At 44.2% G+C, this 72,089-nt stretch overlaps 2 long non-coding RNA genes across 2 annotated transcripts; both read right to left on the reverse strand.

Annotated features, from left to right (window-relative positions):
* Positions 1-27,297: 27,297 nt before the first annotated feature.
* LOC110136966 (uncharacterized) lies at positions 27,298-33,752 on the reverse strand. Its single transcript, XR_002313786.2, has 3 exons — positions 33,458-33,752; positions 30,777-30,891; positions 27,298-30,379 (listed from the first exon to the last, which is right to left on the reverse strand). It is a non-coding gene; the product is annotated as an uncharacterized lncRNA (long non-coding RNA).
* Positions 33,753-40,212: 6,460 nt separating this feature from the next.
* Positions 40,213-43,303, reverse strand: LOC110136968 (uncharacterized). Its single transcript, XR_002313787.2, has 2 exons — positions 43,150-43,303; positions 40,213-40,300 (listed from the first exon to the last, which is right to left on the reverse strand). It is a non-coding gene; the product is annotated as an uncharacterized lncRNA (long non-coding RNA).
* Positions 43,304-72,089: the final 28,786 nt, after the last annotated feature.

Raw genomic sequence — 72,089 nt, forward strand, 5'->3', positions numbered from 1 at the left:
TGCTGGCCTCTTCTGCTGTCTTTCCATCCAAAGGAACATGGCATTGGGGCATTTATTCCCTGACATACAGAAGGGCCTGAGAAGCCAGAGGCAAAAACATGTCCCCATGAGTTACAAGGAACATCTGAGCTCTGGCCTCCACTCCCACCCCCTGCAACACACACACACACACACTTTGGACCAAGATCTAGCACTTAGGTTAGCTTGAAGCTAATGACCCTTCCCCAGATGATTCTCAAAGCTGGCTAGAGAATGGAAGGGAAACTGAGGCAGGGTGGACCTTTAGCTGGGAGCCAATGGATTTGCTACAGGGAAAGCAGAACTATGAGTGGGAGCGGGGGTGGGTGGGCAGGACAGTCTTGACTTTAGATTTCCTCCCTCAATATGATGCAGGGCATCACTTTGAATCTTTCAAATACCTTGATGTGAATGTCATTCATAATATTTTACAGGTGGTAAAAACTGAGGGTAAAGAGGGAAGGTCTGTTCAGAACTAGAAGAGAAGAGGTAGAAAATGAGTATTAAGTACTATAACTTAAAAATGTTCACAACCTAAAATTGAGAGTTATGTTTTATTCAGTGGGAATCTTTAGGACATCAAGCCCCGGAGACAGAGTCTCAAGTGCCCCTGAGAGAACTGCTCCCAAGGAGGCGAGAGGAGGAGCCAGGTTATATGGAGATGTTGCAACAAAGGGCAGGTAGTCTGAACATCAAAAGATGATTGTTAACTACAAAAAGCCAGATACCTCAAGTTAAGGAATTTAGCACTTAACTAATTATGGGGACAGGCAAGAGTCTGGGCTCGCTGAAATCACACCTCAGCTATCTGGGGCCAGGATGCGGTGCTTTCACATCCTGCGTTCCCTCAGGGCTCACCAGCTCACCATCTGGTGGCTGTGATTGCTGCCGACTGTGACATCCTTCTTTACTGATACGGCCGGAAATATTCCATTTCTCAGTACCTACCCCATGTCATGTTACTTGTACTATTTAATGTCATTTGGTTATCACAGGAAACTTGTGGGGTAGGTAAAAACATATTCTTTATGCAGATTTGGAGGGATATTGAGATGCAAGGAGAGTATTGCACTTGCTTAATCTTACACAGAACCATGATTCTAACCACACTGGGTAGAGCCCAAAGCCATAATTTTTGTTCCCAAACGGTACACAGATTTCCACTTCTGGCTGATCTTCAGTGGCTCTCTGGTGTCTTCGGATGAGGTGAATACAGAGAGGATATGTGGGTCTGATTAGTGTCTCATCTGGGTTTGATTAGTGATGTCTGCCATGGCCTTGGAGGGAAGCATGAGCATGCGTGCCATCCCTACACCGCAGTCTCTCCAGGAAACTGACCCCACACCATGGATCAGGAGGAAGTAGGTCCAGAACGTGGACCCCATGTCTTCTGAAAGCAAACTCCACACCTCTATCACCATCTCACATCCCACATTGTTTCCTTGAATGCTTACTGCGAGCTTCTTCCCGGGTGTTTCTGTAGCTGCAGTGCCTATATCAACAAAGATGCATTCTCTGAATTCATTTGCTACACTGACATCTGAATTGACACATTTACCTGAACTGACTGCATAGTGAAGATGACAGGAATTTTGCCCGTTTACACAGATGGAGGACCAAGGCAGAATGTCACAGAGCTAGTCAGCAGTGAAACTAGGATTCAGATCTAGAACTGTGATCTCCACATGGTGTTCTCAGCACTAAAGCCTGTTGAAGGAGGAGGGGTGAGAGGGAGGAAGGAGTGACAGTTGTTCTGGGGGGGAGGCCGCGGAGGAAAGAAATTGCCGCAGGTCTGTTTGTTCACACCTCCCTCTAAGTAAGGGCTGTGTGTCTCAGCATATAAACAATGAAATAAACTGCCTCTGGCAGGCCCAGGGTGGAGTATCAATGTGAGGAGGCCAGCTTGCTGAGATGCTTGGTGTTCTGCATCAGGGGCAGGGTAGGAGGAACAGGCAAAGAGCCTCTGAATTGGAAAGACAGGCCAGCTTGAGACACGGACTCAGGGGCTAACCTAGTCTTTTCAAAGAAGCTGATTCCTTTTCAGCCTATTCTCCAAACTCCTCTCTCCTCTCTCCTGCTTTCTGATCTTTGACCCTAAATAATCATTTAACTCCACAAGGAGAGATGCCAGCATCCCTGAGAGGCTGGGAATTATGGGCCAACTTCATACTAAAGTGTAAATGACTGATAGAAACAACTCGCATCTGAACTCTTCATTTACTATTTGGAGAACAATCTGTTTAGAGCACTGTGCTTGTACCTGCTATGAATAAATTCTACACCTTAGAAGATTTGCAAACATAGGGAGCAAGCAATGGATACATTCTCTTCTCTGTACCCTCACATCCCTTTGTACTGGGTTGTAAGAATCTCCTATTTCATTCTTTGAGCACTTACTATGTGCCCTTTGCAGTGGAGATGCATAAGGCAAAACTCTTCTCTACCTGGAGCTCACAATCTTCCCTAGGACATGGCAAAGGAAAAAGAGCATCATAGTCCAGTATGAGAGATCAACTAAGTAAAGGACACAGTAAGAGGCTGGGAGGGGAAGGCACACCTTCCTGGAGAAGGCGTGGAGAGCTTAAGAGGGGCAGAGACTCCTAATAGAAATTGAAAGGACAAAGGCAAGCCTGGATATAGACAAAGAAGAGAGAACATCAAAACTTGAGAGTGGCTCATGTGAAGATAATAAACTGTCTTTAAAAAAATAAAATAAAGAAATGATGTTTGTGTGTGTGTGTGTGTGTGTATGTGTGGCCACAGAGTATAAAATCAAAGAAGAAAACCTAACAAAAGGCAAGATTAGTGAAGTAGATAAGCTCATGATGGGAACCATGAGTCTAGCTAAGAAGTTTGAACTTAGAGGTCAGGAGGAGCCACTATGGGCTTTTAAGCAGAGAAATGAAAAGACAAATGTGAGTTTCACTTTGCCTGATGAGAGGAGAGCAGCTGGGAGTGTGGCAGACCAGATTATGGCTCCCAGCTCTTCCCTTTCTCCCTGTATTTATGATTATATATCAACACCCTTTGCTATGCTATTTTGCAGTGAGGTTTCTTAACCTCAATAATATTGGCCATTTGTATTGGGTCATTCTTTGCAGAGGGGTGGCCAGGGTATTGTAGGATGTTGAGCAGCATACTACCTACTTTCTATTGCTGTTTAGTAGCTCAGCTGTGTCTGACTCTTTTGAGACCCCATGGACTGTAGCCCACCAGGCTCCTCTGTCCATAGGATTTCCCAGGCAATACTGGAGTGGGTTACCATTTCCTTCTCCAACTGTAAGGCTTTTAGCAGTATCCTACCCTCTACTTTCCAGTAAAATCACCGTCGCGTCCCCCTGCCTCCATCCCACCTGCGAGAACCAAGAATATCTCAGAGTAACCCTGGAGGGAAAAATAACTCACCCTGCTTCCCTAGTGGAGTACCGCCACTCTAGAAAAAGGTAGAATATACAGCTCTGGCCAGCTGATCATTTGCTTGGGCTAGAGGAATGCAAGCAGTTGGGATATATGCTGCAGCCAACCAGCAGCTTTAAATGAGCTTTCATGTCTCAATGAACTCTTCTGGCATGATAAGATCATGTCCCAGGTAGTCTCTTTCAGCCTGGATTCTCGAATGAAGACATTTACAGCTGGCCTGGACCAACCTGAAGCCTGGAGTCAGTCAAGCCTAACTGAGCCTAGCTGAGATCAACTGAAACAACGCCAACCTGAAACTCATGAGCCTGAAATAAAAGGCTGCTTTATAGGACTTCCCTGGCAGTTCAGTGGTTAAGATTCCATGCTTCCAATGCAGGAGGCATGGGATAGATCCCTGGTCAGGGAACTAAGATTCCACATGCCTTGTGTTGTGGGGGAAAAAAAAAAAAAAAAAAATATATATATATATATATATATATAATATAATATATATATATAAAATAAATTATTAAAAAATACTGACTCTAGTAGAACTAATGAGGTTGTTTGTTATGCATCTTTACTATAGCAGAATGCCTGGCTATTACAAGGAGTAAAAGCTAGATTCAGGGAAATCAGTGCAGATTTGTTTAGAGACAGTTCACTGTAAATTGCTCTTCCTGAGTAGACGGAAATGGGATGGGAGAAAGGGTAGGACCTGGGCTGGCTGGGGAGAGGTGAAACTTTCATCATTCTCATAGCTTCGGACTGAACAAACTAGCTCCCCACCACTAGCTCATCCAGCCACATGACCTTGGGCAATCACCCCATCTCTTTAAGGCTCTCTTTTTTCCATCAGGAGAAGGAAGCATCTGGTCTCACTGATGCCTACAGTGGCCTCAAGCTCTGGTCTCAAGTACAGCAGGTGAAGTTAACTAGAGGTACCTGCCCTACCTGACCAGACACTGCCATAGAACAGTCACTACCCGGCTATGGGCCGGTGATTGAGAAGCTCTCCCTGCAGCTCAGTTAGGAACTGCATGTTTTGAGCTCTTGACATGAAAGAATCCAGGAGTTTTCTTGAGAACTCCCTGAGATGGTACCTATCGCTAACTCAACTGGACTTGTGTAATCCAACTCTCCCTGGACTGACTGCGAAGAGGGAGGAGATCTAACTTTTAGCCCAGGCTCTGTTCTCTCCTAGTTGCATGATCCTATGCCATGACTGGAAGACCTCTTCAGGAGCTTCCAGCCCTACTTTTCAGTGAATCTAAGAAAGCTCTCATTTGTTTCTCCAGTGGACTCCAGGTATTTGCCATCCCTGCACCCTACTATTTTCAATCGTTGCTGGCACTGGCCCTTCTAGCCACTCATTCCTTATTTTGTTATGATAAGGAAAACCACCACTTTACTTCCACCATGATTTAGTCCTAGCAATCATTCCTCTCCTGGGACAATAGCAATATTGTAAAAATTACCCAACTCCCACGATTGAAACCCCTAGTTCACCCACCATGCAAAAGACCAAGTAATGTTTTGAACATGTGAACCAGAATGAGTTACTTCCTTAATTAAAATCCCATTGCATTTGTAAGAAAACGGAGACTCAGGGCCTCATCCCACAGAGCACCCCGTGATCTGCCACACCTCCCTGTGCTCCTCAGTACCATCCTCCTGTCACTCCAACCACAATGGACTTCCTCTTGCTCAGACACAGAAAACTCTTGCCAGTCTTTGCCTGGACACATTGCTTATAATGATACATCCTCTGAGAAACAATTCCTGACCCCTAGTTTGGAGAGGCTACCCTTTAGTTCTCCCTTAAAGCACCATTTTTGTTTCTTCCTTGTACAAAACAAATGTCACAATGACACCTGTATTTCTGGGTTATTTGAGTAAAGTCTTTCTCCCTCACTGTATTATAAGCTACTTGGAGGTCATATTCCTGCAGTTCTTGTTCATTGTTGTATTCTTGATGCTTAGGGCCAACCCTAGCATCTAGTAGATACTGAGTGTTAAATGAGTGATTAGATGAATGAAGGAATAGGAGTTGGCCACCTGTAAGATGAGGGAAACTGTATTCCTGACAGAGGGGAAAAGATGGGCAGAGGCATGGAGGCATCAGATTATAGTTCTTCTTTCTCTAGGATCAGTCGAACTCCAGTGTTCCTTAAGTGCCTTGGGATCTTAGATGACACAAGTGGATGTGGCTTTAGAGATTGTCTGCTTTAAATTCTCCAGATTCTTAGTGGGGCAATTGGACTTCCAAGAGGGTGAATCCCCAGGCCAGCCCCAAGCCTGGCTTCCTCATCCTTGGCATGGGCTTTCCCATTGGCCTCACCACCGGGAGGAAGCAGGAAAGAAAACTCGCTAGCTGGAGGTGACCTCTCTGGAAACTCACCCAGCAACAGAGAAGAAATAGTTCCAGAAACCAATTTTTTGTCTGAAAGAGGAAAACAATAAAGACATTAAGAGGGAAATAAACTTGAGTGTCGAGTGGCTGGCTAAGAGAAAGTTAAGAGAAAACTACTGACTGATAGCAAGAAAAAAGAAGAAGGACCACGTAGGCACTTGGAAGAGTAGGTGAGGAAAGTGTAATAAGAGAGAGGAAGACAAGAAGCTATATATTCAAGAATTCCAGGGATCAACATGTACACACTGCTATATTTAAAATAGATAACCAGCAAGGACCTACTGTATAGCACGGGGAACTCTGCTCAGTACTCTATAATAACATAAATGGTAAAAAGAATTTGAAAAAGAATAGATAGACGTGTGTGTGTGTGTGTGTATATATATATACACACATAAAACTGGGCTTTCCAGGTAGCAGTAGAGGCAAAGAGCCCGCCTGCCAAAGCAGGAGATGTGAGAGATGTGTGTTCGATCCCTGGGCTAGGAAGATCCTCTGGAGGAAGACACGGCAACCCACTCCAGCATTCTTCCCTAGAGAACCCCACGGGCAGAGAAACCTGGTGGGCTATGTAGGCCATGCTGTTGCAGAGTCGGACACGACTGAAGCGACTTAGCACAAATATAAAACTGAAGCACTTCGTTGCACACCTGAAACTCATGTGACATTGTTAATCGACTGTGTCCAATGTAAAATAAAAATTAAAAACACGAATTCCTGTAGCTGTGGTCAAGTCAGTCTCCTCATATATCACCCATGACTCCCCATTGCTTGCAGAACAAAATGAGAGAATCATGGTATATGAGTTAAAAGTCTGTCTGGTGGGTGCCTATCTCAACCATCATTAACTTTAAAATAATGTTTTTAAACTACCTAATGTATAGATATAGACATAGATAGTTGTTATAGAGAATAAAAAATATATAGTTGTTACAGAGAAATACCAATACTACTGAAGTAAATTTAAAAATTGTTCAACCCATTCCCTTCCCCAGAAGTAACTGCTACTAACAGTCCAGTGAGATTCTTTACAGGAATGTCAATGAATTTACAAATATTATGTTTTTAAAATGATATCCAGCAGTTGTACTATTCATAGTGTTCTCTGATTTACTTTTTTACATAACAATAAATATTTAGTGATTCTTCCAACTCAGTAAAGAGGGATCTAGATTATTCTTTGCAAATGGTTGAATACAGTTTTATAAGGGGAGGTACACAGGTCAGGAAGCAACAGTCAGAACTGGACATGGAACAAAAGACTGGTTCCAAATAGGAAAAGGAGTACATCAAGGCTGTATATTGTCACCCTGCTTATTTAACTTATATGCAGAGTACATCATGAGAAACACTGGGCTGGATGAAGCACAAGCTGGAATCAAGATTGCTGGGAGAAATATCAATAACCTCAGATATGCAGATGACACCACCCTTATGGCAGAAAGTGAAGAAGAACTAAAGAGCCTCTTGATGAAAGTGAAAGAGGAGAGTGAAAAAGTTGGCTTAAAGCTCAACATTCAGAAAACTAAGATCATGGCATCTGGTCCCATCACTTCATGGCATATAGATGGGGAAACAGTGGCTGACTTTATTTTTTTGGGCTCCAAAATCACTGCAGATGGTGATTGCAGCAATGAAATTAAAAGATGCTTGCTCCTTGGAAGGAAAGTTATGACCAATGTAGACAGCATATAAAAAGCAGAGACTACTTTGCCAACAAAGGTCCATCTAGTCAAGGCTATTTTTTTTCCAGTGGTCATGTATGGATGTGAGAGTTGGACTATAAAGAAAGCTGAGCGCCGAATAATTGATGCTTTTGAACTGTGATGTTGGAGAAGACTCTTGAGAGTCCCTTGGACTGCAAGGAGACCCAACCAGTCCATCCTAAAGGAGATCAGTCCTGGGTGTTGGAAGGACTGATGTTGAAGCTAAAACTCCAATACTTTGGCCACCTGATGTGAAGAGCTGACTCATTGGAAAAGACCCTGATGCTGGGAAAGATTGAGGGCAGGAGGAGAAGGAGACGACAGAGAATGAGATGTTTGGATGGCATCATCGACTCAATGGATATGGGTTTGGGTGGACTCCGGGAGTTGGTGATGGATAGGGAGGCTTGGCGTGCTGTGATTCATGAGTTAGACAAAGAGTTAGACATGACTGTGCGACTGAACTGAACTGAACTGAACACACAGTAATTTATGTGATCCTTCTCCTTTTAATTAACAGCTAGGATGTCTTCAAAACTTCACCATTAGACAGCTGAAATGAATATTCTTATAAAAAGAAAAGTATGTCCTTGGGTGTTATGTCTATAGGACAGATACCTATAAATGGAATTGTTTATGCACTTCTAATTTTAGCAATTTCATTGACAGTGAAAAAATAAAAACAAATCATCACTGAGTACTCACTATGTGCCAGGCATAGCTCTCAGCATTTTCCATGGATCGTTATATTTAATTTCACATAACTCTAACATATAAATGATATAGATGAGGAAAGTAGGGTGCAGAGATTAAGTAACTTGTCTGAAGTCACACAAAACTGGATGGAGTGCTGGGTAGTCTGACTTCAGAGCCCATGTTCCTAACCAGTTTTAATTTTTTGTCAGTTAATGAAAATATCCATTTTTCAGCAATTTAAATAACATTGGATTTAATTAACTATATAGATACATTCACTAACAGTATAAATTTTACCTTTTTAATTTCAATATGCGTTTCCTTGATATTTTATGGGGTTGAAAATGTTTCGTATATGTTTTAGCCTTTATATGTCTTGTATTTATTGTCCTTTTATATTCTGTTCCTATATTTCTATGAAAATTTTTAATGATTGGTTATAAAGATGTCTTTGTATATTCTGATTATTAGTCATTTGTTACATATATTGTAATATTTTTCTTATTCTGCACTTTTTAATTTGCTATGTGTGTCTCATAGAAAAAGAAATGAGAAATGTATTATGATCAAGTGTGTCAGTCTTTGCGTCCATGGCTTCGCAGAGTCAGACACAAATTAGCAACTGAACAACAACAAAAACAGCAACAAATATCCGTCTTTTCTTCATGGTGTCAAAAGTTTTGAATCTTTAATTGGTCAATTTTCCCAACCTAAGGTAATAAAACTATTCCTTTATATTTATTATAATGTTTCCAAAATTTTGTTTTTAAAACATATCTTTAATACATCTTGGTATTATTTCTGTATACAGTGTGAGTCAGAGAGAGAATTTTTTCAATGGTTATTCAACTGTCTAAACTCCGTGTCCTGAATTGTTACTCCTTTTCTATCAGATATGAAATGAAACATCATAAATTTTGAAATACCACAGTTTGCATTCTTACCTCTCTTTTCTGTTCTTTTAATTGATTTGTCTCGTCTTTGGACAATGCCAGGCTTTGAGAAAAAAAATTAATGTTCCTATCCCTAGAATATAATTTTATTTCTGATACAAGGAGTTGATCTTATTATATTTCACATTCAAAATACACATAGGTATTCTTACTAATGTTCTCTGAAGGGGAATTTTAGAATCAGCTTGTTGAGTTCTATTTTTAAAAATGAGATTTCTATTCTGACCCTTTATTTTACAAAGGGGGACTAAGATCAGAGAAAAGAAGGCATTTATTCAAGGTCACAGGTGTGCAAACAACATGCAAATAATCCATTTGTAGGGTAGCCGATGCCCTGACCCTGGATCAAAGTCTTACCACTTTCTGCCCACCTGAGAGGTGCAGAGCCAAGCTTCCACACTGGGGTCTTTATCCGTCACATGTGCTGGGTTTTAAATCCACAGAGGCTGGCCAGCAGTCAATATTTTCATCTTTGATGATTTTGTAAAGACAAACTCTCTCTCTTCTCCTTAGTGTCTTTGTCCTTTAACTTGGTATCGACAAGCCTGACCACGGTGCACACAAACCACATACACCCCACTTTCCCACTGCCAAGGAATAAGACCCCCCTTGCCACACAGAAATACTTAACAGACCAATTTGGGTAGTTTTGTTCCTCGAGAAACGGCACACTGCAGCCCAGCAATGACTCCCCTCGAGAGTGACGGGAGCGCCCTCTGACCAGCAGTTCGGTGGGAGAACCCTTGTTTTCCTGAAGCATCTCATCGGCATGACTTGGGAGTGCAGGAGTTAGTCGGACCAGGGGATCAAGTCCTATTTCCTTTACATTTTAAAAATTAAATCTTGAACTAATTTTCCAGAGGAAGCCAACAGAGACCTATCCCTTTGTGTTAACTACCCATTGAAACAGTCCCCAGTGGTATTAATATTTCCCAACCTCATCCACACTATTTACAGCATTTTAACCTAGAATGAATCAAAAATTGTTCCTGTGGGAGGGAGGCAGGCTCTATGGTGGGAAAGAGAAAAAACTGGAGTGAAGAAGTCCTGAGGTCCAACCTTAGCTGCTGACTGAGTGGGGTTTGGAAGGACAGTTGAAAAGAGAAAGGCATTTCAAGAAGAGATAGTGTAAGCGTGCTCCATACATGCTCAGTTGTGTCTGACTCTGCGACCCAATGGACTGTAGCTGATCGATCCATCAGGTTCCTCTGTCTGTAGAATTTTCCAGGCAAGAATACTGGAGTGGGTTGCCATTTCCTACTGCAGAAGCTCTTCCTAACCCAGGGATCAAACCCACAGCACTTGTGTCTCCTGAATTGGCAGGCAGATTCTTTAACACTGAGCCACTTGGGAAGCCCATAAAACTGTGTGGAGCAATGGAATGCAAAAGCATCTGAAGAGATGGATGAACTGCAGGAAGGGCGGGATGTCTGGAGAACAGGGCATGGCGGGGATCTGGTGGCAGGAGGCGAGGCTGTGCTTGATGCTAAAGAGATTTTATCTGGTAGCTGGTGTTGTGCCATAAATAGACCACAGCTGTGCCGTCACATCCCCCTATACTGGAGGTTCCACCCTGCTCCTTACTCACTGTGATACTGAGATAACAAGACTTCTTTTGTAGAGTTGTTTTGGGGATTAGAGATGTGTGTAAAGGCTGTGGCACCATGCCCAGCTCAGAGATGTGCTGCTATAGAGAGTTGCTTTTTTTAGGAAGTGAATGGTCATGGAAGTATTTATTGTGGTGTTTAAAGATCATCTTGCTGATGTTTGGAACATTGATTGAGGAGAAATTTGTCAGAAGGGCATCCCAATAGGAGGTCATTGTGCTTTACTGGACAAGAAAGAGCGGGGTGGGGGGGGGCAGTGAGGGACCACTCAAGAGTAATTTGGAAAGCCAAAGCTACAGGGCCTGGGGTGCATGGTATGTGGTGGGCAGAGGACTAGGTGGGTTTAAGAAGTAGGAAGGGTTTAAGATGATGGGCAGATTTTTGCTTGAATAAAGGTTGAGACTGATACCCCACTGAAGATACAGAATAATAGGCAGAGGGACAGATTTTGCATGGAAAAGATTGACTCTTAATTTAGGTTTAAGCAAAGCCAACACCAGGAAGTAAAAATGCAAATTCCCAGGTTATTTGTCTTCTCTTGGTCAAAATCCAAATATACAGAGGCAGTGAATACTCATGAAAGAGCAGTGGATCTTGATTTAGAAGATCAAACATGTCATCTCTATCTAATCTTGCTGTGTAATTTTGAGAAAAAAAAAAAAAAGCTGAGCTTCTATGAGCTTAAGTTTCCTTATCTATAAAGCAGAGAAAATGAGCATCAACTCTGCCACCTCCATCACAGCATGAAGAGACTCTGCAGAGCCACTGTCTCAAGACCTTGGTCCCATGGAAGCAACCTAGATGCCCATGGACAGATGAGTGGATAAAGAAAATGTGACACATATATGCAATGAAATATTACTAAGCCATGAAAAGGAATGAATTCAGTCAGTTCCAGTGAGATGGATGACAAACTTAGAGTCTGTTATACACAGTGAAGTAAGTCAGAAAGAAAAAAATAAATATTGTATATTAATGCATATAAATGGAACCATATATATGGTTCGTGACATTATACAGGAGGCAGGGATCAAGACCATCCCCCAAAAAAGAAATGCAAAAAGGCAAAATGGTTGTATGAGGAGCCCTTACAAATAGCTGTGAAAAGAAGAGAAGTGAAAGACAAAGGAGAAAAGGAAAGATATATCTATTTGAATGCAGAGTTCCAAAGAAGAGCAAGGAGAGATAAGAAGCCTTCCTTGGTGATCAATGCAAAAAAAAAAAATAGAGGAAGACAACAGAATGGGAAAGTCTAGGGATTTCTTCAAGAAAATTAGAGATACAGGGAACATTTCATGCAAAGACGGACACAATAAAGGACAGAAATGGTATGAACCTAACAGAAGCAGAAGATATTAAGAAGAGGTGGCAAGAATACACAGAAGAACTGTACAAAAAAATATCTTAATGACCCAGATAATCATGATGGTGTGATCACTCACCTAGAGCCAGACATCCTGGAATGCAAAGTCAAGTGGGCTTTAGGAAGCATCACTACAAACAAACCTGGTGGAGACGATGGAATTCCAGTTGAGCTACTTCAAATCCTAAAAGATAATGCTGTGAGCCAGCAGATTTGGAAAGTTCAGCAGTGGCCACAGAACTGGAAAAGGTCAGTTTTCATTCCAATCCCAAAGAAAGGCAATGCCAAAGAATGTTCAAACTATCGCACAATTGCACTCATCTCACACACTTGCAAAGTAATGCTCAAAATCCTCCAAACCAGGCTTCAACAGTACATGAACCGTGAACTTCCAGATGTTCAAGTTGGATTTAGAAAAGGCAGAGGAACCATAGATCAAATTGCCAACATCCAATGGATCATTGAAAAAGCAAGAGAGTTCCAGAGAAACATCTACTTCTGATTCATTGACTCCACCAAAGCCTTTGACTGTGTGGATCACAACAAACTGTGGAAAATTCTTCAAGAGACTGGAATACCAGACCACCTTACCTGCCTCCTGAGAAATCTGTATGCAGGTGAAGAAGCAACAATTAGACCTAGACTTGGAACAATGGACTGGTTCCAAATCAGGAAAGGAGTACAGCACCCTGCTTATTTAACTTATATGCAGAGTATATCATGTGAAATCCCGGGGCTGGATGAGGCACAAGCTGGAATCAAGACTGCTGGGAGAAATATCAATAACCTCAGATATGCAGAAGACACCACCCTTATGGCAGAAATTGAAGAATTAAAGATCCTCTTTATGAAAGTGAAAGAGGAGAGTGAAAAAGTTGGCTTAAAACTTAACATTCAGAAAACCAAGATCATGGCATCTGGTCCCATCACTTCATGGCAAATTGATGGAAAAACAATGGAAACAGTGAGAGACTACTCTTTTGAACTCCAAAATCACTGCAGATGGTGACTGCAGCCATGAAATTAAAAGACGCTTGCTCCATGGAAGAAAAGCTATAACCAACCTAGACAGCATTTTAAAAAGCAGAGACATTACTTTGCCAACAAAGGTCCGTCTAGTCAAAGCTGTGGTTTTTCCACTAGTCATGTATGGATGTGAGAGTTGAACTATAAGGAAAGCTGAGCGTCGAAGAATTAATGCTTTTGAACTGTGGTGTTGGAGAAGACTCTTGAGAGTCCCTTGGACAGCAAGGAGATCCAAACAGTCCATCCTAAAGGAAATCAGTCATAAATATTCTTTGGAAGGAATGATGCTGAAGCTGAAACTCCAATACTTTGACCACCTGATGCGAAGAACTGACTCATTGGAAAAGACCCTGATGCTCGGAAAGATCAAAGGCGGGAGGAGAAGGGGACAACAGAGGATGAGAAGTTTGGATGGCATCACCGACTCGATGGACATGAGTTTGAGTAGGCTGCAGAAGTTGGTGATGAACAAGGAACGCTGAAGTCCGTGGGGATGCAAAGAGTTAGACATGACTGAGCAACTGAAATGAACTGAAGGAATCTAGAAAAATGGCACTGATGAACCTATTTGCAGGGCGGGAATAGAGATGCAGATGGAGAGATTGGATCTGTGGACACAGCAGGAGAAAGAGAGAGTAGAACAAATGGAGAGAGTAGCATTGAAACACACATGTTACTATACGCAAAACAGATGGCCAATGGGGAACTGTTGTACAACAGGGAGCTCAACCCGGTGCTCTGTGATAACCTAGAGGGGTGGGATGGGGTGGGAGGTGGGAGGGAGTTTTAAGAGGGAGGGGACGTATGTATACTTACGACTGATTCACACTGTCAAATGGCAGAAGCCAAGACAACAGTGTAAAGCAATTATCCCCCAGTTAAAAATAATAATAATACTAAAAAAAGACCTTGGTCCCTAGCGCATCAGACCCACTCAAGGATGGGTCAAACTTGTGATCTTGTGGGTCATGAATGTGCCTATGTTTTCAAAGGGCAGGTGTAGATTTCCAAGTTGTCCTGCTTGCCTTCCTAGTAGGACTCACTGAGACACTCTAGATCGGGGACAGTGTGCTCCTCGTGGGAACACGCGGCAGTCCCCGCCATCTGCCCGAGGCAGAGGGAAATGGAGACAGTGTTCTGCCCTCGGCAGGGACTGGCAGTGCCGGAAGAGGCAGGACAGGGAGATCTGTTCCCCTCAGTCCCAAGAGAACGGCTGCTGAGAGTTTTCACTGGGCTTTCCTGAAGCCAAGATGAGAAGGAATAGGAGAATTTTAATAGGAAAGATGGAAGGAAATAAATACAGAAGCCTAGAAAGAAGCAAGAGACGGAGAGTGGAAGGAGAGACTTCAGTCCATAAGCTGACTTCCTCCTCCTAGTGTTTTCAGCAGTCAGGACCCAGTACTAGTAAATGCGACTTCCAAGGCCAGTTCTAGTGCCTACCCCTTAATCCAGTGCTCCTGTTCATTCTTCATGATTCCGCCCAGGTGGCATCCCTCCAAGGGGCCTTTCTTAGCCGTCTTGGCCAGGTGAGATGGCCCCCAGATGCTCCCACAGTACTCCCTTTCCACATACTCCCTTTTCGCAGAGGAGTGATCTTTTTACGTGCCCCGCTTCCTCACATGGGCTTCCCCGGTGGCTCAGTGGTGAAGAATCTGCCTGCAATGCAGGAGCCGCAGGAGACGCGGATTCCGTTCCTGGCTTTGGAAGATCCCCCTGAGGAGGTCAGGGCAGCCCACTCCAGAATTCTTGCCTGGAGGATCCATGGACAGAGGAGCCTGGCAGACTGTAGTCCATAGAGTCACAGAGACACGATTGAAGTGACTGAGCACGCATGCACACCCTTCTTCACAACACTATGAAATGCGTGTGTATTTATCACCACCATCCTTCATAAACAGACAAGTTGGTTGGAGCTCAGAGAAATTAAGTAACTTCCCTAAGGTCACAGAGCTAGGATGTGCAGATCCAAGATTTAAACCTGCCTTACCCTGGTCTCATTCCAAATCTCTTCATTTTCCCCATTTCAAACTGTTTTCTACAACAAATAGATTGCTAAAGTGCCCCCATAGGAAACATGTTTTCTCTAAAATGAACCTCAAGCTGGACACTCAAGAGTGGTCCCAGGGGTCCTGGGGCAATGGAATATTCTGCCTTTCAAAGAGAATGATCTTATAATTCACAAGTTTGCCTTTCAATTAACTGAGGACTGTGACTCTTTATTTAATGTTATTTCTACATAATCTAATTTCAGCTGCAGGTTAATGGACCCGTGGGGAGTTATTGCTACTTTGGTTTCAAAAGCATTCAGCAGCATTCCCAGATTATTGGTCATTAATGGAATCACCCAGCTGTTTTGACTTTCTCCCAATCCTTTTTGAGGTGACCTTAGAGGAAAGGACAAAAGCAGAGACCAAGTGACTCACTCTTAGGATACGGGAACTTGCTGAACTCTGTCTACTTCTGCCAGCCCTGTGACCACACTGGATTCCAGGTCCTAGAAAATCATAGGTTTGTCACCAGACCCTACTTGTCCTATACTATTATTCATGCAAATACATTTGCTAAGCAGCTAGTATGCCCAATATACCATGCTAGTATGGTTGGACACATAGAGATGAGTCAAGTATGGTGCAAAGTAAGAATCCCACTCAGTTGGGATGATCACTAAAGCTGTAGCTTCCTATTAATACATGCAGGGCTCACGTGCAGTTTCATCACAGTGCTTATTGTTGCTTATTTATTCATCCAAGTGAGATGGATGGAAAATCCAACATGAATGAGGTCCCTTCCTAATGGTAACTTCTGATGAGGCCAACTTTGTAAGAGCTGATCGTCTCCTAAGGGATACAGATAAATTAATAGGTAGTGACAGTTCAAGGAGATGAGTCAGAGAAGTTGAAAGCATAGAAGATTATGAGAGCACAGAGTCGTCGTTCCTGTTCAGGATTGAGAAGCCAGGCAATCTTCCTAGAGAATCTCATAGTTTCATCAAAGTTTAGACCTGAGGGTGAACGGGTTGTTGTTCAGTTGCTCAGTCGTGTCCAACTCTTTGCAACCCCATGGACTGCAGTGTGCCAGGCTTCCCTGTCCTTTATCATCTTCCAGAGTTTTCTCAAACTCATGTCCATTGAGTCAGTGACATGACTATCCAACCATCTTATACACTGTCGCCCCCCCTCCTCCTGCCGTCAATATTTCCAAGCATCAGAGTCTTTTACAGTGAGTCGGCTCTTTGTGCCAAGTGAACAGGAGTCAGCCCCAAGAATCAGCAAAGAGATAGAGGTGGAGAATGTTTAGTTGGAGGACCACTATGAGAAGAAATATAGGATGAGAAAGAAAAGGTCACAGTGGGGAATTTACAGTGGTTAATGTGCCGTAAGTAGAGTTCAGAGCAAAGACAATAGTAAAGAGGAATGAGGCTGGGAAAAAAGAGACCTGTGCAGAACACAGAGGTTCTCAAAAGTCTGCAGGAGAGATTGAACTTCATCCTGTAGATAATGAAGAGTGTATGGAGGTTCTCACAGGTGAGTGGCGTGAGTAGATTCAGACTTTTGACAAATCATCCAGCTGCCCTGTGCAGACTTGATTTGGGCATTGAAAAGGGGAATTTGGAGGAACTGGATCAAGACAGTGACCAGAGCTACTGAGGAAGCACTACAGATGAAGAGAAGGGGGACCAATGTGAAGAAAAATTGGGATTAGTATCAACAGAAGATAAGAGAAGTGAGATGAGTCTGTAACTGCAGATAGTCGACTTTCAGAGAAATACAAGCTGGAAACCTTAGCCCACTTCACGCCCAGATTTCCACCTTTCGTGAATGACTGACACTCAAGTTAATCAGGTTTTTCCATATTACAGAATATAAGATCAAAGCCATTCTACTCAAGATTGTATATATTTAATAATATTTGAAGAATAAAGAGTTTGGGGAACTAATAGTACAGATGGCTTTGATTGTAGTCTACGCAGGTGATTCAGGATCCAGTAGGTCATAGGAAATTGTCCCCAAATGGTGACAAGGTAAACAAACATCTTTCATTTTAATGAATGTCCAAGCTTTGTTTTCATAGATTTTTAAAATTATGCTTCATTGGTGGAATATTTAATTTGCTTTCAAAATGAAAAAAATCCTGGTGCCTCAAAGGCATGGGGGTATAAATATTGGTGGCCTTTTTCATCCTATTCTGCCTATAAATGGCTTCAGAACTGCACAGAAGCTACTGGAAGCAGAATGTCTTAACAAATTTTTAGAAGTATGACAAGTCTTCACTCTGGAGAAGATGATGTTTCACGTTTCCTGAAAATCACACCCCAGCTTTTGTACCACTAAGGTGTGAGCAGAAATGGAAGGACACGTTGTCTGGAGGCCAGCCGATGAGCTTTGAACACCTGTTTGCACCTAAGCCAGCTGCACGAGGTCGGGGATAGCACTCAGTCTGGGTGGTATGCTGCCTCATCTGTGAAGTGAAGGTGGTGAGGAGCGCCCACCTCACAGGGCAGCTGCGAGCTGTGAGTCAGAGCCCTCTGTCTTCCCTGGTCCAGCGCTGCATCATCCTCTGTAAGGTGATGAGGCTACATCCTACCAAGCCTACTTCCCAGGCTGCCATGAGCTCGAGGGACCCACCTGATCCTGGCTCCTTTTCAGATGCTGACTGCCTATAGGGTGGGATCTTTCAGCACTCCTGTCACCTGGCTCCTACTGGCACTCCATGGAGTTGCCAGAATTCAATCAATCAAAAGGAATTTGACTTCTGTATTGTTCACTTGTAAAACATAAAATGTGCTATCTTTGGAAAAGGAGAAGAAAGCACTGTCAGGGTGATCTGTGGTTTGGAAAGAGGCTCTTTCTAGGTCACTTCCTGACATTGGTGTTGGGCTTCCCTGATGATTCAGATGGTAAAGAATCTGTGCAAAATGCGGGAGATCCAGCTTTGATTTCTGGGTGGGGAAGATCCCCTGGAGAAGGAAATGGCTACACACTCCAGTATTCTTGTCTGGGGAATCCCATGGACAGAGGACCCCGGCGAGCTATAGTCCATGGGGTCACAAAGAGTCGAAGACAAGCGACTAACACTCATTTTCACACTTTACTGACATTGGTATTACCCAAGCAGTAGCCTAACGAGTTCTGCCATCACACTGTCTCCCAGAAACCCTTGCACCCAACCCTCACCCCTAGCTACTGCTCACTCCCAACCCCACCACCTCACTCTTCTGCTACCCTGATCTGGGCCATCAGGAGTGAGTTGATAAGATGAAAACAGAAGAAAGAAATCAGAGATTGACAACTTGACTTTATCAACTTGAAATATTCTCAGAGACAGGGTAGGGGGTATTTAATAGCTGATTGAAAGAAGAGGTGCCTCAGCAGTGTCTCTGAAGACTACAGCTGTGCCCACCTCCTCCTCTGCCCTGGTTCAACTCTTCATATCTTCTCACAAGAACCCTTTCAACAGCATCCTAAACTTTCTCTCTTCGCCCACAATCCTAGGGTTTCCCTCCTGCACAGGTGTGAACCTTCCACACTCATCCCAAGCACTCCTCTTGTGAAAAGTATAGGCTTTGCAGACCCAGTGGCAAATCCCAACTCTGCCACGTGGCTCCTGCGGTCCTCCCTGACAGATCTGTTGCAAAGAGCAGTAACGATGCATCTCAGACACAGAGTGGCCATGCAAGAAATGATAGCTCATATTATTTAAAGACGAAAGCTCCTGACTCCTCAGATTGGCTCTGATGGCTTTCCATGCTCAGCCTCTTGACTACCTCTCAATTATCTCACTCTCCCAACTCTGAACTACTGTCCAACTAGGTCAGCTGGGGAGCCCAACATGTATAAAAGGATGAACCTGAGGTTCTGAGGGACCAGAGTGGCTGGCTGCAGTGTGGTTTACCACCCATTTCATGAGCATTTCATGCGAGCAGTTCTGACTAATGGACTGTGAGAGGTGTCTGGTGTCAGGGAGATGCATGATCTTCTAGTTTTCTTTCTCCATCACAACACCCTTGCTGAAATGCAACCACGAGATCCAAGAGCCCAGCTTGCTAAGTCACTGAGTGAAGAAAAACTGGCCTGGAGAGCCTCTGGGACTCTGCATGGCGAAGCACCCAATCTGTGCTGTGCTCTGCTGCTTGGATTTAGGGGCTGTTTGTTACTATTGCATAACCTAACCTATCCTAACTAGTACATAGGTGAAATATTTTTAAATAGTTATTATTCCTGACTTAACACAAGGCCATTATAATAAGTGATAACAATGATACCCATGAGCCGTTTCATTTAGTGAACCAATGATGAAGTACTGCAATCGACAGACGATTACAGCACAGTGTGATATGTGTGTGCGTGCTCCGTTGTGTCTGACTGTTTGCAACCCCATGGACTGTAGCCTGCCAGGCTCCTCTGTCCATGGGATGTTCCAGGCAAGAATACTGGTGTGGGTTGCCATTTCTTCCTCCAGGGGATCTTCTCAACCCAGGGATCAAACCTGAGTCTCCTATATTGGTAGGTACATTCTTTACCACTGAGGCACCTGAGAAGTCCAGTGTGATACGTACTCAAATACAATTTGCTCTAGGAGAAAAGAACAAGAAAATTTAATACAGTCTGGGGTCAGGAAAACTTTCTTAAAGGAAGTAGCATCTAGTCAGAACCTAAGGAATGAATGACAGGGGATATCCTGGGTTGTTTTGAGGATTAGGTATTATGAATGTCATGGTCAATAAATAATTCCATCTCTGACCTTTACCTTTCAAGTGCTTTAACCTGGATCTAGTCACTTCTTTCCAGAAAAATGTATAAGTCTTTCCCTTTAATTATTAGCATGCAAAATCCTCTTTCTACGCTGAATTCCCTTTACTTGGAATTCTAGAATATCCAGACTTGCTTTAGTACAGTCATCCTATATTTTTTGGGCTTCAGAGATTGTACAGATGAAGCATGAGTCATTCCATCTTGTGACTTAGGGAATGTGTCTTAGAGACTGAGTCATAAAATATTTTATAAAGTCGTGGAACATTTGGGTGGAAGACCAAAGGGAGAAAAAAAATAAAAGTTCTTCTTGGCATATGAATTATCTTGAAACAGATTTGTAATAGGATGCTGAAACTGAAGCCTCTAATAAGCACCATGAGATAACAGATGAGAAATTCAAAGCCAGATCTCTGGGTAAGGAATTTGCAAAGAAAATGTCAGAGGACCTGTCCCAAAGATTGAGGACCCTCTTCCTCATTGAGGGTTTAGAGAGAGTTAAGGGAAATAGAAGGAAAATTGTCAAGGAGCTTTCTTTAGAGATGCTGTTATATTGATGTGTCCCAACTAAAGTGTGACAAGAACTTTCAGTGGAATCATTCTAAGAGATTTGAAGTATGTTCCCTATATCTGAGGTCTGATTCCCAGACAGGGAATGCAGAGGGTAGAAGGGGACTGGTAAGCAGGAATGTTTCAATTCACTGGGCTCCCCAGGGTGGACGGGATTCTATCATCAAGAGCCTGAGTTCTGACTTCCCTGGTAGTACAATGAATGGGAATCTGCCTGCCAGTGCAGGGAACACGGGTTCAGTCCTTGGTGGGGGAAGATTCCACATGCTGCGCGGCAACTCAGCCCATGCCCCACAACTACCGATCTCACGTGCTGTGGATGCTAAAGCTCGTGCCCCTTGAGCCTGTGCTCTGCAAGAAGGAGCCACCACGATGAGAAGCCCGTGCACAGCAAAAAAAAAAAAAAAAGTAGCCGCACTCGCTGCAACTAGAGGATGCCCAGCAGGGCAACAAATAACCAGCACAACCAAAATGTAAAATAAATTTTAAAAAAAGAGAAGAGCCTGGATTCCTAGATTCTGAGTTGCTTCTAGCTGGATGAGGGGAGCCTAGGGGCGGGGTTCTCAGTGGTAGGATTTCTGAGATCCTCAAATGCTGATACGCCTGCCAGGGCTTGGGATGCTGGGGCAGCCGATCATGGTGCCATCACAAGAGGCATTCTCTTACCTCTCCTCCCCTCCCATCCTGAGGGGTCAGAAGCTGCCAAGAAGCTGTGGTTTTGGAAACTGTTAAAGCACAAATCAAAAGAAAGAGGAGTTGGTCCCGAAGTCCCCAGCTTTCCCTTCATGGGCTTCCACCCTAAAAACATATGAGCTGGGAAAAGCAGGAAGTTGTTGTTCAGTCACCAAGTCGTGTCCAACTCTTTACGACCCCATGGACTGCAGCACGCCAGGGCTCCCTGTCCCTCACCATCTCCTGGAGTCTGCCCAAGTTCATGTACATTGAATCAGTGATGCCATCCAACCATCTCATCCTCTGTTACCCTCTTCTCCTTCTGCCTTCAATCTTTGCCAGCATCAAGGTCTTTTCCAATGAATCAGCTGTTTGCATCAGGTGGCTAAAGTATTGGAGCTTCAGCTTCAGCATCAGTCCTTCCAATGAGTATTCAGGGTTGATTTCCTTTAGGACTGACTGATTTTATCTCCTTGCTGTCCCAGCAAACTCTCAGGAAGTAGGAAGACTCACTATCAAATCTTGTTTAGATTTTTGGCTCACACCTTTGACTGGACACTTAATTTTTGAGACTTAAAATGGCTATGGAAATGCCAATTACCTGAGAGTCAACAGAAAAGTCTTGGACTTAACCTTATTTTCTTCCAAGGGCAGAAGTTGCCCCATTGGATACATTTTAAAGAAGTGGTGAGAGAACCAAGCACAAGTGCATTTTAATTGCTTCACAAGTTGTGCTTATTCAACCTGCATCTCATAAAGGATTTTCAAGCATCTCTTTGAAACTGCAGGGAAGAAGTAATTTTTTAAGATCCTTAAATATTACTTAAGAATAAAAATGGCAAATGGATGACAACTGTATAGAGCTCCTTCCCTGGTGGCTCAGTGATAAAGAATCCACCTGCCACTGCAGGAAACATGGATTTGATCCCTGATCTGGGAAGACCCCTGGAGAAGGAAATGGCAACCCACTCCAGTACTCTTGTCTGGAGATCCCCATGAACAGAGAAGCCTGGCAGGCTACAGTCCATGGGATCACAAAGAGTTGGACACAACTTAGCAACTGAACAACAACAACAATCATTCACTTAGGACGTACAAAATGTCCCTTGTGTTTGCTTGATTTAGCATCAACCGTCATTCCTTCCTTTTAGGAACTCCAGTTTGTCAGTCTGAAATTCTTATCCAAGAAGATTTTTAGGATCCTCCAGATTGGGCACTGCAAGGTAAGGAAATCATGTGAATGACTCTTGCGCTGCCCACTTTTATCCTGAGCCACTTTTAGGGTTTCTGAGCCCTGTCTCTTGCTATAACCTGGATTCAGCTATAACCCTTACATTGCCCAGTCTACACGTAAGTCATTTCTCATCACATATGCATCAAAAAAACAAGCTAACACATGCACATACGTACACTCCAAACTACCTCCTCCTCTGTCATCAAAACTCAACTCTTAAAACTTAAGAGAGAAAGAAGTTGGTTTGTTTTTGAGTATTATTTCTGAAGACTGTTTAAGATTACAGAGAAATACATCACATATACCAATGCTCAGACCTAAATTTCTTCTTTAAGCTTCTTTTAATTTTCTCAGATTTCCTTTCCTAAAGCAGCTGTCATCTCTCTCCATTGGCCAGAACCCTGCTCCCATTTCATACCCCATCTGCTTACATACACTGTTCCTGGTTTGGCTGAACGAAGGCTCAGCTTTTAGCCAAGTCCCGACCAGCTGCCCAGGGCTACTGAGATCCTCAGGCAATCCCAGGGACACTGAGGGATGGATGTGGTTGGGGCAGGAGGTGGGGTCCTGGGCATCAATACTGCTTGGGTGCTTAGGGTGACTTTCTTTTTTTTTAGGACATGACTGCATCACGCCTCTCAATTTTCCTTTCCTGAGTGTTTTTCCCCCACAACCCTGTTCTAGCTGACTGAAACTACAGAAAGACTAGGTGCAGCTCCCATGAAATGGGTCCTCACATTAGTGGAGCCTCCAGAAGGGGAAAAGATTTCCTCTAACTTTGACCTCATAGGCAAATTAGTTCCTGTCACAGTGTACTGCCAAGAAATAGGAACTCTGTCTCCCTCCTTTTTTGAAAGCAAAATATTGCCAATAATTTTGCCAATTCAATTAAGTGAAAATATTCTTTGTTCCTCATAATCTGGCCCTGCTAACCAGCCCCCATTCTCTCTTTTATCCATCTTCCTTACTGAATACACATGGTGGTTTATAATTGAAAATGCGTGAACATGCAGAAACCCAGGGAAGCTGGCAACTTCTTTTAATGTGTAAATTGTGTTCAAGAAGTAAGTACACCTTGGCATTCTCAAAAGTCATGCTCCCTTGCCGTCAGCTGCAGGAACAGAACTAAATTATAAATTAAAGCCAGCTGCCAAGTATATATATGTGTGTGTATGTATATATGTATATACATATATACATACACACACACACACACAAAGGCATTCATTCCACAAGTGCATCCTAATTTGGGACCTTATTATGGGGGCCAGTGACAAATAGTTCTGCAAACTTTCAAGAAAGCAAGAGAGCAAGAAAAGTAGAATACATTTGGAGAGGTAAAATTAAATAGTATTTCATTACAAATGGCCATCTGAAGAAATTCAGATCGGGGACATCAGCCCTCAAGGAGTTCAAAATTGGCAATAAAAATTAAATAAATAAAAATCAATATCCACTTGAAAGCACCAAATATTTTTTTTAAAAATACAGCTAAAAAATCATCTCCTTTCTCAGCACTGACAGACTCATTTCTTGGCCAGCTCTGTGAAGCTGCATTTTGTATGAGGGAAACATTTTCAAAAAACTGTATCACCTAGTTTTTATTATGTAATTTTATATCACTTTGTCAACAAAGGTCATATGGTCAAAGCTATGGTTTTCCAAGTAGTCATGTACAGATGTGAGAGTCGTACCATAAAGAAGGTTGAGTTCCAAAGAATTGATGGTTTCAAACTGTGGTGCTGGAGAAGACTCTTGAGAGTCCCTTGGACTGCAAGCAACTCAAAACAGTCAATACTAAAGGAAATCAACCCTGAATATTCATTGGAAGGATTGATACTAAAGGTGAAACTGCAATACTTTAGCCACCTGATGCGAAGAGCTGACTCATTGGGAAAGACCCTGATTCTGAGAAAGACTGAAGGCAAAAGAAGGGGGCAGCTGAGGATGAGATGGTTAAGTAGCATCAGTGGACAGGAATTTGAGCAAACTCCAGGAGACAGTGGAAGACAGAGGAGCCTGGTGTGATGAAGTCCATGGGGGTAGCAAAAAGTTGAACATGACTTAGTGACTGAACAACAACAATTTTACTTAGTGACACCCCATTCCACCGCCCCTGCCCATGTAGCCGGTACTGAATATAGAAAGAGGCAATGAGGCATACTCTGCTCAAATTAGAGTCAGAACTAATCTTCATTAGAGAAACCTGCAGGAATATATGATGGCAGAGGTGGTGATGGAGAAGGGGGGCAGATGGGGTGGGTGGGCCCAGGGCAGCATCTCACTCCAAAGAGCTGCACGCCCAATCTGGAAAGCAGGGCATATTGGGGACAGTTCTATGAAGGGTCTCTCTAGTATCTCGTCAACCCCTGTCCTCTTTGCCATCCACACTGCTCCTTGAGACAAATTTTACATTATCCAGACTCTTTGGATAGCCCCAAAAGGTAGAGGCAGGAACAGTAAAGAAACTCCAAGGAAGAACTTTAGTGCTCAATGGAAGAAATACCATGATTGATTCTCGGCTTTGAAAGAGTTTCCACCAATCAGAATTTGGTTTTTAAGGCATAACTAATTGTTTCCTCTTCCTAGATTAATCATCCTTGGGTATAAATCAGCAGATGATAAATGCAAAGCAGGAGACAGCAATAAAACACTATCAAATGGAGCTTCTGCAGCAGACACTGCTGGCTGCCTAACCAATGACCAGCTCCCTCATCCTTCTGTGTCAAAGAAGAGCCCACCTCTCCTGACGGCCAGAAAGCGCTGGATCCTTGCTTTTGAGCTTTCCTAGCAGCGAGGGGTGTTCGTGGAAATCAATCTGGGCTAATGACATGTAAAGGAAAGTTTGCTGTGTTTGGAGGAGACTTCCAGAAAATATGCCTCCTTGCTCCATGATAAAAATGCTGTTGTTTAGTCGTTAAGTCATGTCCAACTCTTTTGTGACCCCATGGACTGTAGCCCGCCAGGCTCCTCTGTCCATGGGATTTCCCAGGCAAGAACACTGGAGTGGGTTTCCATTTCCTCCTCCAGGGGATCTTTTTGACCCAGGGATCAAGTCCATGTATCCTGCATTGGCAGACAGATTCTTCACCACTGAGCACCAGGGACGCCCCATGATAAAAATAGACTTTATTTTAAAAAGCAGCATGCCTCCCTTTTCCTTTTTAATTGCTGCCTTAGGGCTGTGCATGGTGACGCAGTTTATGCACAAAGCTCATCAGCTCTGAGAGAAGGGAACATGTGGGTTCTTGACAGCACTGACCAGGTGCTGAGTCAGTACTGAAACCACCAGCTGCTGGACACCTTATTATTGAAAACAAGACCTCACCTTTAGCCCATGCTTAGTGATATCATCTGCTGTTTTTAGCTGAAAGCACCCTAACTGGTATGATAATTTAATAGGTTACCTGCTGCTTTGGTCACCCACGAGACTACTGGTTAAGTACAACTTCTACAGAGCATTGGTAATGTTGAGGATTGCTGGTAAGTCTGCACTGTTACCTCTGGGAATCCCACAAGGAAAACCAATGTTCTTGTTTTCCAGAGAGAAGGAGCTAAGAGGACTGAATCCTATCTCAGCTTCTTTCCAGCTCTGCAAACTTGGGCAAGTCCTTACCACCCTGGAAATCAGTGTGCTCATCTGTAATACGAAGCCAATCACCAGGACTTACTCCAGCTCCTGGGGAACTGAGTCAACTACTGCCGATAAGGCGCCCAGCCCAGGGCCTGGCGTGCGGGGAGAACGCAGTCCCCGCTGTGCTATCGTCTCTGTTCCCCCTCTGCGGGGCTGTGAGAGTGTCCAGTGGTTCTGAGTTGCTGGTAGACCGACTAGCTCTTGTTTTCCCTTACATGTTAAAGTAAGGACCACCCACCCGGACCTCTTGAGAAGGAAGAAGCAGTGTGACTCCTTCGAGAGGCTAGAGTGCTCTGAGAGAGAAGTTCAACTTCCAAACCACCACTTAAGAAGCCTGTTCTACTCTGAGTCCTGTCGCTTTTCTCGTCTTATTTCTGGGAGTTGCTAAAAAAGGACTCAACACTAGAGCCATTCCTGGGTCTTCTCTGAGTCCCTGTCTTCTGTGATTCTTCATGCGTTTGTCCAGACCGCTCCCAGGCCCGGGGCATCATTCACCATCACCTGGCGACTTCTGTGTCTTCCCCTCCTAGGAGCCTCATTTCTCACTCTGTAGACTCTGCCGGCCCCCATCACAGAGCCCTCCACGGGTTTGATTTCTTCCCCTCCTAAACTGTCTCTTCAGTCCCAACACATATTTTGCCTGTATCAAGTAGTAAATAAATCTTGGTTGAATGACAACATGTCCATAAGATTAAACTCAGTGGTAAGTAAACACTATTCTGTGTGGTTGTATATTTGATCTAGCAAAGTTATTTCTATTTTTTGTGTGTGTGAGATAAACCTGATTGTTTATTAGCTCCACCAGAATTTTTTTTTCTGAGAAACTTCTGCTTTATTGCTGTAAGGATAATAGACTACCACTACTTTGCCAGAGTGAAATTGTGCAAAGAAACACAACATATGTTTAGCAACTGAAAAGTAACAATTAATAATTCATGAATTAGAGCAGAATTCATAATGGAAATTCAGAAGTGAGTGGTGATAAAGGCATTACAAGTTAAATTATGAGTAATGTAATCTAAAGGATACTTAGACGGAAACATATTGTCTTAATGTTAGGTATTAGAAAAAAATGAAACCTTAAGAAGCTACTTATTTAATACAAAAACTAAAAGTAAAGAACCATAGATCACTTCTCGGCCTTTTGGCTAAGATCAAGTGTAAGAACCCTAGAATAAACTGAAAGAAACTTTAAAAGATAAAATCAAGATAAAACCAAGAGTGATTAAATAGAAAATAAGGACACAGTAAGGATATTTGTTTTCAAAAGGGTAGTTCATTGAAAAGATCCATAAAATAGCTCTCTGACAAGATAGCTCAAGAAAGAAAAACACAAGTAAACAATATTTACAATGATAAAGGAAACACACCGCAGTTTTAGAGACATTTTAGCAATCATTAAACCATGGTGTGAAGAGTCTTATGACAATCATTTTGAAAACTAAGATGGGATTAAAATTTTCAGAAAAAAATGAAAATTACTAAAATTGACTCAAGAAGAAATAGAAAACTTGAATTGACCATTCAGGAATTAAATTTGTGGTAAAAGAATCTGCCTACCCCTCATAAAAAAGCAAGATAATTTCAAGTTTTACCAAACCTAGGAATGCACAATTCTTACTTAATGCAAGCTTCTTTAGAGACTAGAAAGATGGAAACCAGCTGAGAGAAGGGGATTCCCAGGTGGCTCAGAGGCAAAGAATCCACCTGCCAAGCAGGAGAAGTGGGTTCAGTCCCTGGGTGGGGAAGATCCCTTTCCCTGGGTGGGAAAGGGCAACCCACTCCAATATTCTCGCCTGGGAAATTCCATGCACAGAGGAGCCTGGAGGGTTGCAGTCCATGGGGTCACAAAAGAGTTGGATAGGACCTAAGGACTAAACCACAGCAAAGTTAAGAGAAAGGGTTAATAAAAGCTTTTCTTCCTAGATGGATACCTTTGGCCATGTTGTAACCCCGAACTCCTGATAAAGGTGAAAGAGAGCTCTGTTCCAGGCAATGTAACTTACAGTTAGGGAAACAAACAAAAAGCCCCGTGATTGATAAACTGCATCATTTCTGGGAGGACCGTGGATAGACTATAAGTGCCTGGAATGATGCTATAATCCGGGCTTCCTGTGCAGAGCAATCTGTACCTGGGCTTGTCTCATGGAGATATAGAAGCTATGGCTACAGAACTGTTACAGCTAGCTATGTGAGTTCTTATTTCAGGTAAAAGTTCCTAAATCCACTCAGGTGGTCTCTCTCCCTTCACCTGACTTGTCACTGGGGTGATCTGAGAAGAGTCAGTGACTACTGTGTCGGCGAATGCCAAGACTCGCACCTGACAGATGTCCTGCTGAAAGGCGTGTTTGACCTGCAGGCTTCAAGTGTACCCTGTGGACTCAGCTCTAGAATCTAAAGATCCAGTTGAAAACTAAGACCACTGTCCGTGGATGTTGCAAGACCCAAATCATGAGGCCAGTCTAAACTTGATACCAAATAGAGGAGGATCAGAGTGGAAAGTATATTATTGGCAGTGCCACATTGGAACGAGGAGGCAAGCATCCTACTACCATTGTGAGCACACAACAGAGGTCTCACTTTTGTACTTGCATTTGGGCAGTTCTTTAATGTGGTCCATGGATACGGCACTGGATTCATGGAAAGACAATACTGTATTCTAACCCCTTATCTTCTCATCACTAAATAGAGGACTTTGATCAAGTCACAGTTTAGCTTCTTGAACCTCAGAAAACGGGATGATAATACCATTCTGGGAGGTTACTGTAGCAGTTCAATAAGATAAAGTGCGTGCAAGCTTGTTGCATCTTATAAATATGCTATAAATCATTCAACTAGGTTTGGCTGGTGGTTAATTCAGGCTGATGAATGGAGATAAAGTCGAAAGATGGAAATGCAAAAGGTCTGGGGAGAACAGAGTAAAGGGATAGATTTTGAGTAATTCTGTAAAAAGAAAGATGGTCATCTTAGAGAAAAACCCAAAGAATTTCCAGACCAAGAAAAGGGCATTTACTTAAGTTGACTTGCTGGGAGCCAAGGGCTTTACACAGTTGTAATGGTCTGTTGTCCATTTCTGAGCATAGCTGTAAGCAGCTTGTCCCTGGGAGGGGACAGGAGCCAGTGAATGGCCGTGAAATCTACACTGGATTCTATACCTCCTGAAGCCAGAGTGAAAACGTGGGGGGCTGTACACAGGCGATAGTCTGTATTGTAATGAGATCCAGTTTTGGCGTATAGCAGGGGAGCTTTCTGAACCTCAGTGATTTCTTCAGAAAATGGAAATTATCTGTCTCTTTCAGACCCTGGGAGAAGGGATTCATTTAAGAAACCAAACACAGTGTCTGACCCTGGTGGGAGTATGATAATTGGCACCTGTTTGGAATATTACTGCTAATGCCACAGTACATTTGGACAGCAGGATAACAGCACAGTTTCCATGTTTCCGAGTCCCCGCTACTTCAAAATTTTTCAACCCCAAATGTAGCCTGTTCCTATGCTTGGACCCTTTGGAGCCGAAGTAGATCACCAGCGTTAATGTGCCTCAGAATTCTTACAGAGCTTTTTAACAAGCACAGCAGATAGAGCCCACCCAGACCTACTTAAACCAGAGTCTCTGGAGTGGAACTTTTTCTAACCTTGTAACAAAGGTAATTGCAGTCACAGCTAGGGCAGAGAACTCAAGCTAGGAGCCAGTGAATTGAAGCATTGCATTTCCAGGCTTCCCTGTTAGAAGGCAAATGTCACCCAGGACAGGTAAAAATGAAGGCATAGCCAGACTTTCACACTGAAATACAGTCATTGGTGGGATTATTTGTTACCAGTCACAGAGACCAGGAGGAGATTCCTAGGATGTGTTAAAGGGAACATGGAGGCTGTGCGTGAAATCACTCAGTTGTGCCCTACTGTTTGCGACTCCATAGACTGTAGCCTTCTAGGCTCCTCAGTCCACGGGATTTTCCAGGCAAGAATACTGGAGTGGGTTGCCATTTCCTTCTCCAGGGGATCTTCCCAACCCAGGGATCAAACCTGGGTCTCCCATGTTGCGGGCAGACGCTTTAACATCTGAGCCACCAGCAAAGCTCCAATACAGCCTCATCTATCAAACGAGGTCACATTTCACAGAGGTGTTGATGGATTGAGTGACATGAGGGGTCAGCACTCCATACATCACGTCTGCTTTCAGAGGATGGGTGAGGCAGGCGCGCTAGGAAGGGGTGACGGCAGGACACCCAGGCTGGATGGGGAGTGAGCTTGGCCTGTCTTCTGCAGGAGGGAGCTTTGTTCAGCAGGTTCATGGCACAGGAGGGTCATGGAGAGAGGAGCCTGCAGTCTGCGGAGCCTGTGTGGTGGGGACAAAGGCAGAAACAGGCATAGAAATATGAGGCTCGCTGTTGTTCAGTCACCAAGTCATGTCCAACACTTTCGCAATTATAACCCATGAACTATAGGCCCCGGGCTCCTCCCTCCATGGGCTTCTCCAGGCAAGGATACTGGAGTGGGTTGCCATTCCCTTCTCCCGGCGATCTTCCCAATCCGAGATCAAACCCATGTCTCCTGCACTGCAGGCGGACTCTTTACTGCTGACCACCAGGGAGACAGGATCTGCCCTGCAACTGTTCCCCACAGATTTCCAAAAAACAGCGAGCCTCAGGGCTCAGTGATTACAGGAGTTTCCTAGGCCCGGCATAACAAAGTTCGCGAAAGGGTGGCTTAAACAACAAAAGGTATTCTCTCACAGTTCTGAAGGTCAGAAGTTCAAACTCAAGGGTCATGCTCCTCCTGAACACCCTAGGGAAGGGTCCACTCCATGCTGTTTTTGTGACTTCTGGTGGCCATGCATCCTCGGCCTTCCTTTGAAAAAAAAAAAAAAAAAAAAACTCATTTTACTGTTAAGATTGTCAATCATTTCTTGTGTCACCAAATTTTAAAAGTCAGCAGTTATTTGTAATTTCCTAAAAGTAGACTCAAGGTTCCTGGGTGAAGGTCATATTAATCTTTTTAAGTTTTATATCTATGCAGTTCAAAATTTTTCTAATTGGTGTATAGTTGCTTTTCATACTGTTCATGGGCAGTATGAAAAGCAACTATACCCCAATTTTTTAAAAAATTCAAGCTGTATAGGTATAAAACTTTTTTTTAAAAAGCTACACTGTCTTTTTTCCAGTAGTCATGTGTGGATGTGAAAGTTGGACACATTCTTTGGCTGAGCGCCAAAGAATCGATGCTTTTAATTGTGGCACTAGAGAAGGACTGATGCTGAAGCTGAAGCTCCAATACCTTGGGCACTTGATGGGAAGAGCCGACTTAATGGAAAAGACCTTGATGCTGGGAAAGATTAAGGGCAAGAGGAGAAGGAGGTGACAGAGGATGAGATGTTTGGATGGCATCACTGACTCAATGGACATGAGTCTGAGTAACCTCTGGGAGATAGAGAAGAACAGAGGAGCCTGCTGCAGTCCATGGGGCCACAAAGAGTCAGACATGACTGAGGAACACACCACAGTTCTTTCAATGCTGTGTTGGCTTCTCCTGTGTATAGTACTGGGAGTTCAGCTCTGCGCTCCGTGATGACCAAGATGGCGGGGGGAGGCGGTCCAAGAGAGAGGGGATGTATACATGCTTACAGCTGCTCCTCGGCCAGCCTCGGTTTGCAGATGCACACTTCCAGCCTCTGTGCCTGTCTTCACGTTCTCTCTGCATCTGTGTCCTCACACCGCCTGCTCAGGAGGACGCCATTCATTGGATTTAGGGCCAGTCCTAACCCAATGGGCTTCCTAAGTGGCTCAGTGATAAAGAATCCATCCGCCAATGCAGAAGATGGAAAGACACAAGTTCAATCCCCAGGTCGGGAGGATCCCCTGAAGGAGGAAAGGGCAACCTAGTCCAGTATCCTTGCCTGGCAAAGTTCACAGGCAGAGAAGCCTGGCTGTCTACAGTCTGTGGGGCCACAAAGAGCCAGACACAACTGACCTTCTGAGCACTAACCCAGTGTGACCTCATCTCAACTAATTACGTCTGCCAAGATGCTATTCTCAGATAAGCTCCCATGCTGAGGTTCTGTGTGGATGTGACTTTTTGTGCAACCCTATTCAACCCAGTCCAGGGATGATGATCACTGAAGACCCTTGTGACTTTTCTCCTCTGTCCTGTATCTGCACTGAACTATAATCTCTTGCTGGTTGTTCACAATATATAATAGCCAACTGTTTACAAGTCTATGTCCTACCAAATGGTGAGGTGTTGAGAGCAGAGCCCAAAATTTTGCTTTGTTTTTGTATTTTATTATTTGCTTGTTTGTTTTTTCTGGCCATGTGGCATGCAGGATTTTAGTTCCCTTACCAGAGATTGAACCTGTGCCCCCTGAAATGAAAGCTCAGAGCCCTAACCACTGGACCAAGAGGAAATTCTCCTGTTTGGGGTTTTTTACACCTTTCAGTATCCAGGGTGTAGCACGGGACCATGTTTATGACTGGCCTTCAGTAAACATGTATGAAATGTCATCAGGTTACAGTCATTTTTTGCAAGACTGACCCTTAGGATCTCTGCCCTTGAGGTTGTTAGAATCCAGGAGAATGTCTGAAGGCTTCTGGAGGCAAACAAACCAGGCCAGAGCTGAAAAACCACCTACCACGCTGCTACTTTGCCTTCAGGATTGGAAATGTCTAGCTGGTTTCTTGTCTGTTACTTGCACATTGTGGGACACATTTCCCCCATTCTGACCTCAGTTTCCCACAGTAAATGAGGGATTCGGACCATAGTCCCCAAATCCTTTCATCTCTAAGCTCCTTTATCTTTACGATCACATGGGTCACAATCAGCCAGAACTGAGGTTATTAAGAGAGAAGCATCCGAAGAACCAGTGAGGGAAGCTTCCTGAATGCATCAGCTTCCAGTTCACTGTGACCAGCCTTTTCCTATTCAGCTGCGGTGTCTGCGGCTCAGGTGAGAAATCGCTCCCATTGCCTGGCAGGCCGTGAGCTGAAATTCCTCCAGTGAAGATTGCCAAGGTGCCCGAGAGCAATGATAAACACAATCTTTTCACTCCAACCCTCCATTTAGATCCGCTTCCCTTTTGAATCTCAATTGGTTTCAGCAGGCTTTGGATTCCTTGCTGAGGAGGTGTTTGGCAAATCATGAAAGGGCGATGGCTCCCCAGAGAGGAGATTTTCCCCTTATATCAGAACCTTTCAAAATAGCAGGAGGAGCGAAGAATTGCAAATGGGCGGCCAACCAGCTCCTCACCCGGTGAGAAGAGGTGGGACTGAATTTTCACCTTCAGGCAGCGGAAGATTTTCTTTCTTGAGAGCGACAACTTTTTTCTGAAGGAACCAACACGTTCTCCAGGAAGCCCTCCCTGGTCACGCCCTCCCGAGACTGGGGTACCGCGCTCTGTGTATCCGCTATTTCTGTCCTTAACTTTCAGGCTGAGCTCAACACACTGGGTCGCAACGTCTGTTTCTCCCCTTCCGCGCTCTGACACACAGAGCTCGTTTGCCCTTCCAAACCACTGATCCGTGCATCTTGCCTTGGATTTTCCTGCAAAGAGATCTTGGAACAAGGTCCCGGAGGAAGGTAGCTCATCCAGAGGGTTACTGCAGGAAGCATTTGTGAGGAATGAGAAAAGTGAGAGTAAAAGGAGAAACGTCAACAGGAGGGCGTGTTTATAGCTGGAGCCCTGTGCCGCTGCGGACCCCTGAAGAACCTCGTGGAATGAGTTTGAGAATTGACCCACTGAGGGCTGATGGTAAAGCTGCAGCACTTTCTGTGGCTTCTCCTTCCCACTGGTGGCGAGTTTCCCAAGGGAGGCAGTAAATGCGCTGCGGTTTTGGCTGCCTCGATGTCCAGCCAGAAGGGGGCGCTCTTGTGAAATCAGGAAAGCAAAGGTGGGGCGCACACAGGACCGCAGAAGGTGCTAGTGAGGGCGGTCAGGGTAGCCCCAAGGTCGGGGGGTGGTGGGCAGGCGGTTGGTGGAGGGGGGCGCTCTCCAACCGCAACCCTGGTGCTGTTTGTTCACAGAATCTGGTCTGCCCCCGACCCCTGCCTCTTCATCCTTGTATCAAGGGCGCTGCTGAGGACTTCGTCGGTATCGTTGTGTTGAACTGAAGGGAGAGTTTTCACTGGACACAGGACTCTCACCGAAGAAAGGGTCCATGGTGCGGTTCTGGGACATTTTCAAAGAGGCTCCAGAGTCAATCCAAAAGGGTCTCTTAAAACAACCACAGCTGACACTCCAGTAGCTGGCTCTCTGGCTGGCTGATGGGGGATTTCTGCCCCTCACAGGTTCTGTTAAAACTTAAATTATGTGCTGTAAGTCAGTGTTTCCAAAGTGTGTTCCAAGTAACAGATTAGATAAGAAAGGAGAGGGGCCATCCAGATAGCTCAGAAAACACTAATAAGGCCCCACTGAACAGTGGGAAATCCCAGATCTTAAGAGTTCATAGAAATGGTACTGATGAACCTGTCTGCAGGGCAGAAATGGAGACACAGACGTGGAAAATGGACTTGTGGGCCCAGTGGAGGAAGCAGCGGGTGGGAGGAACTGAGAGCAGCGTTGGCATCTATCCCTTACCCTGTGCAAGTAGACAGCTAGTGGGGAGCTGCTTGCAGCACAAGGAGCTCGGCTCTGGGCTCTGTGATGACCGAGAGGGTGGGAGGGGGTCTTGGGAAGGAGGCTCAAGAGGGAATGGGTGTGTGTGTACTGAGCAGCTGATTCACATTGTTCTACAGCAGAAACTAGCACAAAATTGTAAAGCAACTATACTTCAATTAAATTTCTTTTAATTAAAAAGAGTTTATAGAGAGGCCATAATGGGATTCAGCCTCATACACCATCCAGATCATCTCAAGCACACATGTTCTTCCACAGCTGCATTCTTGGAACAGCTCCCACTGTGGGAACGGGCCAGAGTGTACATTCCAAGGAATCGGGGGTGTGGTGGTGAGGAGCCTACAGTTGCCTTGGTCCAGCTTGCGGATCACATGGCAGCCGTCTCCTCTCCATGACCTCCCCGTCGTCAGATGTGATTTCCCTGCTCATCTTCTTAGTCTCAAGGATGGACACAACACAGCATCTGACAAGATCCAGAAAGCAGTATCTGCAGCTAAGATGCAGGGTTTGTTTGCCACTCAGCAGAGCTGTCTAATACACAGTGAGTCTTTCATCTCTTAACAGGAAAAAGAAGTGATTATGATGTTGAACCAAATAGCAAAAGGTGTTTCCTTGGAGTTCCTCTTGGAATTAGCTAGTCTTTTGGGAAAACTATTGCCTGAATTGGGATCCTAAATAATCAAAATTTTGCTCCAGTGACAGGAATAACATTTAGTGAGCACTTACTCTGTGGAAGCTTTGTGTACTTTGTCTTATGTTACCTTCTCAACAAAAAGTATTTCTAGTCTCGTTTACAGAAGAAGAAACTGAAGTCAGAGAGTTTAACTGACTTTTTCAAGGTCAAACAAAGGATAACCAGGATTTGAAACAGGCCTGGAATTCAAACAAAATCTGTATTCTTTCCCTCATATCATCCTAGAGTAGCAATCATCAGCTACTGGAGATGCTAACAAAGGCTTCCTTTGAGGGGCCTGTAATGAGGTACATTCAGCACAAAAGGCATCTCCCTCCTGACACCATTAAAATGTTTCTCACAAAACAACTTAGTAAAAAAGATTCCCCTCATCTCCTCAAATTATTGAAAATATTTCTCCCAACCAAAATGAGAAAAATTCTTCTTGGATTTTTTTTTTTAAATAATTGGGTCTTTGAGTACTTCCCCAGTGATGTCATGTTGAAACAAGTGATCTTTGAATTTGATCAGACAGGAAAATAAGGAAGCATCGCTGAGACTCTCGATGATCCTGGAAACATCCGCTCATGGATAACAATTCCTACTCACTGATGCCAGCTGTGATTCTAGTCTTTTAAAAGATGCCCTGCTGACCATCAGCTTAAAGGGGACTCAGTCAATCAGTAAAGGTTTCCAGGAAGACTTCCCTGTGCTAAACACCATGCTGGGTACAGAGGACAGTTTATATACTGATACATTATCTTCTTTGTCATAGTTATACCAGCTGTTGTTGTTCAGTGGCTAAGTCATGTCCAACTGCTTGTGACCCCCATGAACTGCAGCATGCTAGGCTTCCCTTTCCTTCACTATCTCCTGGAGTTTGCTAGAACTCATGTCCTTTGAGTCAGTGATGTCATCCAACCATCTCATCCTCTGTCACCCTCTTCTCCTCCCACCTTCAATCTTTCCCAGCATCAGGATCTTTTCCAATGAGTCAGCTCTTTGCATCAAGTGGTCAAAGTATTAGAGCTTCAGCTTCAGCATCAGTCCTTCTAGCGAATATTCAGGGTTGATTTTGTTTAGGATTCCACAGGCATTTATCACAGATCTGGAGGCTGTGAACTAGGGTGCTGATGTGGTCAGGTCCAGGCCAGGAATGTCTTCCTGATGCAGGTGCTCACTAGCTTGCTGTGTCCACATGTGGTCTTCCCTCAGGTGTGTGTAGAGAGACACAGAATGAGCTCTGGTGCCTCTTTCTCCTCTTATAAGGGCACTAATCTCTTCATGGAGGCCCCACCCTCATGACCAATTACTTGTCTAAGGTGGGACCTCCACCTTCAAACATCATCACCTTGGAGGTTAAGGCTTCAACTTAGAAAGTTGGGGAACAGAGATAATCAGTCTATAAAGCATGGGCAGTTCAGGAGCATCTCCTCTCCCCTTCTACCCTCTTACCTCTCCTTCTCATTCAGAAGACCTGAGTGTCCTCTGTGTGCTGGACAGTCTTGTATATGCTGCAGACAGTACCAGGGACAGGAAAGAAGTAGCCTTCATATCTGTGGACCTTCTGCTTCCAAGATTCTCCTCCAGGAAAACTTCCTTACTTAACCCTCTTTTCTCGGATCTTCCTTTAGCTGATTCTCCTTTGTATCCTTTTTAAAAATGTTTTATTTATTTGACTGCACTGGGTCTTTGTTGCTGTGCATGGGCTTTCTCCAGTTGTGGCGAACAGGGGCTACTCTCCAGTTGTGATGTGTGGGCCTCTCATTGTAGTGGCTTCTCTTGTTGCAGAGCACAGGCTCTAGAGCTCACAGGCTGAGTAGTTGCAGAACCTCGGCTTAGTTGCCCTGAGACATGTGCGAACTTCCTGGACCAGGGATTGAACACATGTCCCCTGCACTGGCAGGCGGATTCTTAACCACTGGGCCACCACGGGAGTTCTCTTTGATCCTGCTCCTCTCTCAGGAAAAACCTCTTGAGCATACATTCTTCTGTATATGTATTACTTATTTACAAATTACATGCATATTCTAATATATAGTGTATACTGTAACAATACAGGTATCCCCCATGGTCCAAAACCTTTCATGAGCCAAAGTGGCGTAAAGAGAAAAAGCAATGATCTTAAGATGCATGTTGCTCACGAATGCACAAAACGAATGGAGATAAAGCACAGATGCTCACAGACACAGCTCAAAGCCGTGGTGGCTCCATGCTGAGATGCTGAGTGTGGTTCCTGGGGAAGCAGCTCTCTGCTCTGGATGCTCACTCCTTCTGTAGTGGCAGCTGCAAATAACACTGAATGCAATTATTGATTTCTTCCAATTATCAAAGACAAGTCCTAATGTGGGTTTACACAAACAAGGGCCACACTCAATTTGAAATGTTAATTCTGACTTGTTCCTTTGAAAGTTAGTCTTTTATCTCTTTCAATAATTTTTAGGACAGTTGTAGATTTATGGAATCATTACAAAGATAGCACAGTTTCTGTACACCCCACACCCCGTACCCCCTTATTAGTAGTATGTCACATTAGTATGGTGCATTTGTCACATGAGTTTATATTGGTTTGTTGTTATTTACCGAAGTACATACTTTATTCAGATTTCCTCAGTTTTTCCCTAATGTACTCTTTCTCTTCCAGAATCCCTCCCAGGTTACCACCTAACATTTAGTCAAATGTCTCCTTAGGCACCTGTTGTCTATGACAGTTTTAAAGACTTTATTTTTTTTTAATAAAATTCTTTAATGATTTTTAAAAAGCAGGTGACTTAAAGCAAGCTCTCAAAAAGGGGGAGGGGATAATTATTTATAAAGCATCCATTTTTGATAACAGAGTAAAAAGTTGAGGGAAGAGAAGTACTGAGTGATTTCCCAACACTGCGATGACATGAACACATAGTATGAACACAGCCTTCTTTGGATCCTCTGGTCCTCACAGGGACCCACTTCACTGAGCCCCCTGAGAGCTCTCACTCATCCTTGTGGAGCTGACTCTTTAAAACCTGTCTGTCTCTCCATGTTGAAGACTGCCTCATCCATCTCTGTGTCCCAATCACAGAGGGGATTCTTCTGTAGACTTGTATGGAAATACACACACACACACATGAGGCATTGATACTGTTGGCAATGAATATGATCACAATTCCAAGACTGGGAGGAGAGGACAATTCTCTTCTTAGGTCTTCCCACAGTTCCTTCATTGGATCATCCAAGGTTCTAGATCTTGAAACCAATGTCAACTGAATCATGTGACCTGACAAAATGAGTGTTAAATGGTGTTGAGGGTTTGCTGACATCAGGCACGGTACTAAGTACTCTAATGATGCTTCCGTAACCTTGCCAACAGCCTCACAAGCCTGCTGTACCCCACTCTGCAGAAAAGAGAACATGAACGCGGTAAGCAATTTTCCCAAGGTCACAAAGGTAGAGCTAGAGGTAGAAATAAGACCCGCCTCCAAGAACAGCCTTTTTAATCACTGCTGCTGCTACTGCTAAATACACCAAGTCAATTCCCAAAGGACTCTCCCATAAGCCCTGCATCAATACATGAATGTGCATCTGTAGAAGGAAGACTTTGTCCTGATGTACAACTGTTTTAAGCACATCTCCATCATGTGGTATTTTCCCATCTGGGAAATGACGGAATGGTGGAGTTACTGAGTATTCTAGTGTGTGTTGCCTGGAAAGCACTTATATCCCAGATATTCGGTTTTGTTGCTCCTTAGCTCAAGGTGACCCAACTTAGCTCAAGGTGGTCTTAGAGCCACACCTCAGACTGAGACCCACTGACTGCCATACCACCATCTCCCTCATACCACACCCCTCTGCCCCCTTGAAAAACTATGAAGTATTATTATTGCCCAAATCCTATCCTGAAATTGCTCTGAGAGATAGGGCACTCAGAAAGACACTCTTGCAGCCGCTGACCTTTAGCTCGTCTCCTCCAACTGTGACCCAATCAGGCATAATGAGTTTAGAGCAGGCTTGGAATTGTTTTCTTCTCTCTGCTTTTCTTCTCTGCCAGCCTTTATCGGTACTTTAGCAGAAGGCTGTTTTTCCTTCTGCACTTATTTATATTTAGCCTGAGCATCCTGTTAATTACAGAGCAGTTAAAGGAGAATTAGGGACACTATATATAAATTTGCCATTTATGCAAATTGCAAAGAGAGAACAAAGAAAAATTAGCTTAATTAGTGTAATTGCTAAAAAAGCGGGAGGCGAGGCAAACAGAGCTTTAATCAAAGAAGAGGCAAAGGAAGTCTCAAGGAAATGGTGACCCAAATCAGCACAGATTGGAGAGTTCTGACCTTTCAAGATTTCAAGACCTTGCTGAGGCGTAGGGATGACAGGAGGCCACGGAGGGGAGGGGCAGAGAGTTCTCAGTATAAAGACACCAAGTGGTTGCTTAAGACATGAAATAAGACCCTTGCACTTGGAAAGTTATTGATATTCCCATTAGTGTGGGTACCTGGTGGAGGGCTTGAAATATTGCAAGACTGTCCGCCGGCAAAAGGATTACAATTCCTGAAAGCTCAGATCATGGTTAGCAATTTTATCCTTAAACTATTTTTTTATCAAAGTATGTACATTGATTTTTCAGACATGATGTTACTGCACACTTAACAGACTTCATGTGCACGTGCATGCTAAGTCACTTCATTTGTGTTCAACTCTCGGTGACCCTTATAAACTGTAGCCCACCAGGCTCCTCTGTCCATGGGATTCTCCAGGCAAGAATACTGGAGTGGGTTGCCGTGCCCTCCTCCAGGGGATCTTCCTGACTCAAGGATTGAACCGCATCTCTCCGGCATTGCCAGGCAGGTTCTTTACCACTAGGGCCACCTGGGAAGCAGTATCACTTATACAAAACTCTCACATGCACTAGGAATTCAAAATCTTCATGTGATTCATTTTATTGTGATGTTCACTTTCTTGTGATGGTCTGGAACCACACTTGAAATATCTTTGAGGCATACCTGTAAAAATATAGGCAACCCAGTTAAATTTTAACTTGAGACAAGCAACAAATGTATTTTTAGTGTAAGTATGCCCCATGACATTTGGGGAAATTATTTATACTAAAAAACGAAAAAGAAATTTGTTGTTCATCTGGAATTCAAGCTAATTTAGCATCCTGTATTTATTTTTCTGGCAACCCTCCTGGGGAGGTACACAGGAGCCGTCCTTCCTGTGTCTCCCCAGGACCACAGAAAAATTCAGGACTTCCTGTGAGGCAGAAAATTGTTCCCTGGTCAAGTGCAAGTCCCTTCAGCCTGGCATCATAGCAACAGAGAGGCAGAGAGAGAGACTATGAATGAGAAGAGTCTACGCCCCTGGTGGGGTTAGTGGAGGGGATGAGGACTCCAGGAAACACTGGACACTTCATTTCTGCATGCTGACATCTTACCCCCACTGCCCAGATCTTCGGTAAAACTGCCAGATACATAAATGTCTGTGAACCTTAGGGGTTCTGTGTTCCAGGGAAATCAAGGAGAGGGCAGTCACTCTACATCTGGGCAGATACGCTCTGCTCTACTCTAAGACTGCGACTTTTACCCACTGAATCCTCACAAGAACCCACCTGAGGCAGACTGTATTGCCCCCACTTTGCAGATGCAAAATCAGGCACATGGAAGCTAAGGGCCTCCAGAGAAAGTGGTCAATAACTGCAAGCTGGGATTTTACCCAGGCATCTGGCTCCAGAGACTGTCCTCTGCCACCTGCCACATGGGAACTGCCGGCCAACACCAGGATAACCAAGTGAAAACCTGATCAGTCATTCACCTCTTTTGCTTTGAAAATAGCAAATCTATCTACAGTAGACTACATTGTAGTCTAGTGAAAAGAAAGGGAGCTCAAAGACTCATGTTTGCTTTCTTCTCTCTTTAATTAACCAGTTAATTAATTTGACGGCACCGAGTCTTAGCTGCGGCAAGTGGACTCAGTAGTTGCGGCTCGAAGGCTTAGTTGCCCTGTAGCAAGTAGGTTCTTAGTCCCCTGACCAGGAATGGAACATGCATCCTCTGCATTTCAAGGCAGATTCTAAACCACTGGACCACCAGGGAAGCCCACCACATTTGATTTCTAACTCTGTCCTTGGTAGCTCAACCATATAAACATCCAAACCCAGACTATACATTGTAGGAGCTCAGGTTTTCCACTCTGGTTTCCGCAGTAATGACTGCAGTGGTTATACCCAGCTATCTAGCCAGAGTAATAGCAGCTATCAAGCTGTAATTAATCCCAGCTTGGAGAGGGTCTTAATGCAGGAATTTATAAAGGTAAATAGAACATGATCTGTGTGTTCAATTACACAGTCATGTCTGACTCTTTGTGGGTCCCATGGACTGTAGCCCGCCAGGATCCTCTGTCCATGGAATTTTCCAGGCAAGAATACTGGAGGAGGTTGCCATTTCCTACTTCAGGTGATCTTTCCAATTCAGCATCCAACCCACATTTCTTGCGGCTCCTGCATTAGCAGGCAGATTCTTTACCGTTGCACCATCCGGGAAGCCCAAATAAACATGGAGACAGGCTGAACCCACCCAGTAGAATTAGATATCTGTCCTACAGAATAGAATATACAGTTCTATTCTATTTAATGGATAGAACTGTATGTTGTTTATCTTGCCCATTTACATGCGGGACCAGAGTGGGACCTGATACCTGCCTTCCTTGCTGGTTACTGCTAATTCTTGTTGTTTTGTCGCTCAGTCGTGTCTGACTCTTTGCAACCCCTATGGACTGCAGCACACCAGACTTCCCTGTCCTTCACTATCTCCCAGAGTTTGTTCAACCTCATTCCATTGAGTCTGTGATGCCATCCAACCATCTCATCCTCGTAGCCAACAAACAAATGAAAAAATACATAAAAATTATTTAGAAGAGTTAGTTGGATCCAGCTTTTTTGACTCTCATGCAGGATGTCTGTTTCTGGTATGTGTAAACTTAATGTAGGTCACAGCAGGTTCCCAGTGTTTGCTCCTGCACAGGCCAAAGTTATAGTGTTCGTACACTGATCCTCCCCCATCAGCCCTGGACAGAGCAGAATGTTTTCTTGATTGAGGTCAGATCACAAAAGCTGTTCTGGAATCAAGAACTGGCAAGAGGGATGGCTCTTCTGGGGCCAGGTTCACTTTCAACAGTCCGTGTGGACTCAGGAGGAGGAGTTGGCACTTTCCTGGAGTCTCTCAGGGAAGCTTCAATGAAGAAAATACCCACAGAATTGGGGTAAGGTGATGCATGGGCCAGAGGGATACAACTACTTAACATTTCAAACCTTCTTTGATCTGCTTTCCTCTTTTCATTAGGGATTTCTTTTACAAGAAACAGAAACATATAAATAGTAAAACCAAACCAAAAAAAGAGTTGAAAAAGTAGGAGTGAGTTCTGTTGGCATGTAAGGGCTAAAGTTACAGCTCAGACTCGTAAGGGACTGGAAGAAAAAAAAACCTGGGTTATTCTATTTCTCTGGGTCATCACGATATCCTTCTCTGGCTTTCTTGGTTGAGCAGCAGAAATAGTCACCATGGATCCACATGTTCTCACGATGCATGTGTCCAACACTTCCTAACTATTTTTGTATCACATAGTCCAAAAGTATTGAGAAAAACGTGAGAGAGAGAAATAGAGACAGAGAGATCAGCTGAAACCAGCTATGACTTGCTTTCTCTGGGGTCATTTGCCACCCTTGGTCCAACCATCTGTGGCCAGAAAAGAATGATCTCCAGTACAAACAAGGTAACTGGGGCTGTAGGAAGTGACTTTCTAAGATGGATCTACCTGGGGAAGGACGGGTGACTCAGCTACTGCAGTTCCCCTTTACCTTTATCCCCTTGGATGACATCTTGATAACGCTCGACGTTTCTCTAATACCTGACTCTCTTTACCTGAGGAATTAGATATCTCAGACTTGCATCACCAATTTACCTTGCAGCCCCTTTGGCCCCCTTTTAAGGTGATGACACCCTGAAACAGCCCAAGAGTGTTTGTTTTGCTCGGAATGTGCCTTTCCTGTGTGTTCTGTCCAACGACATCCAAAATTCCATTTTGTCTCAGGGTGTTTTGCTGTCTCCTTTTGTGATTGGGGCACATGATTAAGTTTGAGGTTCCTCATTTTTCTTGCTGGGCTTATTTAATAGGATTCACTTGAAGGACAAGGATGAATCCAAGCAGAACCTTTGGTGCCACAAAGTAGCACGGAAACCCAACACTAATTGTTGGGCTCCATAGAGAAGGGGAATGTGTCTACAGGAGACACATTATGGATGCAGTTCCTCAAAAAGAGAAGCAGCAAATGCTCCTGTCTTCTCATCACTATCAGTAACTATCTTTATGGTTGATGTTGTTGTTTAGTCACTCAGTTGTGTCTGACTGTTTGTGACCCTGTGGACTGAAGCCCGCCAGGCTCCTCTGTCCATGGGATTCCCCAGGCAAGAATACTGAAGTGGGTTACCATTTCCTTCCCCAGGGGACCTTCCTGACCCAGGGATTGAACCCGTGTCTCCTGTTTAGCAGGCAGATTCTTTACCATTGAGCCACTTGGGAAGCCTGAGATGAGTTCTGAAAACAGCACAGTTTAGGGACTTAGAGTGCATTCCAAGCCCCCGGGAGTTCATGTACTCAGGGAAGGAAGGTGTGGACACGGCTGACCACAGAGCAGGAAATACTTGGAGCATTTTGAGTGACCCCCAAGGGAAAAAGTGTCATGGAGGAGTCATGAGCTTATTGAAAGCACATTGCTGTGTTTGGTGGGCCGCAGCCAAAGGACAGCATGTCCCACCAACTCAAACACAAGAGGCACTGGCTCACAGAGCACATTCTGATGGTGCTAAACGATACTTACAGAATGAAGTTTCTCTAAAGACATCCTGCTCTTGCTGTAGAATGAGACGTGCAGAGGAAGAGAAGGGAGGGGCTGGTCTTTTTGTGGGGAATCGCACAATTGGATGGAAGGGGATGTCCACTCACCGTTCAGTCCAGTTCAGTCGCTCAGTTGTGTCTGATTCTCTGTGACCCTATGGACTGCAGCACACCAGGCTTCCCTGTCCATCACCAACTCCCAGAGTCCACTCAAACTCATGTCCATTGGGTCGCGGGTGCCATCCAACCATCTCATCCTCTGTCATCCCCTTCTCCTCCTGCCTTCAATCTTTCCCAGCATCAGGGTCTTTTCAAATGAGTCAGTTCTTCCCATCAGGTGGCCAAAGTATTGGAGTTTCAGCTTCAGCATCAGTCCTTCCAATGAATATTCAGGACTGATCTCCTTCAGGATGGACTGGTTGGATCTCCTTGCTGTCCAAAGGACTCTCAAGAGTCTTCTCCAACACCACAGTTCAACATCAATTCTTTAGAGTTCAGCTTTCTTTATGGTCCAACTCTCATATCCATACACGACTACTGGAAAAACCATAGCTTTGACTATATGGACATTTGTTGGCAAAGTAATGTCTCTGCTTTTTAATATGCTGTCTAGGTTGGTCATAGCTTTTCTTCTATGGAGCAAACATCTTTTAATTTCAGGCTGCAGTCACCATCTGCAGTGATTTTGGAGCCCAAGAATATAAAGCCTGTCACTGTTTCCATTGTTTCCCATCTATTTGCCATGAAGTGATGGGACCGTGTGCCACAATTTTAGCGTTCTGATTGTTGAGCTTTTTCACTCTCCTCTTTCACTTTCATCAAGAGGCTCTTTAGTTCCTCTTCACTACTACTCACAGGCAGATGAAAAAGCTTACAGAACTTTCTGAACTACAAGGGATGGGCTTCACATTCCAAGTTCCTTAGTTAGGAACAGCAGGGCTGCTAAGAAAGAGGATGTTTAAGTCAGGTTTGGGGAGATAAGGAGACTATTCCAGGGATCTATAACTGTTGTGGCAAAGGTGACCCCTTCCTGGGCCTGAGACTAGGCTCTTGCCCAACATTCAGAAATGAATTGTCCAAGGAGACATACATGCTGACAAAGCAAGAAACTTTACCGGGCAGGGGCACCCTGGCAGAGAGCAGCAGAGTCGGGGAACCCAGAAGGACTGCTCTGCCACGTGGCTTCAAGTCTCGGGTGGTCTGGTGATGGGGTTAGTTTCTGAGTTGTCTCTGGCTCATCATTCTGACTCAGGGTCCTTCCTGGTAGCACACACATGGCTCAGCCAAGGTGGATGCCAGTGAGAAGGATTCTGGAAGGTTGGAAGGACATATGGACCGGTGTTTCCTTTTGACTTTTCTGAAATTCTCCAGATTGGTTGTGGTTTGTTAGTTCTGTGTCCCTTACCAGGCATGCATGCATGCTCAGTCACTTCGGTCATATCCGACTCTTTGCGACCCATGGACTGTAGCCCGCCAGGCTCCTCTGTTCATGAGATTCTCCAGGTAAGAATACTGGAGTGGGTAGCCATTTCCTCCTCCAGGGAATCTTGCCGACCCAGGGATGGAACCCATGTCTCCTGCATTGCAGGCGGATTCTTTACCAGCTGAGCCACAAGGGAAGCCCTAACATAACTGCCTAACAAATTACCACCAAAATTCATGGGCTAATGTAAAAATGTATTATTGTATTTCTCTTGGTTCTGTGGGCTGACTGGGCTGGCCCGGATGGTTCTGATGTGGATGCCCTTGGGACAGCAGGCAGATAGATGGTGGCCAGGGATGCAGTCCTCTGAAGTTTGGATGTCCAGGTTGACTCACTCCATGGCCCGCGGTGTTGCTGGCTGTCGGCTTGGAGCTCAGCAGCGGTTCTCAAACTGCATACCTGCACATGGATTCTTTATGTTCCTTGGGCTTCTCAGCTGGTGGATGGGTTTTGAGAATGTTCCATGAGAAAGAGTTCAAGGCTTCTTATGCCCTGACTTTAGAAGGCCCACCAGGTCAGTTCTACTGATGAAGTTCAACCTTCTTTGTGTGAGGTAGAGGGGTGCATTTGGGGCAGACAAGGATGAAATGGTACAGCCTGTGCCTTTGGGAAGCTGAGAATTAATCATGAGAATAGATGTGTGATTTCATATCTGGGATTAACTGAGTCAAATGCTCTGATAAATCCCTTACTAGGTCTTGGTGGGGGCACTAAAGGAAAAAGCAATTTAGGAGGAAATCAGAGTGGGCTTCATAAAGAAGGTGTCAGGTCACACAAGGGCAGGAAAGGGAAGTTACTGTTTGTCCTGGACAGTGTGTGTTTGTGTGTGTGTGTTTATGTAGAGAGGAAAGAGATGAGGGAGAGTATTTGGCAATTCAAAAGTGAGAAAACAGCATAATGAAACAAACCAAACAGTCTGATGCATTCTGAGAACTGTAAACTACGCAGCAGAAAACTCACAGAGGGCTGGATTGTACAGGGTGCTAATGTAAATCATCTGAAAGGATTGACTGAATAAGGAAGCTTAGCAACAAAGTCAAACTTTCTGCAGCACTTCTTAGATTTTATAATATGCTTTTATGTATTTTGAATTTGGGCCAATTTTGTGGGATGGTGGGCGAGCCAAGAGTATAAAATATTTCCCGAACATTTTTTTTTAAAGGCAAATATGCAAGTAGGGCTGGCATTGTCTGGATGGTAATTTGGGAAATGTTGGTTTTGTGCAAAGAAGGTAGTACGGCAAATGAGGGTACTGCAGTTATTGGTGGAAGTTTGGCCCTTATCTTCAGGACTATTTACAAATATTTACTGAACACCTACTACATCCTAGGCAATCTTAACGGCACTCGGGATCTCTCAGTGAACAAGGCAGGAAAAAGTCCCTGTCCCTGTGTAGCTTACCTTCTCCCTGAAAGAGACAGATGTTAAACAAGATAAATAGGAGTGATATATGTCTCATATAATAAAATAATATATGAGATGTTTAGATAGCATCTCTGACTCAATGAACACGAATTTAAGCAAACTCCAGGAGATAATGGAGGACAGAAGAGCCTGTGTGTGCCACAGTCCACAGGGTTGCAAAGAGTGGGACGCGACCTAGCAACTGAACAACAGCAGTACAGATTATTAAGTGGTGATAAACACCATAGATAAAAAGTAAAACTGAGAGGGAGGAAAAGGGAGATGGGGATTTTATACCAGCTGGTCATTGAGAAATGACATGTGACTAAAGACTCAAAGGATGGTGCCCAGTTCTGAGAATCTCTCTGGAGGCAGAGGACTCTGGCACATTGAAGGAAGAGAAAGGGGACCGATAGGACCAGGTGGGGTGATTCTGGGGGAGGGTCCAGGAAGATGAGGTCCACTCAAGATAATTAGATTGTAGAGGGCCTGCAGGACCCCCAGGCCTTTTGCTTTTATCCTGAGTTAAAAGTGAAGCTCTTAGAGGGCTTTGCCCAATGGAGTGATGAGATGGGCTTGCTTGTCAAAGGACCTCTCCTGCTAATCTGTAGAAAATAGAACTAAAGGGGCAGAAGCAGAAACAGGGGACTCATTAGAAGGCTCTTGCATCAATCCGTGTGAACTGTCTCAGGGGCTTGTACCAGAGAGGGAGCAGAAGTGTCCGTGAGAACTGATTGGATTCTGGATACATTTTGAAGATGGAGCCAATAGGATTGGCTGGTAGCTAGAATGTGGAATAAGAGAATCAGAAAGAGGAATCAAGATAATGATTTCAAGGTTTTGGGTTGAGCCACTGGAAAGATGGAATTCCTATACCTGAGCCCGGGAGACTTTCAGGAGAAACAAGTTTGAGGAAGAAGATGAGAAGTTAGCTGTTATAGGAGTGAGTTCAGGGAACCTACAGACACCAAAGCAAGAACATGGTGTGATTGGATTAGCCCCTGAGGAAAAACAAGCTATGCCACTCTGGCAGCCTTAGAGAGGATGGATTAGAGAGGAAGGATGATAGGAGGAGATGCTCCAGGAATAGGGGAGGCATGTCAGAAGCTGAAACAAAAATCCAGAAAACTGATGATAAACTGGTCTAGAGCAGTAGGTTGAGAACAGTCAGAGAGGTTTAGATTCAAAGAGGCAGGGACAAGGAAAGAAAGGAGAGAAAAATCAGTAAGTTTTCTTAAGTGGCCTAAAGTAGGGGAAGGGAGGTAAATACCAGAGTTGCTTACAGTTCAGGATACAGTGTGGATGTGGCCCTTTTAAAAATTCAGAAACTAGAAGGTGGAGTGGTTTGGTGGAAGAGGATACTGATTCTGCGGGGAACCGATGAACTTGAGCTGCCCCAGTAAACTCCATATGCGGGTGCCCAGGCACCTGTTGACTGATTTACAGCTCACTAAGTGCCTCCTTTTCTCTAGGACTTCTGCAGTTTCCAGGGTCACGTGACTAGTTCCTGATGATGGACTAGGGGCAGAAGTTATCTGTGTCACTTCCAGATGGGAGGATTTAAGAGGCACTGGGCAACCCTTCCTCTCACTAGCCCCCTGCCACAGAGGCTAGAGGTCATGGGTCCAGAGTTCATGGCAGAGCATCCACCAGCCTGGGTCTCTGAGCGGTGCTGTGGAGTTCTGTTCACCAACTTCTGCTGAACATGACTTGTGAATGAGAAATGCATATTTGATGCATCTGAGTTGAAGGTCAACTTGTGACCACAGCATAACCTATGCTCTCCTTACTAATATGTTTGAACATATATATATATACAAAACTTGGGAGAAAGATGTTGGAATTTTACCAGGATAAATATGACAGTGAAGTCTGGGAATTGAACGGGATGACTTCATGAGAGACTATAAAGTGAGATCAAAGGGAAAGACTCTGAAAGACAGCAATATTTAAAAAGAAGAAAGATAAAGAGGAGCCATGAAGTCTGAGAAGGAGCTTTCAGATACATGGGAGAACTAAGACAGTCATGGGAACCAAGACAGCAAAAACTCTAAGGAGAGAGAGGTCAGAAGTGTCAAGTGCTTTGGGATTTATTCCAATTCAATTCATTTCCTTTTTTTTTTCTTTCTTTTTTTTAAAACATAGATAGACTGCCTCTGACATTCCAAGGAAGTAGAATAGGGATTATGAAGAGACCAGTGGATAGAATAATCCATAGGTGATTAGATGACCTTTGTCTACAGCATTTTCTTAGAAAAGTGATGGAGGAAGAAGGAAGACTGAGACAGGTTGAAAGTAAATGGAAGGTTATGAGGTGGAGCTCATAAGATGTGACTTTTTTAAGGCTCTTGATGTAAAGTTAAAGACAGTAAGGTGGTAGTTTTGAATAACAAGAGGAAGAAAAAAAGTGATACACTCATTACATATTAGAGAGTATCTAACACCCCAGTGATTCAATGATGGGAAAATTTATTCCTCATGCAGAAAACAAGGCTCAGAGAACCAGAGTACCTGTTTCTGCCATTTACTAGCATGAACTTGGGCAAATTTTCTCATCTGTTAAGTTGAATAAATACCATCTTTCTCATGGTTTGTTGTAAAGATTGAGTTATCAACTGTCCTGGTGGTTCCAGGATTGAAGGTTTTCCCAGAGCATGGGACTTTCCTTGCCAAAGCCAGAACAGTTCCAGGCAAAGTAAGACATGTTGCTCATTTGATGGTTGAGTGGATTTTAAAATACTAAGGCACAGTGCCTGGCAAATAGTAAAGCTTAGCTACGACGACTGCTGATCTTCCACGTGCATCAGTTTCTTTATCTGTACATGGAAGATACTAGGACTTAACATAGTGGAGTTTTGTGGAGAGTAAAAAGAAGATGCTTAATCAGCACATGCAAACACTTAGGGGTACTCATTACTGTGATGATGGTGATCGTGATGATGGAGACAGTGATGAAGGAACAGGCTGAAAAAAGTTAAGCACAACTAATTAGTAAGAGAACTGGAGTGTGAAACCCAGTTGGCCCATCTCCAAGGCTCTTGATTTTCCTTTTGTGCCACGTTGTAAGCAAATGCAAGGAATTATTGCGTGGAGGTACGGAATTTGAACTAAGCTTTAAAAGATTAATTGAGTTTGACATTTCCTCATTTGTTGATTTCATCAGCAAAAGCTTATCAAATGCCAATCATGCATGGGATACTGTATGAGGTGAATATATATATGTACGTATAACTAGAATTCAACAGATTATGGAAATTGGAAGGTCATAATGTCATCCTAGACAGAGAGACAGATGAACTTTGGTTTAAATCCTTCTGCCCTTCTCCCAAGTCAATGTGAGTATTCACACATGTAAAGATCCTTGAGATGTTAAACCCACTCTACAAATCCCGAGAGGAGAGCTGACATCTAATTAGAATGTCTTCTTGTTTATTAGCTTTGAACCAAGCAAGATTTCTCACACAGTCATCAAGCCTTGTCTCCGTGGTCATGTCAGCCCCACCTTCTTTCCAGCCTGGCGCTACAGGTGATGTTCTAATTCTGTGCCAACAGCTAATAACACACCCAAAGAGGCTGCAGACAAATAAACACCACGTCTATCTTTAGCCTCTTTGCCATGGATTTTGGCAGATCTTTGTTCTGAAATTCAAGGGTAACCTCTGAGCTTTCCTTGAAGAATAAATACTCTTCTGAAACATTCCCTTAAAAATATAAATAGACAATAGATCCAGTATGGAATCTGAAGCTAATAAACCAGAGGCAAACAGCGAGCTCCCAATTAATGGATCCTTTGGTAACACATAGACCCCCACTTTAGCAAATCTCCCTGTCCATGGAGGCAGTTTCGAGCGTGCAGGAGAGGAGGGGTGGGAGGCTTCATTCCCCAATCCTGGCTCTAAATGGGTCACTGAGGAGGAGTTTAATTCATTGAAAATTCTTTCGAGGGTCAGTCTGTTTCAGGTAAGCCAGAGAAATAAAGGGAAACCCAGGGGGATCAACAATAAAATGGTGAGCAGGCAAACATTGGAAATTCTCCATAGAATGCACACCAGGAAGCTTGCAAGTGCAAACTGCATCCCATGGCTTGAGAAGAATCATGCATCGGGTTATCAGGCCCCTGCACTGAAATGAACCAGCTCAGTGCCTCCCAGTAGAGCTCCTGGCACAGTAGAACCTCTCACCCAACAGATAAGACCTGGAGTTTGAATGGCTTCCTCCAGAGTCTGGGAAGGACTCAGGAAAGACCTGTAACCCCAGGACCTGGATCCTTCCCAAGGTACCCAGAAGCAAAGACTCAAGACTCAGATGTGATTTGTTGTTCTTAAATACCCCAGGGAGCTAGCCTAAAAAATCAAGGTTGATTGACAGATCCTAAGAGTAAAAATAAACCACAAGTCAGGTATCAGGTTTCATCCACAAAATGTAATGAAAAGTGAGCACTTAGAAGGCCACCAAAAGGTTCTGAGTAATTGCATTAATAAATCTAAGATGTCTGGAAATGAGGAGGGAAGGGGCCACACACCCTCAAACTCATTCATTCATTCATGCATCCTGTCTCTCATTTGTTGTAGTCACTGAATTGTTTTGTTGTTTTAGACAACCATAATTCAGTTGGTCAACTAATTCAGATAAACAGTGAGTCAGCCAACCTTTGAGTTCACTTTCAGTCATTCATTCTCTGGGCTTCCCAGGTGACCCTCGTGGTAAAGAACCCACCTGCCAATGCAGGAGATGTAAGAGATGCTGCAGGTGTGATCCCTGGGTCGGGAAGATCCCCTGAAGGAGGGCATGACAACTTACTCCAGTATTCTTGCCTGGAGAATCGCATGGAGAGAGGAACCTGGCAGGCTGCAGTCCATAGCGTCACAAAGAATCAGACATGACTGAAGGGACTTAGCACGCACACATTCATTCTCTATTTCATTTATTCAATCTTCAGTTGGCAATTTAGTCAGTATTGTCAATCATTTAGTCATCCATCCATCCAGTCACATATTTATTCAACTAATTAATTCATTCACCCACGCTGAGTCTCAGGAAGTCTTTGACTCCATTCATTCATTCATCCAGTGAGTCCTTGCTTCTGCCAGTCAGTCATTAGGTCATTAATTAGCTATTTTTACTCATCCATTCACTAATTTATTCTGGTTTTCAAAACTAGTCACTAATTTGCTTGCATTCATGTATTTATTCATTTATTCATGGGTCTTTCAGCTCATCAGGCAGTTACTTAGTCAGGCAATCAGCTCCTTAGTTATAGAGAGCTTGTCCACCAGACCTGGAGAGAAGAGCTTCTAATCTATACTTTTCTTCACTTAAACTTAAATTTGCATGATCGTCCGAAAAGCTCAGACTATGGAGGATGGCTTTAGGTATAAATTTCCTCTCCTTGTTAAAAAATAATAATAATACATTTCAGAGCCTGATGTTGAAAATGTCTTTGCCCAAATAGATTCATGAATTACAAGTCCCCTGAGGTCTGCTGCAGTGATTAAATGAATCCAGGCTCCAAATTGTCCATGATAAAGTCTACCCTGAGGGTCTAGGTACCCAGGGACCAGTCTTCAGGATGGGGCTCCAGCACAGAATTTATCCGAGAATAGACACAACCTGTTTGTTTTTTTTTTTTCCAATTATATCTCTCCTTGGTTTATTTAAAAAACAGGGAGAGATACATATTCATTTGAAAATGAAGAAAGGTTTGAACAAGAAAATAAAATTCAGCTGAAATGCGACCAACCAGAGTTAATAATTGTTAACATGTTAGTGTATACATTTATGTAATTATTTGTATGTGCATGCAAGCTAAGTCAATTCAGTCATTCCTGATTCTGTGACTCCATTTTCCACGTAAGAAAGCTGGAGTGGGTTGCCATTTCTTACTCCAAGGGATTTTCCCGACCCACATCTCCTATGTATCCTGCATAGGCAGATGGATTCTTTACCAGTGAGGCACCTGGGAAGCCCAATTATTTGTATACATTTTTACCAAAAAAATTTATGCATAGTTTTTATTAATTAATTACAGGAAGACCTCAATGATGTTGAAGGTTTGCTTCCGGACTACCACAATGAAGTGAATATCACATCAAGTGCATCACACAGAGTTTTTGGTTTCCCAGTGCATATAGAAGTTATGCTAACATCATCCTGTAGTCTATTAAGTGTGGTAGCTCAGATGGTAAAGAATCTGCCTTCAGAGCAAGAGACCGGGGTTCAGTCCTGAGGTCAGAAAGATCCCCTGGAGAAGGGAACTGCTACCCATTCCAGTATTCTTGCCTGGAGAATCCCATGGACAGAGGAGCCTGGTAGGTTACAGTCCATGGGACTTCTTCTTTCAGTATTATGTTTTAAAAATGTACATACCTTAATTTAAAAATATTTTATGACTAAGAAATGTTAACCAACATCTGGCCTTCAGCTAGTCTTAATCTTTTTGCATTAGTAACATCAAAGATGACTGATCACAAATCACTATAACAAATATAATAATAATTTAAAAATTAAATGAAAAAGTTTGAAATATCATGAGAATTATCCAAATGTGACAGAGAGACATAAAATGAGCCAATACTATTGAAAAAAATGGTGATGATAGACACTGGGTTGACAGAAACCTTCAATTTGTTTTTTAAAAAAGTGACTGTATTATTATAAAAGGAGGGAGTAATTCATATAGAAATTTTTGTATTTAAGAGAGTTTATTTTATTGGGATAGCAGTTAAACTTTTTGATCACAATTGAAGTGAGTAATTTAAGAATTGATTTAGACTTGCTGTTTTAAGTTGAATTTTTACTAGATTTATATACAGCACTTGAGCATTTATGATATCATAAGAATCATCATGCTTATGAGTTTAAGGTGATCTATTAGATTTATAATACTTGAATACTTGGGAACTTTTGTTTGTTAATTGTACAAAGTACTGAAAATAGAATGTATCAAGATTATAAAGACAATTGAAAATCCTTAAGTTTATAAATTAGGTTAGGTATTAATCAAAGTCTCCTTAGATGTGATTTTTAATTTTCACCAGGCTTTTACAAATAAAATAAGATTTATAAACTGAACTTAAAACCTTGAGAAAGAACACAACTTTGTTTAATAAATTTAATAAACTCAGTGTTAAACCATAAAACCAGAGTAACCTGTGAGTGATTTGTCATATGCAAATAACGTCCCTTGAGAAAACTAAAAAAACACTCCATCTTATAGCCTCATCTACAAAGTGGGGGTAGTGAGTAGCATCTCCCGTCTTCCAAAAACACTGCCCCTTCCCAAGGGGAATGTCATGGGCAGATGGCTGCCCCGCCATCCAGAAATGTGTCAGAGATGATGACCACATTTCCGGTTTGGGCATCCAGGTGGGTGGTTTTATCAATCACTGATAGATGCCAACATAACAAAAGATGAGCAGTTAGTGCCGAGGGGATTTTGTGTTCACAGGTTTGTGTGTCTGTCTCTTTGTTGTTGTCTAGTTGCTAAGCTGTGTCCCATTCTTTTGCTACCCCATGGAATGTAGCCCATCAGGCTCCTCTGTTCATTGGATATCCCAGAAAAGAACCCTGGAATGGGTTGCCTCCAGGGGATCCTCCCAACCCAGGAATCGAACCTGCATCTCCCACATTGACAGATGGATTCTTTAACACTGAGCCACTGGGGAAAAAGTCTAAACTGTGGAGATGGAAGGACAACCTTTCGCCTTCAGTTCAGTTGCTCAGTTGTGTCCAACTCTTTGTGACCACATGAACTGCAGCACGCCAGGCCTCCCTGTCCATCACCAACTCCCAGAGTCTACCCAAACTCATGTCCATTGAGTCAGTGATGCCATCCAACCATCTCATCCTCTGTCGTCCCCTTCTCCTCCTGCCTGCAATTATTCCCAGCATCAGGGTCTTTTCAAATGAGTCAGCTCTTCACATCAGGTGGCCAAAGTACTGGCCTTTCAGCTTCAAGATCAGTCCTTCCAATGAACACCCAGGACTGATCTCCTTGAGAATGGACTGGTTGGATCTCCTTGCAGTCCAAGGGACTCTCAAGCGTCTTCTCCAACACCACACTTCAAAAGCATAAATTCTTTAGCATTCAGCTTTCTTTATGGTCTAACTCTTATATCCATACATGACCACTGGAAAAACCATAGCCTTGACTAGGTGGACATTTGTCGACAAAGTAATGTCTCTGCTTTTTAATATGCTATCTAGGTTGGTCATAACTTTCCTTCCAAGGAGTAAGTGTCTTTAAATTTCATGGCTGTAATCACCATCTGCAGCTATTTTGGAGTCCAAAAAAATAAAGTCAGCCATTGTTTCCACTGTCTCCCCATCTGTTTGCCATGAAGTGATGGGAACGAATGCCATGATCTTAGTTTTCTGAATGTTGAGCTTTAAGCCAACTTTTTCACTCTCCTCTTTCACTTTCATCAAGATGCTCTTTAGTTCTTCTTCACTTTCTGCCATAAGGGTGGTGTCAGCTGCATATCTGAGGTTATTGATATTTCTCCCAGCAATCTTGATTCCAGCTTGTGCTTCCTTCAGCCCAGCATTTCTCATGATGTACTCTGCATATAAGTTAAACAAGCAGGACTTTCACCTTCATCTACCTTCAAAACATCAGAACCCAGCCCATTTCTTGTACTCATCATGTGTTCAGCAGAGATGCCAGCATAACAAAACATGAGCACAGTTACAGCCAGTGGGAAGGGTCTCAAATCTATGGATGGCTGGAGGGACCTCCACCGTGGACATTTCTCCCCATCTGCAAGCTAACCCTTTGTCAGGATGCAGGTTACAGGGACGTAAAACCCAGGGGAGTTCCTGTTCTCTAGAACTTTCTCAGCTTTGGAGCCCTTTTAGTCCAAGCATTTCCTTTGATTATTCCCCAGTGTGCATTCAGACAGGCCTCTGAGGGGCTTGTCACAGTGAAATTCCTGACCCCACTCTTAGAAGGTCTGAGGTTACCTATCAGCAATAGGAGAGAAAAAAATGGCACTGTGGAAAATGTCTAATAGCTGACAGCACATTGTTTAAAGACTCCAGGCAGTGAGCTTGCCCATCTGTTGAGGGGAAAAAAAAAAAAAAAAAACAAATCTCGAAACAGAAGGGCTGCCTTTTATCCTTGAAGACTCAGTCGCACAGGCCCCAGGCAGGGGAGGGTGAGTCAGCTCATGGAGGCCCTGGACACGCCAGTTGAACAGGATTCAGAGAAGGGCAGGCAACTGGAAGCTACAGTCTTGCTCCAGAGCGTCAAGTCTGCCACTCCTCTCTTCCTAAAACTCAGCTCTGAATTAACTGAGCCTCTGCTGGAAGCCTTCCTGGCTTCCTCTCTCAGGCTGACTGGTCAGTGGGTGCACGTAGTCAGAACTGAACGCTGTATTTAGGCATCACAAAGGGAACGTTGTTTACAGATGAAGACATTCAGACTCAGAGGTTAAATAAATCACCCCGCCTCCACCGTGTTGTTAGTGAGTAGCCTCTCTGGGACTTGAACCCAGAGCTTCTCTGACAGATCCGAGGTCAATCCTCGGAACTCCTTAGCCAGGCAGTGTCTCCTGCCAGCACTCCTTCCCCAAGCACGAGCAAAAAATGGTCCCCTACTTTATTTGTCCTTTGGTTTTTCTTCTCCGGAAAAACTCTGTTCCACTCTCTTTTCTCTATCTAGGGAAACCTGACTCCTAATTCCAAACTTTTCCCTGTGTCTTGAGTTTAAATTTCAAAGCACTAATTAAGATTTAGTCATTTCCCTGGGCCGCAGACAATTTTGCCCCAATACTGTTAACCTGAGTCCCAGAAGATAAGTTAATAATACTCTTGGTTTCTGTAAAAAGGGCCATCGTTGCTTTTTTTCATGTTTCCCCAGATAACGAGGACAAACGATGTCTTCCCTCATCCCTTGGTAAATATATATATTTGTCCCCAATATAAGAAATACTAAGTACAATCAGCTGTCTCACAGTTCAGCATCCCTCCCACTCTCCTTCTCTGCCCCGGTTCTTTCTCCAGTCTATGCATATATGTACCCATACATGCACGCCTGCACATGTTATTCTTCTGTCCGTCCATCTGTTCATCTCCACACTCACCATTTCCCCTTCTTCCATAACTAGCTGTAAACCCAGGATACCCCGGTGCTTGACACTGACTTCCTCTGTAGGAGAAAAGACTTCCATGTGAGCTGGGATAGGACCCTCCCCAACACAACCCGTCCTCCCCCAGATTACAAGGGTTAGAGTATGTGAAGTTTTAGACTTGTATATTATGGACTTTTTTTAATTTTTAGGCCATGTGACTTGTGGGATCTTATTTCCCTGACTAGGGATTGAACCCTGGCACCCTACAGTGGAAACACAGAATTTTAGCCACTGGACCACCAGGGAATTCTCAAGATTTATATATTATGGATGACAAGCATTGACAGGAGGAGCAAGATAGACTACTTCTTTATTTTGAATGTTTCCTCAGTATCACCAATATCGTAGCCTGGGTCCAGGGTCAAGAAGGAAGTCACGGAGGAAGCATCTCCATTTGCTCATGAGGTTTCCCTGTAGCCTCTCTAAGATGCTTCCATGTTGCCTTTCAAGCTGATTCTAATTCTCTCCTATAAGCTCTGACAATAGCTATGAATTTCAGAGATTGTGAGTGTGACTTCAATCATAGAGATTCAGCAGAGTCTATCAAACAAGAAATTAAAAGTATGGAGTCCTTCCACAGACTTAGAGAATGAACTTATGGTTACCAGGTGAAAGGGTGAAGGAAAGGGATAGAAAGGGAGTTTGGGATGGACATATGCACACTGCTATATTTAAAATGTAACAAGGACCTACTGTATAGCTACTGTATCCCTACTATATCGGGAACTCTGCTCAGTATTATTTGGAAGCCTAGATGGGAGAAGTGTTTGGGGGAGAGTAGATACATGCATGTATAGGCCGAGTTGCTTTGCTATCCGCCTGAAACTGTCACAATATTGCTAATCGGCTATACTCCAATATAAAACACAAAGTTAAAAAAAAAAAAGAGAGTATGGTGTCCTTAACATAAAAATGTTCTTATACCATGTTCTGGGATTGACCTTTAGCCCATTACCTCACTCATTCATTTATTCTCTCAACAAACAACCTATTGAATACTTATAAGGCATGATCATATGAACTGAGGGGATAGGAATGCTCAAAATCGCAGTGCAATCCCCCCGCAGCCTCTAACACAGGTTGGGAGGGAAGGAGGAATCAGGGCCTAGGACGATGAGGGCTGTGACGAGGTGTAAGTGAGGAGCTGACAAGGACACAGCGAGGGGCGGGCACAGGAGCTGAATCCCAAAGGAGCGAGGCTGGTGAGGGAGGAGGTGGAACCTTCCTGGAAGCAGGGAAGCAATGAGCAAGTCCGGAGGCTAGAGGAAGCACAGGCGCTTGGGGAACTTCCCGGTGCGAAGCTGAGAAGGGCCATGAGCTGAGCTGGAGGAGTTTGCCAAAGGCCACAGTGTGACGAGCACTGGCTGGCCTCCTCCGGACTTTATCCTGAAGATGATCAAGGTCTCCTACAGCATTTCCAAGGAGAATTGAGACAGTTTCCAAGGTCAATACCGGTAAAAGAAGCTTCATTGGATTTATCCAAGATCCTCAGACTTTAAGAGCACACACAAATAGAATTTTTCTCAGTGTGAGGGAACCCTAGAGAATCACAGGTTAGCCAAAGAGCAACACCAGGCACCATCCTCTTGCCTCCCAAAAAAACAGTTGCAGAGAAAGGCTCTGCAGAGTTGAGAATCTCCCGTGACCACATCAAGCACCACTATTCCAACAGGAGGGGCTCCCCTGGTAGCTCAGACAGTAAAGAATCTGCCCACAATTCAGGAGACCCAGGTTTGAGCCCTGGGTTGGGAAGATCCCCTAGAGAAGGAAATGGCTACCCCCTCCAGTATTCTTGTCTGCAGAATTCCATGGACAGAGGAGCCTGGTGGACTACAGTCCATGGGGTTGCAAAGAGTCAGACACAACTGAGCAACTAATCCTTTACTCTTACTCACATCCATTCCAACATGAACATTCCTTTCACAAACATACAGTCATGCCTCCCTTGAGCCCAGCATCATAAGAACTGCTATTAGAGACAAAAAAAAAATAAAAGGAAGAAGAAGCACATATGATATAGCTCCTACCCTTTGTGAGCAAACAAATGCATCATTATTTTCATCAAACATTGGTATTTCTTCAGGTCACCTATTCTGTGCCTCTTCTCCATTCTCTGTCAATTCTCCACTGTTCAATTAATTTTGTTGTCTGATTCCAGGCATCTCTGCAGCTGCTGATTGCAGCCAGAACCACTTAAGCACTTGAGCCTCCTCAGATCTTACAGGCTGCTCAGAGCTCTCATTTTTTAGTGATCTTTCCATTGAAAAGATGTCTCCAAGCACACTGAAACACCAAGGCACTAATAGGGTAATGGTTGGGGGTGTTTAGAGGATTTACAACACATTCTCTCAAGGCTTCAAGCTCCATCGACTGGGAAAATGGATTACAACCATCCATTTGCCAAGTGTCTCCATCCGGGAATGTTGTGATAATCTTCATTTCAGCATCTTGATCATTTTCTCAAGTTTCATCTTTTCTAACAATTATTTTTCTTTTTTCGCTCAAGCACCTTCACTGTGTTTGGGTCCAGAGGTCTGACATCTTTTATTGGTCCCCCTTTGTAGTCTTTAGGCTTTCCAGGTGGTGCAGTGCTAAAGAGTCTGCCTGCCAATGCAGGAGACAGACACAGGAGACGCTGGCTTGATCTCTGCGTCAGGAAGATCCCCTGGAATAGGAAATGGCAACTCCTTCCAGTATTCTTGCCTGGAAAATTCCATGGACAGAGGAGCCAGGCAGGCTACAGTCCATGGGGTCTCGAAGAGTCAGACACGACTGAAGTGACTTAGGATGCACACGCTGTGACTTTTCAGTTCCTGATTACTGTCTTTTCTGATGCCCCTTTACATTTCAGTCCTTGGAGTTAAGACACGTTTATTGAGCAGTTAGGATCTCCCAGGCACTCTTCCAGGCACTGGGGCCACAGTGTGAAGCAGAAAGTCACAACGTATGCTCTCATGCAGCTTCCAGTCTACTCTGAGCAGGTAGACAGTAAAGAAGTAAATAAATAATTCAATGAAATTATTTTGGATAATGTTAGGTACAGTGGGAAAAATCTGAAAGGGTGAAAAAAATATAAAATGCCCAGGATTGGGTGAGAAGGGCATCCGAGTGCACATCAGAGATGACAAGGGCCCCCTGGCATGGCCCTGCTGACCATGCCTGTCCAACTCTAACACGTACCATGAGCGCGAACTGTGATGGGAACAGCGCCCCCTCCCCTGAAGTTGTGTAGTGCACAACATGGACAACGAGAAGCAGCAATCCTTGAAGAGGACTCTCAGAGAAACATTCCTGCTAAAATCTTTGTGGATAGAAGGAGTCAACCAAGTGTACACATGAGAGAAGAGCATGCCAACCCATGGGAAGAGCTACTGGATGACCCAGCGTGGAGAATGACTTTGGCCCGTTCAGAGAACCCAAAGAATGGCAGATGCTTCTGCTGAATCTGGGCGAGTGAGATGAAGTTAGTTAGAAGCCAAGGAATCTGACAGTGGATCAACAAATGGGTGATAAGGAGTATTCTGTAGGGTCAGAGGACAGTGTATCTATAACCGTGGAGAGTGGTGAGAAACAGCAGCTGGCGGAAAGGAAAGTCAGAGTCAGAGCCTGATGGCTCACTGATGTGATGCTACAGGGTATGGACTTTGTTCTTGAAGCATCAGGTACCAGAGGACTCACAAGGTACATTGGAGACTTGGGGACTTTTCTGTGCAGCTGATAAACCTAACTGGAAATTTGAGACTTGCCATCTAGTGGTGATATGTGTACCCTTGAACATCCTCAGAACTGCCCTAATCTGTGAAAGAAGAAGACACCCTGACATCTATAAAATGCATTTTATTCCAAGGCAGGAAAGACAGGAAGATGTCTCCTTAAAGAGGAGGAAAAATCCATACTACATGTTGCATGAAGCATTGATGGTATCGATAAGCCAGCGAAGTCTCCTCATTTCTGAATCACTTGGGGGTCATTTAAGATATTATTTGGCAAGAGCAAAAAAGGTTCAGAAAGTCTCCTAGTAAGGGACATTTCCCTCACTCACTGTGTTGCCTTTTCCAACGACAAGAAGAGCTAGAAATGGAAGAGATTTTGGCTGAGTTGGAGGCTTGGAACTTAAAGTTCCTGCGTGGGCTGCAGTTCTGGCAAAAGACATTTTTCTCTCCCAAGGATTTTATTCCATCTGATTTTCTGGTTGTTGCCAAGATGGAATGAACTTGTTTTATTTGCTTCTCAGTGAGAACTTAGATTTCCTTAGAAGATTTGGTTGCAGGGCACCACTGAGCCCTTAACGACAGTAGGTGGGGAAATAATAATAGCTTACAGGTCTGCAACCACACGATCCACAAAGCATTGTCACACATTCATCTCATTGGGGCTTGGCAGCGACCCCACGAGGGAAGCAGGATTGGCAAGTTTACCCCTATTTTACAGACGACTAGACTTCTTGGACTCCCTGCTCAGAGAGTGACCCCCGCCATCTGGCTGGGCAAGCCGAACCTTCAGGTCCTTCTTCATACCTCCTTCCCCCTCATCAACTCCAACCCAAACCTTGACAATCTTATGTTTGAAGTGTTTCTCACATTCACTTCTTTCTACTTCTTCAGTCACCGTCTTAGTTCAAATCCTGATCATCTCTCGTATAAACAAGGCAATGCTCCTTCCACCTGACTCCGGGCTTGGCCCCTCCTGGCTGTTCCCCACGAAGCAATCAAAGGGATCATTTCAAGATGCAAGTCAGTTTAGGTCGCCTCTCTGCGTAGCACACTCTTGTGGTTTCTCAGCCTTGGGATCAGTGAGGATGTGTTTAGCGTGAGCTTCCAGCACAGTGCCCCCAGGGGGTCTGGCTGCTTCTTCTGTCCATCTCTCTCATTGTCTTTGTGACACTCAGCTCAAGCAATCCTGGACTCATTTCTGTTCCAAGTAAGCACCAGGTACCCTCCAGCCACAGAAACTCTGTACACACTGGTCTCTCTGCACGAAGGTCCTTTCCTGCATCTTCACCTAGTCGGTTCCTTCCTGTCCTGCGCATGTCAGCTCGGTGGTCACCTCCTCTCGGCAGCCTTCCCAGATACCCTGATTAGGTCAAATCTCCCCCCCTTGACCTCGTTCAGGGAACAGTGACCTCCCAACCCGGCCACATACCACAGTTGGGAGCATTCATTCCATGGTGGTAATTGTATGATGATTATCCACCTTTTCCACTAGACGGCAGGTTCCACAGGGGCAGCATCAAGGTACCCTGTAAACCGCCCAGCATACAGAAGGCGTTCGATAAATGCTTGGTAAATGAGTAGCTAGGTTGAGAGACGAATAAGCGAAGCATCTGATGTGTGTAGAGATTTATTACTCCAAGTCACTTGGTCACAGTGAGTTTCGGAAGCCTCTCCACTCCCTGTATCAGTTTTTCCCTGCCATGTTCCCAGCGTTCCCAGTAGCTGTGGGTCTCATTCTGTAGAATTGTCCCCAGCCTCATTGATACGCTGCTGCTGCTGCTGCTATGTCACGTCAGTCGTGTCCGACTCTACGCGACCCCGTAGACGGCAGCCCACCAGGCTCCCCCGTCCCTGGGATTCTCCAGGCGAGAACATTGATATAGGCCCCATCAAATTCAGACTTTCTCCTTTCATCACAATTTAAGACAGGCCCGTACCTCGCTCTGCTCAGACACGGTTTCTGTTTGCCGAGAACACGAGGGTCCCACCAAGGAGAGGCAGTTCAGAGAAGCGTTAGACACCTTGTGGGGCTGGGGAGAGACTGAGGGCCTTTCGCCTCCCTCCCCCCATCCTCTGGAGCACCACTTGGCTGCTCTCCTACAAGCTGGGACGCTGACTCGGCGGTTGCAGGATCACCACTTTGGGGACTTCTCTGGTGATTCAGTGGTTAAGAATCTGCCTTCCAATGCAGGGGACATGGGTTCGGTCCCTGGTCGGGGAACTAAGATCACACATGCTGTGGAGCAACAGCCCAGGAGAAGTCCATGACATGCCCTAACTACTGAGCCCGTGCTCTCTAGAGCCGAGGACAAGAGAAGCCGGCGTGCTGCAGACCCAGGACAGCCAAGAAATAAAATTAAAGAAGGAAAAAGATCACCGCTCCTATGACTCAGAACCCCATGTCTAACAGAGCTCTGCCCTTGGGATTTTTATTCCATACCTTAGCTGTTGCCTGGAGTCTTGCTTGGACGCCTGGGCTTCAAGAGTCCCGAGGGCCCTGGGTGGGGTTACGGGTGATGGGCATTTCACTGTCCAAGGCTTCACTGACGGTTATTTCTCTCAGTATCCTTACAGCTGTTTCCCCAGTCCATCATCTCCAAGTCTTCTCATCCCTCCCTGCCTGCTAGATCTCCATATGTCCTGCGATACTGAACTCCACTCCACCTCCAGGTAGGCGCCTCCCGCTCCCTCCTCAGAGCTGTCTTTGCACGCTGCGGGTTTCTATCGGTGTTTTTAGGCTGAGTGTATAAAAGGACAGGGCTTCCCTGGTGGCTCAGTGGTAAAGAATCTGCCTGCAAGGTAGGAGATGTGGGTTTGACTCCTGAGTCAGGAAGATCTCCTGCAGAAGGAAATGGCAACCCACTCCAGTATCCTTGCCTGGAGAATTCCGTGGATAGAGGCGCCTGGTTGGTTGCAATCCATGAGGTTGGCAGAGAGTCAGACATGACTCAGTGACTAATCAACAAGGACACAAAGGGACAGCTTATCGTTATTTTAATTCTCTGGACCTTTTTTGCTCTTGCAAAACAAGGTTTGTAAATAAGGTTTGATTGACAAGCAGTGACATCTTTTCAGTCTTTGCTTTCATGCCACAACTCTGAGATGAGTAATTGCCCCAGAGCCTGGATGGCCCACAAAACCTAAACTATTTACTCTCTGCTTCTTCACAGACATTTCCCAGCTCCTAGTCCACACTGTCTATATCACGAGCTGAACCTTTTTCTTGTTTAGCTACTTTCCTCTTTTTGTTTACTAGATATTAAATTGCGTAACAGCAGCGACTTTTTCTTGTTCAGTCCCCATTTTTTAAAGTGTCTTACACATGGTAGACACTTCTAAAATATTTGTACCATGAAAAAGTTGACAATTGAGAGTAAAACCTCAGCTGGATTTTTGGTTCTATAATAGATTGCACTGCTGGACACTGTAGGTGAAGAGAAAATTACCCCTCCACCTTCTTAAGTTCTTCTGGCTGGACTAACCCTAATGTTGACACAAGACAGATTAACAGGAGAAAAAGAAACACGTTTTAATTCATGCTCATGGTGGTTGCATAGAAATAGGACCTTAGAAGTGGCCAACGCAGGCAGCTTTTAGACTTGTTAGATAAAGAAACAATAATTGTGAGGAATTAACAGAACCAGGAAATGAAAGTTTTGTTTGCTCAGTTAGTGGAGAATCTAAACAGTCAGGTCTCAGGGTAGGAAATTAAGTAACAAGACGCTTTTATGCAGGACTCTCTGTCCAAATTTTCTATTTCTGGTGATCAGGGGGTCCTTCTCTCTCCCCATACAGGGTCTTCACCTTTCACATCAGAGATTTATTTCCTGCTTTCAGGGAGACAGGGAAAAGGGGTCAGGGTGTCCATTTTGCACTGGTCATTTCGTAAACTTAATTCCACTGTGGCACGTTTGGGGGCAGCCCAGCCTGGGTCCCAACACTGCATTTCTTCATCCCGCCTGAATGTTGACCTCTTGCCATGTGATCTGGCAGCACCTCCCACTATAGGAAACAGAATGGTGATGACGGTTTAGTTCCTAAGTTGTGTCCAACTCTTTGCAACCTCATGGGCTGTAGCCCGCCAGTCTCCTCTGTCCATGGGATTTCCCAGGCAAGAACACTCAAGTGGATTGCCATTTCCTTCTCCGAGGGAATAGAGTGTATTTTCCCAATCCTTGGCATGGTTCAACCATATGACATCTTTTCCAATAGAATGAGACTCAAATAACTGTGTGCCAGCTCCAAGTCCAGGCTCTGAAGTCTCCTCCCGTCACCCTGGAAACAACATACCCTGGACAGCTCCCTGTCCCAGAGGAAGAACAAGGGACTCAAGGGCACAGAATCAAACCTCCCCAGCCTAACCTGGTCCAAATCAAGGGACTCAGAACTAGTGCACAGATCAGTGAGCTCAAAGCATGCTCCTTGTGGTACGCTGAGTTTCAGACTGGATGTTCGATTTATCACGGTTGTAGCAATTAGATAAAGGACGCCGTGAACCTGCACTGTTTACAGCTGCCTATCGAAGCATCAGCGTTCTCCTCTGCTAAATGGAGATTATAATAATTACTGTCCTAGACGCTTCATGACAACAGGTGTGAAAGCCGCTTCACGGATGATGACACACCAGACACACGTGAGCTCTTCTTGTCTGTTATTAATTAGAGAGCGATGCACGTCGATCTGCTGCGAAGAGCTAAATTGAGCCTAATCAAGTGGTGGGCTGGGGAGTGCTGGCAGGAAGGCAATGGCTAGGGCCCTTTGGGGACAGCTAACAGGCATGTGGCTTTGTTCTGAGCCACAGCTTGTCTTGGACTGCTCATCCAGAGAAGACAGGACAGGCTGGGTTGTTAGGAGCCAGCCTTGGGCAATTTGCCCAGAAGAACACGGAGGGGAAAGATGCCCCAGAGTGGGCTGGGGGTGTGGGAGAAGGATCTTGAAAGAGAGTGGCCAGGGCTTTCCCAAGGGCACAGTGGATAAAGAATGGGCCTGCCAATGCAGGAGACACAAGAGACATGGGTTCAATCCCTGGGTGGGAAAGATCCCTTGGAGTAGGAAAGGGCAACCCAGTATTCTTGCCTGGGAAATCCCATGGACAGAGGAGCCTGGTGGGCTACAGTCCGTGGGGTAGAATGCATCATGAACACAAATTCATGAGGGATTTCTCAAAGATATTGCCTTGCTCGTCATATCCAGCACTTAACTAATTGGGCTGAGAGGCAAACAAGAAAGGCTTCAGCATTTGATAAATTAATCAGTGAGGGCTGCAGCAAATTGCCCACTCACATCATTAATTAGACATCCTAAAAAGTCGAGAAGGCTTTTTTAAAGTGTTGATTCTGCAGCTTTTATTTTACCTTTTTTTTTTTTTTTTTGGTAATTGATGGGCTTAGACTTTGATCAGATGTCAGTAGGCAGAGAAGAAAACATCTTCACTGTTGAATCCAGTTGCCAGCTGTTGCCAGCTATTGCCAGGCCCCAGGGAGATGGGCGAGGCTCTCTGGGCAATTCCCAGGAGACATGGTACTGAGCTCAAAGATAACCAAAGGATCAATTGACATATGTACCTGCCGAAATCCCAGGGACCACAGAAAGCTTTTAATCCAGGAATGCTGTGTAATGGAATAACTACCAATTAGCCATCTTGAGCAGTCATCAAGATTTCCTCTTTTAAAAGGCAGCTGACAATAAGGAGAATGAGGTCTGGGGGCCCCTAAGCTGTTCCGATGACTTCAGCTTCCATTAGAGGTTGTCCCTTCCTTCTGTCTTCTCATCAGCGCCACATTTTGAACTGTTTCTGAAGCTTTTCATGGCCTCCCAAGAACCTCAGAGACCCCACAACAAGAAAAGCCAATTTCTTTCAAACGAAGAGCTAAAAAAAGGGAAAGAAACCTGCAGGCTTGGCAGGTAAGGGGCTATCTGAGACTCCTCGCGGGTCCCTTGGCCCCCATCCATGGTGAGGATGGAGCCACCACTTAGCAAGGCCCGGAGGCAGTGTTACAGGGCACGCGGGAGTCAAGAGGGGAAACGCTCGCGTGCTTTCAACCACACTCCCAGGCCTGTCATTAAATATGGCAGGCTTAGCAGTTCTCACTTCAAATGAGGCTGCCAGAGTCCCCGGAGCCTCCTACCCACCTTCACTCATTGTCTTTATTCTGACGAAGCAGACAAGGTCAGTGATTTCCGGCTTTTTTGACAGAGCCCCATTTTCCTTGCAGAAAAGCACAGTGGCATTTGGGGGGGACCTGAGGGCAGCAGTGACATCCAGACCACAAGCAGGGAGCGGACAGGCTCCGCCTCTGCTCCCACCTGCCCCCATCCTCCAGCAGACATTCAGAGCACCCGGCCAGGCTGGGTTGCAAGGACTGAATTTCACCCTGGAAAGGCTCTAATAAAACGGACTGCTGTGATGGGGCAGAATTGTAACACACGGGCCTGGTACCTGACTGCTCAGACTATAAGACTTAACCTGGAATTTCCCCTTCCAGAAGCTTCCTCCAGTTCTTTCTCCTCTAGCTGGGGTCAGACACACCATATTGGCGTTCCCAATGAACCCCAGTGAGTTCCAGGTCTTTCTCTCATAGCATAAACATGCTTTGTAGTGGTTTGTTTACCTGTCTGACTCTGAGCTACTCTAGGGCACAGATTTGTGACTTTTTCAGCCCTATTCCTCCTCCTAATGCAATACCAGGCACAGGTGCACATTGGCTGGTCCTGCAGCGGTGGCAAGCACTTTGGATCTTTGGAGTCGGACAGCCTGGATTCGTATTTCGGTTCCAGCACTTATTAGTTGCTAACCTGGAGTATGTTGCTTAAGATCTCTGGCTATCACTAAAGATGGTATCTAATTTGGGGGGTGGCTACAACAGAAAAAGAAGATAAGGCATGCAAAACTTGCCCAGCAGAGAGCTTAGTTCCTATGCTCAATAAATTGTTTCCAATGTATTCAGGTCAGTGTTTAAAGCAATAGTAACTTGGTCCTTGACATCGTACTTCATCATATTTTATTGTTGCTGTTCAGTCGCTAAGTCGTATCTGACACTTTTGTGACCCCTTGGACTGTGGCCCGCCAGGCTCCTCTGTCCATGGGATTTTCCAGGCAAGAATACTGGAGTGGGTTGCCATTTCCTCCTCCAGGGGATCTTCCGAACCCAGGGATGGAACCCATGTCTCCTGCATTGGCAGGTGGATATTTTAAAGCTGAGCCATGCAGGAAGCCCCATTTCATCATATTACCTAGTAGCTAATTAAATATTTGATAACCAGGACAACTGGCATAAACTGGTTTGAGAAGAAACAGAGCTGACTCTTAGTAAGTAGAAGACACACTTAGTAGTTACAAGATGCCAGTGTGTATTAGAAAGTGGTCACTTCCTCCCACAAGTGTTCTGCACAGGGTGGGTTTCAAGAACTGGGATTGTTAATGGAAATAATGTACTACAGCACCTGGGAGAGAGCTGATGAGTAACTGCTATTATTATGTCAGTGTTATTATTATTATTATCACTATTATTATTAGCAATTGCTTTCATTATTGATGTGGTTAGTACTTGGGTTCTGGTTCAAATTGGGGTCATTCTAGCAGCCCTGGCTACACCCCATTTAAGAGTTTCTCATCCCATCAAAAAAGATGGAAGACAGCCAAAACAGGCTTACAAAAATTGTGGCCTGTTTTAAATGTTGACTTGGAATAAATTAACACTTTTAGTGGAGAAAATTACAAAGCAATATAATTATGATTTACATAGAATAATTATACAGTTTATTTTAAAACATGAATTTGCAGTATTTCAGGCCCCGATGAGTGTTGAAGTTTGCTTGAGGAAATTGACTTCAGTCAGACCTGCTGAGAAACCCCGCTGAAGGAGCATTAAGTTCATTGGGAGAAAAAGCTCCATTTGAGGACTCTTTTGACTATGAGGCCTGAGTCAGAAATCCCCCTGCCCCTAACAGAAGCTGAGTTTGGTCCTCCCTTGGACCTTCCATTTGGGTCTCTTTCTCAGTCTCTCTTTCTTTCACACACACAGAGGTCAACGTCTGGGATCATGGTTTTACCTAACTGCACCCCTGGAGAAGGGAATGGCTACCCACTCCGGTAGTCTTGCCTGGAGATTTCCATGGACAGAGGAGCCTGGTGGGGTCGCAAAGAGTCGGACACAACTGAGTCTCCAACACTTTCATTTACACCCCTGTCCTAAGAGCTCATCCTTGCTTTAATAAAGACAGGAAGACCGGATACAAGTCTTTCCCTTTTCACGAAACCAAATTAAACTTTCATGAAGGTTCATGAGTTCCTATGTGCGGTTTTCCCTTCAGCTTCTCCACAGAAGCCAGCAAAGTCTCAGCTGAATTAGCCCTTTCCCCTCAGCTCTGAGTGGCCTCTTCATTTGGCAGCACAGGTTGTGGCTGCCCGTGGCTTGTCTCTGGAGGCTCCAGCCCTGAGCAAGCTCCCAGCTGGAGGTGGTATTTGCCCAGCTCGTGTTGACTGGGTCCCACCAGAGGTTCCTTCCCAACTGTCTCACTTGAAAAAAGAAATCTACCTCCTTGCAATCGGTTTCCTCTACTCAGACTTTCTTTCTTACAGAACTATCTTCAGGGAACAAATTAGCTTGTTACAGATTCCAAACATACGAGCTAAATTCTCCCCTCAGCTTCTAACATGCTGTGTAAGAGGCCGGTACTGACATCTTTATCACTCGAAGTGCCTCCTTGACTTGCTACTCCCCTCCTGGGACGGCTCCTAGCTTTGCAATTCAGGGCACACTCCTGCGGCACCCACGCTTGCTGCTGGTAAAGAGATATCACTAACATGTCCTACAAACGCGTATTGTGATATGCATTTGTTGTTGTTCGGGCACTCAGTCATGTCCGAGTCTTTACGACCCTATGACTGCAGCATGCCAGGCCTCCCTGTCCCTCACTACCTCCCAGAGTTTGCTTAGCCTCATGTCCGTTGAGTCAATGATGCCATCCAACCATCTCATCCTCTGTTGTCCCCTTCTCCTCCTGCCCTCAATCTTTCCCACCATCAGAGTCTTTTCCAATGAGTTGGCTCTTCACGTCAGGTGGCCAAAGTATTGGGGTTTGAGTGCAGACAAATACTGTTTGATTCCACTTATATTAGATACCTAGAAAAGTCAAATTCATAGAGTCAGAATGCACACTGGTAGGTGACAGGGGCCAGCGGAGGGGGTGGAAAGGGGAAATGCATGAGTTAGTGTTTAATGGGGACAGTTTCAGTTTTAGAAGGTAAAAAACTCAGGAGATGGGTGATGGTGAGGTGCCCAACAAACTGAATATACTTAGTGCCACTGGACTTTACAGTTAAATATGGTTAAAATAGTATGTTGCATATTATGTGACTTTTACACAAATAGAAAAACATTTTAAAAAGACATCACTAATAAATGCTAGGAAGTAAATAGAAAAATCACCCATGTCTCAGTATTACAAAATCTAGTAAGATACAACATCACTGTGAAAATATAAAAAGTTTCCTGTACACCAAAGCTGGACAAATAATTAAAATTAAAACTCTGTTTGTACACAAGCCTTATGAGTGTGAGAAAAAGTGAACAATAAGCCACTAGGTGACTGGATTATATTATTATAGTAGGAGGAATGGAAACTCATGGGACAGAAGTGTTTAGGACATAGTTGTGGGTTATTTGGATCAATGAAAAGTGTCACAGGACACAGAGAGCCAGAGGACACAAGAAAGTAATTACAAACACAAAACAACAGGATCAGACATTCTGCAGAGCCTTCCCCAAAGGTGGCAGGCCTTCTCGTGTTCTATCATTGCACAGACAGATGCAGTGGCAAGTTAGGAATGGAGGTGGTAAAGGGCAGTAGCAGGAGAGTCTGTACTATGTATAGACAGAGAGAACAGTCCTATGTAAACTCTGTAAAATCCTTGACCCAACGTGGAACTGTCTAAACACAAGCTGTCCTGGAACATGAGACTAACTAAACAGGAAGAGAAGTAATATTCAATACAGAGGCAAACAGCTGAAGAAGAGCCTTCTAGCAGGATCAGGTAATTTCCTTGGTCTCACTTGACTAGGAATTTTACCAGTTCCTCAATGAGAAAGAGTTACTCTTAGCACTGAGTGTGCATGTTTGTGTGTATGTATGTGCATTTAACTCTATAATAGTTGAACTGTATCCTTCTGAATGAATCCTTTCACAATATCTTGTTAGATGAACACTTTCTTAGTATTGTTAAAATATCTGCAAAGGAACCCACTTGAAAATATAACCAATAAGGCAAAGATTCAACGCTTCTCAAGAATCTTAAAATGCTTTATAATCCTCTTGGTAGGGATACAACTTTGGGGAATAATCTGAGATGTGCAACCTAGATTTCTGTGTAAAGATTATCAATGTAGTTTTCTAAATAAAAGCTAGAAACACCCTAATTGTCCAACAGTTGAGAACTTAAAAGATGAGAAAGAATGGAACTCAGAATACAAGGTCGAGATTCATTCATTCTTTCTCATCTCTTAAAATATTTATGTCTCTATACAATGGAGATCTTTAAAAATGAGGTTTTTCAAAGGAAAAAAATGGGAAAATACTTATGATATAAAATTAAGTGGGGAAAAGCAGTATTTCGAGATATGTATCATCTCACCAAGTTAGCATGTCTGAGATGTGTGAAGTGCTTTGTAAGTTGCAAAGCTTTCTGCACATGTCAGGAATAGCTCTGACTTGATAGGGTGGTTAGAGGCCAGTTGGTATCTAACAAGAGCGGATAGTCGTGAAAAGAAAGCCACAGGGCACACCCAAAGGAGGTCTGTCTGTCCACATGTGCCCATTAATCCAGTCTCTTCACTGAGCCAGCTCTTCTCAAAGGAGCCCCAACAGAGAATCAACTCTAGAGAATTGGGTATGTAGTACACCCAAGAATCATTACTGAGGATAAGTGAGAGATAAAGAGGCAGACAAGGGCAGCAAAGCGGCTGCTCTGGAAAATCAGAAAATCAGGCATCACGAGAGCAAAGGGAGCTTAGAGAGAGATGAGAGCCAGCTTAGGGGCACAGACAGCCCAGAGATGGAGGCCTAAGATATTTCAAAGGCAAAATGAGACTGCTCAGAATGAAATCATTATTGTTCTTATTTTTATTAAATGTGATAACCACCCCCCCACTCCACCCCTCCCTTGCACGCAACG

Source organism: Odocoileus virginianus, chromosome 15 (assembly GCF_023699985.2).
Source record: "Odocoileus virginianus isolate 20LAN1187 ecotype Illinois chromosome 15, Ovbor_1.2, whole genome shotgun sequence".
In the NCBI taxonomy this organism is placed as follows: domain Eukaryota; kingdom Metazoa; phylum Chordata; class Mammalia; order Artiodactyla; family Cervidae; genus Odocoileus; species Odocoileus virginianus.